Here is a 56,841-nt window from a genome sequence, read left to right on the forward strand (position 1 = left end):
AGATGATAGTCAATAAAAGTCAATCCAGGGGCTGGGGAGGTAGCTCATCTGGTAGAGTGCATGCCTACCATGCACAAGGCCCTGGTTTGTGGGAGACCAACCTTGCACGTGACTGAGTCACATTCCCTGGCTGGGTGCTGAGGCGCTCAGTCACAGAAATGTGGTAGAGCTTTCCCCACCCTTCTGGGTTCGAGGGTTGGTGTCTCGTGCATGGGTGTGTCTTGCTACAGCCCCATGGGTGAAGCTATGCTCACCTGTTCCTTTGTAATATTACCCCTTGCCCTGTTTAGGGTAGAATCTTCCATGGAAGTGCCTTGTGTGTGTCCCCTTCTCTTACTGTGCCCTTGGGTGTGGCCTACCCAGGTGTCAGTCAACCTGCTGACAGTGGACATCATGAAGATAGACTCAGCCCCCTGAAACCTCACCCCTTGCCTCATTTGAATAGCTTCTCCTCGATAAAAGGGGTCAGCGCGTGCTCTTGCTCTCTTTCTTCCTGCGGACCCTTAAGGTCAGAGGAGTCGTCACAGCCGTCACATTTGAGTCTCTTGTGTGGTTATTTTGCTCAGCCCAGTCAGCCCAGTTTTCCTGGAGTGACCCCTGAGCCTTTTAGTTGTAAGGACAGAAACCTGGCACTGGTTCAATCCTAGAAAGAAGAAAGAAAGAAAGAGAGAGAGGGAGGGAGGGAGGGAGGAAGGAAGGAAGGAAGGAAGGAAGAAAGAAAGAAAGAAAGAAAGAAAGAAAGAAAGTCAACCCATAAATTATGATACAATGTTAGGCACAATATCAACACAATAAAGAAGGGTAAGGGAATAGGTGGAAAATCCAGGTATATGTGGTGCTATTTTTAATTTTAATCCTGTGATGAGGGTAGAGGTGATATTTATGCAATGACATAACTGATGTAAGGGAGTAGCCATGCAGGTATCTTGAGGAAGAATGTCTGGGGAATGAAAAAGGAAGTGAAAAGGCCATAAGGCAGGAAGGAATTGGAGCTTTATGTTAAATCATTACAACTGGAAGAACAGAAAGGAGGTCAGAGTGGGTGGGACAGAGGGGATGAAGTCAGAAGTAGGGAGGAACAAGGTCAGGCCTCATAGGCCATGGTGTGGACTTAATATTTTGTTTTATAGGGACATAAATGTGAATTCCCCTTTCATCGACCATCATAAGGGTCATGGTCAATAGCTTATAACAAGAGTTAGATTAACAAGAGAAAAAGTTATCAGATTTATTTAATCAAAGTTTTATAAGACTCAGGAATCTTCAGAAATGACAACCCAAAGACCAGGGAAAATTGTCCATTTTTCTGCTTGGATCTGGTGAAGAATGAATAGTGTAGAAATGTAATTGGACAAAAAGAGTGACCCAATGGAAACAGAAGAGAGGCACTCAGCAAGGTCTATGTGTTCAGATTCTTCTTGGCCTGAATAGCATTTGTTCCTCCTGGATAAGGGGCAAGACCTCTTTTGGAACAAGGGTCTTATGATTTTCTATCCGACAAGGCAAGTCAGAGCATTTCTTTTCTTTTTCCTTCCTTCCTTCCTTCCTTCCTTCCTTCCTTCCTTCCTTCCTTCCTTCCTTCCTTTCAGTATGGAATGCTTCATGAATGTGTGTATCATCCTTGAGCAGGGGCTATGCTGATTTTAGTATATGTCTGCCAAAGTGAGCGCTAGAACATTTCTTCATAGGCCGCTCTTATACAAAAAAAGACAGTAGAGGATAGTATAATCTCTCTAGATTTTATAGCTGGCTTTGAGAGAGAGGGTTTCTAGTTTCTATGGTTGGCCTTGCAGGAGAAAAGGGAGGAGAAAAAAGGGTAGGCACAAAACTAAAAGGTCTTGCTTCTGAGTTTCTTTTCCTTCAGTGCAAATTATTCAGCAAGACAAGGTAGCATAATTTGAGATAGTGTGTCCTGAACCTCAATAGTTGGGTGGACAGGAGCCAGCAGAGGATTAAGCAAGTGAATGATATTTGGTAATTTTAAAAAATCACTCTGATAGCTGGGTGTGATGGCTCATGCTTGTAATCCCAGCAGCTCAGGAGGCTGAGGCAGGAGGATGGAGAGTTCAAGGTAAGACTCAGCAACTTAGTGAGGCCCTAAGCAAATCAGTGAGACCCTGTCTCTAAATAAAATACAAAAAAGGACTGGGGATGTGGCTCAGTGGTTGAGTGCCTCTGGATTCAATCCCTGTATAAAAAAATTACTCTGATTTCTGCATAAGAGATGGATTATATCAGTCAAGAATGGAAGCAGGGCTGGGGTTGTAGTTCAGTGGTAGAGCGCTTGCCTCTCATGCTTGAGGCACTGGGTTTGATCCTCAGCACCACATAAATAAATAAAATATATTGTGTCCATCTACAACTAAAAATAAATATATATTTTAAAAAAGAATGGAAGCAAAGAATCCAGTTAAGGGACAGTGGTTGCATAGGACCTTGGTTTAAAGTTAAGAAGAGGGCCATGTGTAGACTCTTGAGGCCATCTAATATTTAGGGGTCTAAAAAATGAAAAGGAGGTTTGATCAATGAAACTGAGAAGGAACAGAAAATAAGAAACTAGGGTGCTCTTCCCTCCCTCCCTTCCTTCCATTCCTCCTCCTCCTCCTCCTTCTTTTTCTTCTTTCATTGCTGGGAATCAAATCCAAGGCCTTGTGCTTGCTAAATAGATATGTTAAAGCCCCAGCCCAGGAACACTCTTTATTTGGATCCAGAAAGAGTATTTTTTTAATATACATATATTTTTAGTTGTAGATTGACACAATAACTTTATTTTATTTATTTATCTTTATGTGGTGCTAAGGGCCTCACATGAGCTAGGCAAGCACTCTACTGCAGAGCTACAACCCCAACCCAATGAAGTATTTGAGCCAGGCAGGTGGTACATGCCTGTAATCCCAGATTCTTAGGAGGCTAAAGCAAGAGGATCACTTAACAAGACCTTGTCTAAAAAGAAAAAAAAAATTAAAAAGCCTGGAGATGTAACTAAATGGTAAAACATTCTTGAGTTTAATTCTCAGAAATGGAAATATAAAATACAACAAAAAGAAAGAAAGAGTGGATTGAAGTAAGCATTTCAAGGAGTGATCAACTGTGTCAATGTTGCTAATAATCAGAGACTAAGCTTTTTCAATCTCAGCATTAATTTAAATTTTGGGACTGACAATTCTTTTTTGTGTCCTGCACATTGTAGGATGTTTAGCACCATGCCTGATCTCTGCTCACTAGCTGCTAGGGGCACTTCATCAGTTGAGATGATCCAAAGTATCTCTAGACATTGCCAAATGTCTCTGGGGAGTGGGAAGATCACTCTTGAAAACTGCTGCTCAAGATATTCCCCAGGAGATATTTGGCAAGACAAAGTACATGTCCGTCTTCCACAATAAAGAGTCATCTAGAGGCTGGGGTTGTGACTCAGTGGTAAAGCATTTGCCTAGCATGTGTGAGACACTGGGTTCAATCCTCAGCGCCACATAAAAAATTAAAAAATAAATAAAATAAAGATATTGTGTCTATCTACAACTAACAACAACAACAAAAAGTTATCTGGCCCAGCTGGGGATATAGCTTAGCAGTAGAGCACTTGCTTAGCATGAGCAAGGCCCTGGGCTTGATTCCCAGCACTGAGAAAAAGAAAAAGATATGAAGAATTATCTGGCCCAAAGTGTCAATAGTTCCCAAATTGAGAAACTCTGATTAAGACTCTATTTGAGATGAGGGGCTGAGTGAATAGCTCATTGTTGAAATATGTGCTGAACATGTTCAAGACCCTGAATTCTATCCCCAGTACTGCAAAAATAATAAAGAAGTAAATGTATAGATAGGGTGTAGCTTAGTGGTAGAACACTAGCCAAACATGCACAAGGTCCCAATTCTATCCTAAGTACCACAACAAATAAATAAATGTAAATTATCTCATACCAAGTTATAATACATGTGGATATGTGCATGTATACAACAGAGAATAATTAAATATCACGAAGCTTAAGAAGTCAAAATTTAACTGGCTCAATTACCCATACCTGTTACTCAGGAGGCTGAGGCAGGAGGATCTAAAGTTTGAGGCCAGCTTGGGCAACTTAATGAGAAAGACTCTGTCTCAAAATAAAAAAAAAATTTAAGAAATGACTGGGGATGTAGTTCAGGGATAGAGCACTTGATTAGCATGTACCAGGCCTTGGCTTCAATTCCCAGTATTGTTTTTCTTTTTAAAAAGGAGTAAAATGTTCCCAGTATTGCTAAAACCCCTTGTATGTCTCATTCTTATCAGAATTCCCTGCCTGCCAAGTGATAAGACATAAGCACTATTATGAATATTGTATTTTTATGCATAGTTAAGTAATAATTTTTTTTTTTTTTTTGGTATTGGGGATTGAACTCAGGGCAGTCGACCACTGAGCCACATCCCCAGCCCTAATTTGTGTTTTATATTTAGAGTCAGGGCTTCACTGAGTTGCCTAGAGCCTCCTCACCTTTGCTTAGGCTGGCTTTGAATTTGCTATCCTCCTGCCTTGGCCTCCGGACCCTACAGGTGTGAGTCATCATGCCCTACCCTAAAGATTATGTTTTCTTTTTAAAGAAGAAGATTTAGGGGCTGAGGCTGTAGCTCAGTGGTAAAGTGCTTGCTTCGCATGTATGAGGCACTGGGTTCAATCCTCAGCACCACATAAAAATAAATAAGGATACTGTGTGTTCATTTACAGCTATATAAATATAAAAAAAGATTTTTATTATAGCATGTTTGTACCACAATGGAAATGTTTTCACAAAATGGGGAGTACTGATTATTCAGAAAAGATAGGCGATAATTTCAGGAGTCCTGTTTCTAAACAGGTGAAAAGGAACAGAATCTTGGGGCTCAGATGAGGTGGGGACCAGGAGTAGGTCAATCTCTCTGCAGTAGAAATGCAGGCAGGCTAGTGGATTTGGGGTGAGACCATGAGGGGTTTCTTTTCTGAAAGTTTCTGTTTTTTTTCCCTGAAATAGGAAGAAAGGTTATCATTTTGTGAAATTGTGGTCTCAGACTAGGGAAGGTGAATTGACTCAAGAAATGTGAGATAGCAGGCCACACTGAAGGCCCATAGGAAGTGGAACCAGCCAGTATGACTGTGTGTTTTTCCCCAGCTAAATTCAGCTGTTGAATGCAGTGTGAAGCCCTCAGAGTGTGATTTAACCAGGGACAAATGTAAATGTAAATAAATGTTTACAAGACAGGGGCCAAGTCTACAAGATGAGGGCTGAGAGGTGACCATAATGTTGAACCTCAGAAGGAAATTGAATAATGAGGAAATTAAGAAATTGAGGAAATCAATAAAACAATAATAAAAAGTGATGGGTTTAAAAAATGATAGGTAGCTGGGTGTGGTGGTGCATACCTATAATTCTAGTGACTTGGGAGGCTGAGGCAGGAAGTTTGCAATTTTGAGGCCAGCCTTAGCAACTTAGTGAGACTGGTCTCAAAAAATTATCCCATGAAATAGAAAAGGAGATAACACTGTCACATTCATTTTATAAAGCCACTATCTCCCTAATACCAAAACCAGAAAAACACACATCAAGGAAAGAAAACTTCAGACTACTATCCCTGATGAACAGATGCAAAATTCTTAATAAAATATTGTCAAACTGCATTCAAAAACATGTTAAGAAGATAGTGCACCATGATCAAGTGGATTTCATTCCAGGGATGCAAGGTTGGTTCAACATATGCAAATCAATAAATATAATTCACCACATAAATAGAATTAAGGACAAGAATCATATGATTAGATCAATAGATGCAGAAAATGCATTTGACAAAGTACAGCATCCATTCATGTTTAAAACACTAGAGAAACTAGGAATAGAAGGAGTTTACTTCAGATAAACTCAAGGCCAACGTCATAGGGAACAGAGAAAAGCTGAAAGCATTAACTCTAAAAACAGGAACAAGACAAAGATATCCACTCTCAACATTCCTATTTGACATAATCTTTAAAGAAATTTTAAAAGCATAATCTTAAAACTCTAGCTAGGGCAATCAGGCAAGAGAAGGAAATTAAAGGGATACAAAGAGAAAAAGAAGAAGTCAAATTATCTCTGCTGAGGACATGATCCTATATTTAGAAGACCCAAAAACTCCACCAGAAGCCTTTCTAGAGTTGATAAACAAATTTAGCAAAGTGGCAGGATGCAAGACTAACATGCCTAAATCAATTGCTTTCCTATGCTCCAATAATTTTTTCTGAGAAAGAATTCAGGAAAACTACCCCATTCACAATAACCTAAAAAAATACTTAAGAATAATCTAACCAAGGAGGTGAAAGATCTCTACAATGAAAATATTAGGAAGAAATTGAACAAGACCTTAGAAGATGGAAAGACCTTCCATATTCTTGGATAGGAAGAATTAATATTGTCAAAATGGCCAAACTAGAGCTGGGGTTGTAGCTCAGTGGTAGAGTGCTTGCCAAGCATACATGAGGCACTGGCATCGATCCTCAGCACCACATAAAAATAAAATAGATTGTGTCCAACCAAAACTAAAATAAATAAATAAATATATTTTTAAAAATGGCCAAACTACCAAGAGCAGTATACAGAGTCAATGCAATCTCCATTAAAATGCCAATGCCATTCTTCACAGAACTAGGAAAAAAAAAAAAACAGTTCTAATACTCATTTGAAATAATAAGAGATCCAGTATAGCAAAAGCAAATCTGAGCAAAAGAGCAAGGCCAGAGGCATCACAATATCAGACCTCAAATTATCCTATAGAACCATAGTAACAAAAACAGCATGGTATTAGCATCAAAACAGACACAAAAACCAACGGAATAGAATAGAAGAAACAGAGATGAGCCCATAGTCATCTGATACTCAACAAAGTTTCCAAAAACAACTTTGGAGAAAAGATAGTCTTATGGTACTGGGATAACTGGATATCCATATGTAAAAGAACAAAACTTGATCCCTCTCTCTCTTACCTTGCACAAAAGTTAAATCAAGGGGCATCAAATTCATAGGAATTAGATTAGAAACTCTGCAACTGCTAGAAGAAAATGTAGGCCCAACACTCCAACATATTAGAACAGGCATCAACTTCCTTAACAAGACTCTAAAACTCGAGAAATAAAACCAAAAATCAATAAGTGGGATGGCATCAAATTAAAAAGCATTTGTTCAACAAAGGAAACATGAGCATGAAGAGAACCTACACAATGGGGGAAGATCTTTGCTACCTGCTCCTTACATAGGGGATTAATATCCATAATATATAAAGAACTCAAAAACCTTAATACCAAAGAAACAAATAACCTAATTAATAAATGGGTAAAAGAACTAAAGAGACACCTCTCAAAAAAAGAAATACAAATGGCCAAGAAATATATGAAAAAGTGTTCAACATCTCTAGCAATTGGGAAAATGCAAATAAAACTACATTGAGATTTCATCTCACTCCAGTCAGAATGGCAATTATCAAGAATACAAATAAATGTTGGCTGAGATGCAGGGAAAAAAAGGTACACTTATACATTGTTGGTGGGAATGCAAATTAGTATAACCACTCTGGAAAGAAGTGTGGAGATTCTTCAAACAATTTAGGAATGGAACCACCATATGACCAGCTACCTAGCCCCTTTGTATATATCTAAAAGATCTAAAATCAACATATATATGGTGCAGTCACATCAATGTTTATAGCAGCACAATTCATAGTAGCAAGCTAGGTGCCTGTCAACAGACAAATGGATAAAAAAAAATGCACATGTACACGAAGGAGTTTTACTGAGCCATAAAGGAGAATGAAATTATGGCATTTGCTTATAAATGGAACTGGAGAATACCATGCTAAGTGAAATAAGCCAGACTCAGAAAGTCAGGGCTTGAATGTTTTCTGTCATATGCAGAAGTTAGGCCAAAATTAAGGAAAATAGAAAAGTGGAGGAGATCCCCTGAAATTAGAAGAGGGATCAATTATAAGGAGAGTAACTAAGAACAGAGTAGGGACGAAGAGCATGAGAAGAAGATTAACATTAAACTGGGATGAGAGGTGGGAGGGAAAGGGAGAGAGAAGGGAAATTGCATGGAAATGGAAGGAGACCCTCAGGGTTATACAAAATTTCATACAAGAGGAAGTGAGGGGAAAGGGGAAAATAATACAAGGGGGAGAAATGAATGACAGTAGAGGGGGTAGAGAGAGAAGAGGGGAAGGGAGGGGAGGGGAGGGGGGATAGTAGAGGATAGGAAAGGCAGCAGAATACAACAGACACTAGTATGGCAATATGTAAATCAATGAATGTGTAACTGATGTGATTCTGCAATTTGTATACGGGGTAAAAATGGGAGTTCATAACCCACTTGAATGAAAGTGTGAAATATGCTCTGGTCTTCCCTGCAACTTTTTAGGTACACTCTACTTGAGGTGGTTGTGGTTTCGGGGATGAGTTCCCAGAAGGGCAACGTGGCTCGTTCCAGGCCTCAGAAGCATCAGAATACATTTAGCTTCAGAAATGACAAGTTCGATAAGAGTGCCCAGACCAAGAAAATTAACCAAAAACTTCACGATGGAGTATGTCAGCGCTGTAAAGAAGTTCTTGAATGGCGTGTAAAATACAACAAATACAAACCATTATCAAAACCTAAAAAATGTGTTAAATGTTTACAAAAGACAGTGAAGGATTCTTACCACATAATGTGTAGACCATGTGCCTCTGAGCTTGAAGTTTGTGCAAAATGTGGAAAGAAAGAAGACATTGTTATTCCGTTTAATAAAGATCCAGAAAAGACTGAAAATAATGAAAGTTACAAACATACAAGAAACTGCAAAAGCCATGAAGAAAGTGGTGCTGATTTAGATTTTGATATTTATTTAGATGATACAGATAATAATCAAGTGGATTAATGACTCAAGTTAAAGAATGTGAAATTTTGACCAACTTTTGCCTTTGAGGGGCTCACAAAAAATATTGTGAAATCCTAATGAGGAAATAAGAAAAACTATAGAAAATACATAAAATATATGTAAGAACAATATAAACTGTGTAAAATATTTGAATAATTATCAAACATTATAAAGCTTTCATCCAGAGTTTTTTATAACAAATTTTTTAGGTTGTATAAATTAGAATAATATCTGCCAAAATACATATTGTGGTATCCTGTTGTAGGTCATGAGAATTATTTAAAAGAATATATTACCGGGGCTGGGGATGTGGCTCAAGTGGTAGCGCACTCGCCTGGCATGCACGCGGCCCGGGTTCCATCCTCAGCACCACATACAAACAAAGATGTCGTGTCCGCCGAAAACTAAAACATAAATATTAAAAATTCTGTCTCTCTCTCTCACCTCTCTCTTAAAAAAAAAAAAAAAAATTCAAGAATGTATTACCTAAATACATAAATGTATTTGTTATCAAAATAAATGAGACTCAGAATTGGTGGTTATGTAAGAACTATCTCATGTAAAAATGATATTATTATAAATAATATTAAAAATCAGTAAACAGTCAAAAAAAAAAAAGAAAGTGTGAAATATGATATATCAAGAACTATGTAATGTTTTGAACAACCAACAATAAAAAAATTAAAAAAAAAAAAGAAGAGGGATCAATTGAGGAGAAGAAGAGGACTCAGGGTGAGGGAGGAGGGATGGGAAAGGGGAGGAAGGGTGGAATGAATCTGACCTAATTTTCCTATATACATATATGAATGTACCATGGTAGATTTTATTACACCTTTATTTAGGTCCACAATGCACTAATTTTTATATGAATGGCACAATTTTTTATTTTATTTATTTACTTTTATGTGGTGCTAAGGATGGAACTCAGGGCCTTGCATGTGTGAGGGGAGCGCTCTACTGCTGAGCCATAACCCCAGCCCACAATGCACTAATTTTTAAAACTACAAATAAATAGAATAAAGATCAATAAAGTAGAGGAAAGGAAACAGGGGGAAGGAGGAGGAGATAGAAAGGGGAAGTACTGGGAATGGAATTGGAGAAAATTATATTCTACGTTTATATAATTATATCAAAATTAACCCCAATGTTATGTATAACTGAAAAATATGGAACCGACAGCCTGAAATGACAACCCCCAAGCAGTGTGTGACCCAGGAGGAGGGAGGGAGGGAGAAGCCAAAACACTGATTCTTCCCCAATAAATTCTTTCCCAGTGACAAAACAAACCCTGGAAAGGAGATAACCATCAATCCAAAAATAGCAGTCCCTGGGAAGAAGACAAGTATTGATCCTCTCCCAAATAAATTCTCTCCCAATGGCAGTGAAACTACACATTAATCCTGTCCCTGTGACAATACAATGACTCCTGGAGGAAAAGATAAGCATTTGAACACTGTGAAAACATTGCTTAGTGGGACTGGGGCTGTGGCTCAGTTGTAGAGCCCTTGCCTAGCATATGTGAGGCACTGGATTTCTATCTACAGCACCACATAAAAATAAACAAATAAAATAAAGTGTCCATCTACAACTAAAAATATTTTTTTAAAAAACCAAAAACCCACTGCCCAGTAAAAACAGTGCCCAGCAAAAACAAGTTCCAAAAGTTAGCAACCTTTTGCCCATGTCCTGTTAAGTCACCTCCCAATGTAACCTGTATAAACCCATACTTTTCCTGGGGGCCATTTTCTAAAAAACTGAGCCCCTCCGATGCCTGACTGATAGACTCTGCTGCTGAGTAAAAGGCATAGCTGGTCCATGAAGTCTGTTCCCATCTTAATTATTTGTGCTTTCATTATGGTGCTAAAACTGTTTTGGTTATTTTTGCTTACAATAACTATAACAAACTAATTTACAAAAGGGAGACTGAGGATATAGGAATGTAGCTCAGTAGTAGAGCTCCTCTTGGTTCAATCTCTTCTCCACACAAAAGTAATGCATAAAGTGATTCAATGCATGGGAAGTCCAGATAGGGTTGAGTAGGATACTGGGGGTTGGCATGAAAAAATTGTGGATTAAATTTTTGGAAATTTGGTTGTTATTGGTGGCAACCAAGTTGAAGGTATGATACAGGGGAATGGTGGAGAGCAGGGAAAATCAGATTGTCAGAGGCAAAGAAGGTCAGGAATTGGCCAGAGAACTGAATGATCTACATGGATATTGAAGATATTAAAAATAATGAAATGAGGGCTGAGGATGTGGCTCAGTAGCCGAGGGCTCCTGAGTTCAATCCCTGGTATCCCCTGCCCTGCCTCCCACCAAAAAAAAAAAAAAAAAAAGAAGAAGAAGAAAAAGAAAGAAAAAAAAAAAAAAGAAAAGAAATGAGAGACTGAGAGACTGGGGATGTAGCTCTTTGGTAGAGTATTTGTTTGGTATGAGTGTGACCCTAGGTTCAATCCCCAGCATCACAAAAAAAAAAAAAAGTGTGAAGTTACAGGACAGTGAGCCATGAGCCAGGTGCCAATATTTTTTTCTTTTTTTTTTTTGTAGTACTAGGGATTGTGAAGCAGCAACCCCTTCCTAAGATGTTTCTTTTCTTTTTATCTCTGTTAATAACCGCAACCTCCTAGTTACTGCTTCTGTAATCATGCTTGCTCAGCAGCTGTGGCAGGAACCAGAGCTGCCTGGAAAGAGGGAAAAAGGAATCAAGGCTACTTGTGTGAGATAGTCTTGAGACCGGAAAGTGTGTACTATATAAAAGATACTGAGAGGAAAAAAAAAAAAAAGATACTGAGAACAGCCAAGCGTGGTGGCGCATGCCTATAATCCCATTGGCTTGGGAGGCTAAGGAAGGAGGATCATGAATTCCAAGCTAGCCTCAGCAATTTAATGAGGCCCTAAGCAAATTAGTGAGACCCTGTCTCTATATAAAATATTAAAAAGAGCTGGGGATGTGGTTCCGGGGTTAAGTGTCCCTGAGTTCAATCCCTGGTACTTAATACTGAGAACAAAAGCCTGTGCTAAGCCTTTGGAAAAGACTCCTCTGAGCCTGCACAGGTACAGAATAAACCTTGCTCTCTACATTTCCAAGCACTGAGTGTCTCTTTCCAGTGCCATGATTTCCTGTATTTTCCATAATAATTGAACCCAGGGCCTCATGCATTCTACACAAGCACTCTACCGTGGAATTACAACCTTAGCCCTTTTTTATTTATCTTGAGACAGAATCTCCTTAAGTTGCCCATGCTCTCCTCAAACTTGAGATCCTCCTGCCTCAGCCTTCTGAGTAGCTAATAGTTAATATTTTCCTTAAGGTTAAGGAAAATATTAAAGATCCTCCCTGTCCATGTGCCTGCTGTGACTTTGCGCATCCTTGATGGAACATCTATAGAATACTGAATTATTGGTGGGACTGGCTTACTCATGACAACTCAGAGATATTCACTTATTTCAAGGCTAAATTCCCTCCCTCAGGGATCTCTCCAGTCCTTGGGGGTTGAAGTGTCCTTGAGGAGATCACTAGCTTATGTAGGTTGTTAGAATAGAGGTTTCTTTGTTCTAGTTGTATTTAAAGAGCCCCACTGGGAATAAGACTTTGGAGTCTCAGCAGTGGAGAGGATGCTCTGCCTGAGAAGTTCTCAGTTGGGACCTTGAAAAGTTGCTCTGGGACTCCCCAACTAATTGACCTCAGGTGTTTCCCCTGATCTGGTGATGTGTTTTCTTCTCTTTCTCTCTCATCTTTGCTTTTGCTTTCATATTATTGATAAAACAAATGCTATCTAATATCAAGAGAGTGTTTTTATTGTCTATCAGATCCGACCTGCCAAATTCAGCTGCTGCATGCATGCAGAACATTACTGGATTACAGGACCCACATTCAATATGTGCCAAATTCTCAATGAGTGAATGGGAATGCTGACCCAGAATCTAGTCATGGGGGAATCAGAACACCCAAGTAGATATGAAAGGGGGTCAGACTCTCCTGGAGGATGGAATCTGTCAGTAGGGGTACAAGAGTAAAGGGCCTCATGTGCAGACAGAGTTAAAGTTAGGTGGGAGTAGAATCGAATTGGAATACCATTTTTTATTTCCTCTCCAGGGAGGAGTTTAGGTGAGGTGAAGAGATCTGGGAGAAGTCATGTTTACTCATTTCTCCTTCTGCCTAATTACTTTCAATGCAATTGCATTCTAAGATTAGTAAAACAGATTTTATCAGATGAGGAACTGAAAATCAAAGATGAACAAGATTTCGCTCCTGCCTTTGAGTAGTTCACAAGATAAGGTGTGTTATATATCAAAAAAACAGGTGGGGCTCGGGTGTGGTGATGCATGCCTGTAATTCAAGTGGCTTAGGAGGCTGAGGCAGGAAAATTGCAACTTTGAGGCTAGGCTCAACAACTTATGGAGACTCTGTTTCAAAATAAAAATTAATAATGATAAAAAATGGCTGGGATGTGGCTCAGTAGGTAAGCACCCCTGGGTTCAATCCCCAGTACCAAAACCAATCAAACAAAAAAACAATACCACCAAAAACAGGTAGAATGGGAGGGTTTCAGACCTAGATACTTTTCTCCTAAAGAAAGTTGCCTTGACTCAAGCTACGTTTTGGCCTCTCCCCTCTTCCTAAGTAGTTCCTGAGATGACTTGAAGCCCATGATGACCCTGGCTGCCCTTTGGAGTCATCTGGGGATGTCTTTAAAAGACTATTACTAACTGTCACCAGGCATGGTGGTGCACTCCTGTAATCCCAGATTGGGAGGCTCAGGGAAGAGGATCATAAGTAGGAGGCCAGCTTCAGCGTGAACAACTTGCCTAGACCCTGAGTCCCATCCCCAGAGATTCTGATTTAATTGGTTTAGTGAGCTTTGGGATTTTTAAATGCTCCCTAGATGATTCTAATGTGAATCTGGCTCTAAGAATTGCTCCAAGGAGTTCCTGGGGCTCTGTTTAGAAATCCACTTCTTTAAGACAGGAGTGGGGTGGTGCACACTTGTAATCCCAGCAGCTCCGGAGGCTGAGGCGGGAGGATTCTGAGTTCAAAGCCAGCCTCAGCAATTTAGTGAAGCCTTAAGCAATTTAGTGAGACACTGTGTCTAAATAAAATATTTAAAAGGCCTGGGGATGTGGCTCAGTGGTTAATCACCCCTGGGAAGGAGAGAGAGAGAGAGAGAGAGAGAGAGAGAGAGAGAGACCCACTGCTTTAATCCAGCCCAGAGGACTGAGACCTTTTTGCTGGTGGGGGTGGGGTGGGGTGGTAAATTGATCTGGGCCTTGAAGGCAGGAAAATCTTGACCCCAAGTAGAGAGGCAGATGTGAAGGGGGAAGAACATGATAAGCAAAAGTCTAGAGGTGGTCTGAAACTCATGGCAAGCTGCAGTTTGTTTTATAATAGAGATTGGAGGAGGAAGTCTAAGATTTGAGTACAGCTGGGTAAAGACCTGGGGGTAGGAATGATGAATAATTCATTTTGGTTGCAAATGAGGTTGAACAGAGAAAGTTCAATGATTTTAAGTATGGAAGTAATTGAAGGCTAGACTGAAAATTTCTAAATAATTGAATAAACAATCCACAATCATGCAGGACATATAATTATGACTATGATTATTATTTTGAACTGCTGGGCCTTGGGCACCCAAGGTAAGTACTCTACCACTGAATTACACCCTCTCCCTTCCCCCACTTTTTTGAGGTGAGATCTTGCTATGTTGCCCAGGCTGGTCTCAAACTCCCAGGTTCAAGACATCCTCCTGTCTCCTGAGTAGCTGAGACTACAGGCATATGCCACTGTGCTAGCTTTTCAAAAGACTGTTGAGCAATGCAGTTATATCTAATAGCAGAGTTGAGAGAGACTTGAAATAGAGAGACACGTAGGAAGTAGGAAGAGATGCTGGGGAGCTGTTGCGATGATCCTAGATGAGGTAATGTTTCTGGCAAGGACTGGGGAAAAGTGGATTCAAAACATATTGTGGCTGTAGAATTTATTCAACTTGACAACACACCAGAAGTAAGGCAGGAGAATGATGAAGGCAGCAAGTTTTCAGGTAAGGAAGGGTGATTGACAAGATGATGCTATTAAAGGAGATGGGGTTTTTGGTGGCATTTCATCAACTTGGTTTGGAACATGTTGAGTTTAGATGACCAGCAGCATGGTCCATGTGACTATGTCCCTCAGACATTGGAGGAATGTATGTTTGTACAGGACAGGTTGGAGCAGCATTTGGTTAGAGATGATGGCTAGAATTGGAATCTCTGGGGTGAGGAGCTTGGGGGAATAGCATGTGTTTAGCTTAAAGCCCTGGGTTCAATCCTCAGCACCAAAACAAACACACACCAACAATATTGATGGGATGAACTTTTAAGGGAAAGTCCCAGAGAAGAAAAAAATCCACATGGTCACTTAGGTAACGGAGGAGAAAAAGCAAGAAGAAACCTGGGCACTGTGATACATGCCTGTAATCCAGGTTACTTGGGAGGCTAAGGCAGGAGTATCATTAAATTTAAGGCCAGCTGGGTGCAATGGAGCACACCTGTAATTCCAGTGGCTCAGGAGGCTGAGGCAGGAGGATCACAAATTTGAGGCCAGCCTCAGCAATTTAGGGAGACCCTAACAAACTCAGTGAGACCAAGTCTGAAAATAAAAAATAAGAAAGGCTGAAGATGTTACTCAGCATGAAGCACCTCTGGTCCAATCAGAAGAAGAAGAAGAAGAAGAAGGAGGAGGAGGAGGAGGAGGAGGAGGAGGAGAAGCAGCAGTGGTGGCAGAAGAAGAGGAGGAAAAGAGGTATGAGAGGGTACAGAGAGGCAGATTCTGTGAAAATGCCATTGATTTTGGTCCAGGTAAACTCTGGTCTTTGGATGTCATGTGAGAGAGAAGTTTTGGTAGATCAAGGAGTGAAAGAATATTTTGAGGAGTCAAGACATAGTATGAAATAAAGATGACACAGACACATCTCTGATAGCAATACTCCTCTGTTCAAGAAAAACAGAAGATTAGAGGATGAAGAAATGGAAATTGAAAACATGGACTCCTTTTTGAGGAAGTTTGGTAAGGAAGGCGCATTAACACAGACATGATGGCCCACAGCAACTTGGAAGGCTAAGGCAGGAAGATCACAAGTTTAAGGGCAGTCTGGACAATTTAGATCCTGTCTCAAATGAGATTTTAAAATAGTTTCAGGATGTAGCTCAGAGCAGCCCTGATTCGATTCCCAGTACCAGGGGAAAAAAACAAAAACAAAACAACAACAACACAATACAAAAAAGGAAGACACATTAAACCTGAACTATCCCAAGGAGAACCCATGATACCCATGCCCCACCTCCTCCTCCTTCCATGTCTCTGATCTCAGTGCATGGCTTTCCTTACAGATAGTAAGTTCCATGAAGTCAGGGCTGCACCTGTTGTCGAGACAGGTGTCTCACCAGCATGCTGTATGGTGTCTGCATGTTTCATGGATGCAGACTTAGGGTAGGACCCGTCCTCAGATGTACAATGAAAGACACTAAACCCATTCCTTGTAGTACTCCTGTCTCCCCTGCATCCCAACACAGAGGCCTCCTGGTTAACTTCAGGAAAGCAGAAGGTAATTCTCCAGACTATTGACCTCCTCTCTGGGGCTTCCAAAGCTCTCTGCATTCTTTCTTTCCCCTGTCCCCTCAGGTGGGGCTCTAATGCAAGTTGTTTGCCACCCTCCAGCACACAGGAACAATTATGGGCAGGTAACATCTCCTCCTTGCCCCTGTTACCTACCCTATCCTCAACCAACTTCTTCACCATGGTCTGCCACCTTCCTTCCTCCTGCCTTCTTGGAGTTCTGAGGCTAGATCTCTGCGTCTCCTTGTAAAACTTTCCTCTCGGAAGCCCTAAACCCAGCCTAGTAAGGAGTGGAAACGGGGCCTTGGGGAAAGCAAGACCCATTGAGAAGAGAATGGCATCCGTTATCTTCCCTGGCGGATACCCAAGGACCAATTCTCTGTTCCACATATTTGTCTGTCTCCTCTCACTTGTCTTTGTCAGTCCGCCCCCCACCCCCGTCCCGAAGAGATGGAGAGACGTGAAGAGGGAAATCAAAAGGGCAAAATCTTCGTGGTGCCAGAGTCTTTGGAATTGCGGGTGATAAATCCAGTAAGTCTCTTTAATATCGTCTTTCAGTTCACACACACGCACACACAGATCAGAACAAGGCAAGAACCGCCAACGGGAACAGGGAGGGGGCCGGAGTCCTCCCAGGATTGGGAGGTTCTTATCCTGGGATTCCCTTCAGCCCGGCTGCCCAGGAATAAGATGAGTGGAATGGAGTATTTACAGAGAATGGGTGCTTTTCTTCTGGGTGAAGGGTCCTAAACCAGAAATCTCCCAAATCACATTCCAAAAATCACTAAAGGAGAGTTCTGGAATTTGGGGGGAAATATGAAGAGAATCAAGTGGAGGAGAACGAAACTGTACTGGCAAAAATTGGGAGAGAGCGTGGGGGCATGGCTATCCCGGGTCGCAGCCCTCTGGCCAGAAAAAGGGGAAGAGTCTGTTTGTCAGTGGGCTAGGCCTAAAGCCACAAACCCAATCACCTGACTGAATCGCCCCGTAGAGACGGAAAAGAAGGCGGAGCCTGCCGACCTGAAGGCGGGGTTTTGTCAGAGCTGGGGTGGAGCCTATAAAGGAGGTGGGACTTTGGAGACAAGATTCCAGGCTGGGGAGCACAGGGAGCACGGCTGGGGGCGCTGCACTTTGATGGGATGGGGTATTGGAGCCCGACTTGTAGCAGGGATCCCGGGAAGCAGCGTCCCTGGGGTTGTGGGTTTTGTAGGGGTTCCTGAGGAACTGGATTAGGAGCGTGCTCGCAAGGCCAGAGATTCCGTGGAGGTGGAGTTTAGGATGTTTGGAAGTCCGGCTGCCCCAGAGGCGGGTGTGCGGGACGCCTATTGGGTCCGCAGCTTGACTGCAGAACGAGTCTGGGAGGTTGAGGGGCGCAGAGTGGGGCTGGGCAGAGGGAGTTTTTAGGGATCCCAGTAGTTTTCGTGGTGCTGTGCGGCAATGATGATGACTACGGTGAGGATAGTACAGAGCACCATGGCTGCGATGCCCACCGCCAGGGAGATGAAGGAGAAGTTCCGAGCCTCGCGTGAAGCGATCTCCGCAGACACCATGTCTCCGCGGGCCAAGGCCGTGCGCACCTGCGGGGGAGGGGTGGAGGAGCGCGGTTAGAGTGTCGCTGTTCTCTAGCATGCCCCAGCCTTCCTTTAATATGGTCCCCTTAAGGCCCAACACTCCCAGAACTAAGAATAACGGCGTAAACCTAACCCCGGCTCCCCACACCTGCACTGCCTTGAAGATGGCGATAATGCCCGTAGGCCAGAAGCAGCAGATGGTGGTCAGCACTGCAATGGGCATATAGTCGTGTGGAGGGCGCCTCGGCTCCAGCAGGGCCAGCCCTGGGCCTTGGGGCGGCGGGGGGAGAGTGGAGGTCACTCCAGTTCCCCCTGGGGTCCCGCCTGCATAAGGCTGCAAAAGGAAAATTGGGGGAGGGATGTTGCTCCGAACTTGCTACAACCCACCAGCGTCCCGCCTCTGGCAAGTCGGTTTTAATAGCACAATTCTTATCCGTTGCTTCTCAAAGAAACTGGTTAACCACTGCCCTTGTAGGACACCCATAAATTTCGCCTAGGTTCCTCTCCTCCATTCATTGCATCATTTTGGATATCTCCGCTTTCTTCCACTAGCTACGGACCACAGGCACTGTCCTGGCCTCACTTGGGACCTGTTCCTTCCCTCCAGACACCTCCCTGGCCTCCCCTCCCTCATGCCCCTTGGTTTCCAGGTTTCATTTCTTTCCCTCCTTCCAGAGGGTTTCCTTCTTTCAAACTTCCTTTTGATCTCTCTGTTCCCCCTCTCAGGTCCTGACCTCTGACCCCAACGGACCCCCAGGTCCTTCACCTCCAAGCCTTTTCTTAGCCCCTTCTCTCTCTCTGGGACGTGTCTCCAGAACACAACCTGGTTTTCTGGTTCTATTTCTCTATTACCTCAGTTCCTGGTGTGCCCCCAATTTCAAGTGCTGTTCCACTGTGCCCCCCTCTTCCCAGGCCCCAGTCAGCTCCCTCACTCACCGTGCCCACCGGATAGACCGGCACGTAAGCAGTACAGGGCTGCAGCTGCAGCGGGTAGCCGGGCGCTACGTAGCCCCCCAGCGGCAAAGTGCCCACCGCCCCCGCGTGCGTGGGCACCACGAAGCCAGGAGCCTGAGCAGTCGGTGCAGGCGCCGGCGGGGGTGGGGCAGCGGCGGCGGGCGGCGGCGGGGGAAGTGGGCCCTCGAAGCGAGTCTCCTGCAGGTAAGGGTCGGGTGGCATGCGGGGCAAGGTAGCGCAGCCGGGTGGGGGAGCCCCGGCGGCCGGACCAGGCGGGGCGTGATGGGGGGGCCGGGGTAATGTGGCTGAGGACGAGGGACCGCGTTGAGCTGTGGCCGAGGAAGAGGCCAGGCCGCCTGCGCCTAAGCGCGGGAGGGTGGCGGTGCCAGACTGGTGGTAGTGGTGGTGATGGTGATGGTGCGACGAGGGGGCTGCCTGTGGGGGCGGGGCGGGAGGTTCTGCAGGGGGCTGGGGAGCATTGTATGGAGGTGGAGAAGTGTGTGGAACTGAGTCCGGGAGGCCTAGGGACAGTAAGCCAAGGAAAGGGTAAGTGGGGAGAGAAGACAGCAATAAGATCAGAAGGAGACAGTCAGAGATGGAGATAGGTAATGGGAGAGGAGGAGGGAGGTGATAAGAAGTCATCTCTCATTTGGGGGTCAGGAGAGGGGTTGTATCTAGGCCATCTGCCTCCCCCCCTTCAATCTAGTTTTGAGGTCACAACTCTCCCCTCCTCCTCTTCTTTTTAAGCAATACGCACTCAGCTTTCACCCACAGACAGACACAATCTTACTTTTAAGCTATGGCTGCCTTTGGACAGGCCTACCTGAGCTAGTCCTATGGTGCACATGTGTAAACATGCATTACTGTGTTCACATGTGCTTACTTCAGTAGTTGTATACACACATGTGGGATGACATGTTCCACTCTGCCCTGGCCTCTCTGGGAACCTCAGGGCCATTTTTTAGTGCCCATAAAGAAGAGTCTTTTGAATTTGACTCCCTTGACAACCCCAATTTGATCATGTCTCCATATTTCCCATTGGATGTATCTATGCCAGTGAGCCACTGACTGTCCATCTGTCACTTCAAGTGATGCTATCCCTGCAGTACCTGGCTGATGCTAAGCTTCTCTTTACCTCCCTTAACCTCTCAACCTGCCCTCCTACCCATGTTGTTGGCAAGGGGCAGAGGCTGAGACTGGAAGGAGAAAAGGAAGAAAAGGGTGGGAGATAGAGGAGGGGGTGGGGGTGTAGAGAGCTGGAGAGAAGGGGAATGGAACCGAAACACTCACTAGGGAGGGCTAAGGAAGGGGGTTAAGGCAAGGGAGGGGGAGGATGAGGAGAAGATGGAGGGAGGGGGTTGTTATTGTTGTTTATTTTTTACCTGACTTTTCCGATGTCATGATTGCAGTGTGGCTGGGACAGCGTCCCTGCCCTGGAGTCAGTGGCCCCTGGCTGGCGCCGGAGTCTGGGTCCGGGATGGCGCAGCCAGCGGCAGCAGCACAGAGATGGAGAGATGAAGACTGTGGCGTGGGGCGGAGGGAACTCGGAGGGGGGGGGAGCTTAAAGGGACCGAGGCAAGGGAGGGGGAAGAGCCTCAGACGTCCCCCAACTCGTCTCTGTTCTTGGACCACCTCTCTCCTCCTCTCACCCTGGCATTCAAGCCCCCAATTTAGGCTCCCTTGGAGTTGTCATGGAAACAGGAGGCAAGACCAGGCAAGGAGGGTGGGACTTAGGGAAGGAAGGAGGGAGAAAGAACTCTCTAGAGTCTCCCCCTCCAAGGCTCACTGTAGTGATTATATTGTGGGAGGAAGCCAGCAGGTGCTCATTGGATTCAGTGTGCCAAGTTCCCTTTACATCTGGTTCACCCAGGCAGGTCTTCTTAGTTTCCCTCAGCTCCCTGCAAGGTGCCAGCATCTTTTCCCAAATCCTTGGCCCTAGTTTCTCTTTAGGAGAGAGAATCTTGTGTGAGAGAGAATTGTGCAAAGCTGAGACGTGAGATGGACTGAAGAGTTCCCAGGGTACACAGTCTGAACCTGAGATCCCGGCAGTAAAGTAGGAGGCTCAGGTCTATAATTTGAGGATAGCTCATCTGGCTGGAGGAAGAGAGATGGGAGTAGGGGGGATGCATAGCTACCTTCTTCCAGGGTTAAGGAGGTGAAATGGTTTGGGAGCAGGAAGGGGTGACTTAACTGCTCATTTCTGGCAGGTCGGTTTGGAAATGTATGCTTGTTGGTGGTGTGTTTGGAGTTCTGAGGCAGGTTAGCGTTCAGCTACAACCCCACCCCCCACACACATACACACCCGCCAGGAGGAAACTCCACCTCCAGGGTCGACCTAAGGCATAGCGATTATTGCTCTTTTTATTTGCTCTTTGCATCTTGGAAGCGAGTGGGTGGGGAGGAGGGATGACGAAAGGCAGTCTATGGAGATTTACACCAGTTGGGCTTGTTGCAGAAACATGGCCAGAAAAATCATTGTGGTTCCCCCCCCCCCCCCCCGCCACTTAAGATTAATTAATTTCCCAGCCTCCGTCTGAGGCAGTCATTTTCGGGCTGTGTACCTCCCGGTCCCTGTCCAAGAGGAGATCAGTAAAGAAGGCCTCGCCCCAGTCCCATGCCCCAGATTTAGATCATAGCCTTACCTGGTCTTCTGGTTTTTCAGGTGTTTGCGGGAGCCCCTAATGCCTTACTCCCGAATACTTTTCTCCCACCTCGTCCTTCACTCTACACACTTCTGAGCGTACATTGGTTTTATTGGGAGAAACAAATTTAGACCCAGTAGAGACCTTGTGAAATAGGGAGAAGCTCAGACACGCTGACGAACCTTTTCTCAAGGGAAACGCTTTAATTAAGTAAACGCTCAAGCAAATAAGGGCCCTAACCCAGGCTTTAGGGCATCGGGTTGGGGTCACTAATAGGTTGAGAGGTGCAGGCGCCTGGAGCTCGGAAGTCTGGATTGGGTGGTAGGGTCTGGGTCGGGAACTGCCTACAGAGTTCGGAGGCCCGGATTGTGGAGTCGCTCAAGTTCAACGACCAGGCAGCCGCATCTTCCAGGCGTGAGTCAGCGCAGCCCCAGGGGCCCTCCGCCCCTTAAGGGTGGGTTGTTCCTTGGGAGGGAAGTAGATAGAGTAGGGCGGGAGAAACTGGGCCAGGCTGCACTTAGCTCGAGGGGCCTTGAGGACTCTCCGCGTCTCTGGAGACAAGGGTACTACATGCACTTCAGGATGAAGAGTTGTAAGACGCTGACCTGGGGCGGCGGGGGCGGGCGGGCGTCTAGGGGCGCGCATCGGCTGCCATCAGCCGGTCACTCCATCTGGCCACTCACCCAGCGTACCGCAAAATACTTTTTCCCAGTCCGTCCCCCACCGCCCCATGGGGACCGAGAACTTCGTGTTCAGCTGCGAAGCCAAACGCGTGGATTGGGAAGCCGAGCGAATCAAGGCAGGGGAAGTCGAACCCTTGGGTACCTGGGAGCTGCAGGGCCTGGAGTGGCCTTCTTTCGATTCCCAGGATACATTTGCTGCTGCTTCTCCCCACTGGTCTAAATGGGTTGCTCCGCCTATTTCCTCCCCACCTTCCAGAGTGCATTGGAACGTTCCATTGCCTCTCCGGTCCCCTGCCTCTGTTGCAGGGGACGCTCGCACGGTTGCCAGGGAAAGCCCGGACGTGACGGCTTTGCGCGACCCCGAGCAGCCCTCCCCCCCTCCCACCCGTCATCCCCCTGGCGCTTTCTTCTCTCACGCTTTCCCTCCCCCTTGGGTTCCAGATTAGGGAGAAGTAAACATCTGGCTGAGTGAGACCTACAGACCAGGCCAGGTGGGAGTTTGCATTCTTCAGGGGGCCTACGCTGCTGTTCAGGGTCCTGTGGAACGCCGGGTTGTGCCTGGTGGTGGGGTTGCATAAAGAAGATCCTGGGCCTAGGGACCAAGTCCCTGAGCGTGGAGTTGGGGGCGGGACTTCTGGTGAGCGTTGGTGCGTCAACGCGGTGGGGGTGTGTGTTCGTCGGGGGAGAACTGGAGTAAGTTCAAAAGTAGGCTAAAGGACCTGGTGTGGGAGCAGGAGGGGGAGGCTTGATGGCTGGGCATCTGTTCCGAAGGTAATGGGTGTTGTCATCTACCTCATGGGCCCTCATTCTACCTTCTTAGGCGGGAGCATGCTGGGGCTCTGGGGGCAAAGGTTCCCCTCGGTGTGGGTCCTGCTCCTGTTGCCGTTTCTGCAGCTGCTGCTGCCTGCAGTCCCCGCGTCCCACAGCGCTTCCTACAAGCCGGTCATCGTGGTGCACGGGCTCTTTGACAGCTCATACAGCTTCCGCCACCTGCTGGAATACATCAATGAGGTCTGTCCGGGGACACCCAGTGGAGGACATTGGCGGAGTTTGCCTTGACTGGGGAGGAAGTGGGTAGCTGAAAGCCACCCCACCCCCCACCTCCTGCCTGCCAGTTCCTGCCATCCTGGCATGGGGATAATTGGGGGACGGGAATCCCTGGTTCTAGCAAGCACAATAGTCATGTGGATGTGGCCAGGGATAGGTATGTGGGGGCTTCATAGTCCATCCCCAGTGGTTGTATTGTCCCTTCCCACAGACACATCCTGGGACTGTGGTGACAGTGCTCGATCTCTTCGATGGCAGAGAGAGTTTACGGCCTTTGTGGGAACAGGTACAAGGGTTCCGAGAAGCTGTGGTTCCCATCATGGCAAAGGCCCCTGAAGGAGTACATCTCATCTGCTACTCCCAGGGTAGGCAATTACCCATTCCCAACTCCTGATCAGTGTCTGAGGGATACTTCCTAGTGTCCTCAGCACTACATTGCTGAACCACATTGCCCTAGCCTGAGCCCTTCTTTTCTGACTTAACTCAGCACCTGGGTCTTCTCTCTCTGTATCCTGGATGGGAGGGAGGCTCCCTGCACTGCTGCCCTTACTTTGTCCATTACCCATGATTCTTGGATTTCATGATTAATAGGGGCAGTTGAAAGTATCCTGGAGTTAAGAGTCGGGAAGCCTTGATTATAATTCTGTCACTTACATGACACATGACCTTTTGGCCCAGGGTGTGTCTGTTCTCTGAGTCTCAATCTCCTTTATGTTCAGTATGGTGGTGATGGTGGGGTGTGGGGCAAAAGACAAGAGCTGTTGACCTTGTTGTCCTTCATTTCCCGCCCAATATTGGTGTTGTGCCTATAGGGGGTCTGGTGTGCCGGGCACTGCTCTCTGTCATGGATGACCACAATGTGGATTCTTTCATCTCACTCTCATCTCCACAGATGGGACAGTATGGAGGTGAGTGGGCACTGTGGGCTGCGTAGAAGGCCCCAAGTTTTGGAGGCACAGAGGTTTGTGGTCACTTGGCACTGCCATTCTTTTGCCAGACACAGACTATTTGAAGTGGCTATTTCCCACCTCCATGCGGTCTAACCTCTACCGGATCTGCTATAGCCCTTGGGGTCAGGAATTCTCCATTTGCAACTACTGGCATGGTGAGTGGGGATACCGAATAGGGATACCAGTATGGTTATTACCATAACCAATAGCAATGACAAAAATAGTGGTAACTTCTGTTCACTGAGCACTTATTATCTGAAGAGGCACTATTCAAAAATGTTTGATGTGGCTGGGTATGTGGCAGCACATACCTATAATCCCAGCAACTTGCAAGAGTGAAGTAGGAGGACTGCAAAATTTGAGGCCAACCTGGAAAACTAGCGTGACCCTGTCTCAAAATAAAAAATAAATGGGATGAGGATGTAGCTCAGTGATAGAGTGCCCTGGGGTTAAATCCCCAGAACTGGGGGGCAGGGTGGAAACCACCACCAAAATATTTCATGTGTGTCACCTTGCCTCAGAGAGTACAAGATACAAAGATCAGCCAGACTTTTCTGTGATGTACGTTGAACAGTACCTGGTTCATAGTAGTGGCTAGATATAAGTGCTTTCTATTGTGTATACAATTATTATATTGCTATCCAACTTGAATATGAATACAGTCACCTGACTGGTTTTCCAGTCTTTGGTCTTGTCTCCCTTCTTTGCTTCTCTGTCTTCCTAACTGTTGTTTACTCCCAGACCCCCACCATGATGACTTGTACCTCAATGCCAGCAGCTTCTTGGCCTTGATCAATGGAGAAAGAGACCATCCCAACGCCACTGGTAAGATCCCATGTTCCTACCTATCTCCTTAGCTTCTTTGATCCCCTATATCCCTCTATCCAACCTGGCCTGACTCAGGTTGTGGCTAACTCACTCTCTCTTCTTCCCACCCTGCAGCATGGAGGAAAAACTTTCTTCGTGTGGGTCGCCTGGTGCTCATTGGGGGTCCTGATGATGGTGTCATTACTCCCTGGCAGTCCAGGTAATAAGGAATGTGTGAGCTGAACATTGGCTAAAGACACATCCAACCTTCACCAATCTCTATCTCCTACCTAGAACTGGCTTTTCTTCTCACTGTTCAGTTAGTGCCACCCCCTATACCAATCACTCTGTTACCCAAATGTAAAAACCTGGGAGTCCTATTCTAACCCCTATGTCTAGTCGTCACTAAGTCTTGCTGAATTTATTTCCTCTACCACTCACCTCCCTTTGTAGATTTTTTTCCCCCAGTGGTGAGGATTGAACCTGGACCTTTTCCCTTGCTAAGCAAGTGCTCTACCACTGAGCTATATCCCCAGTTTTTTTTTTATTTTTAATTTTTTAGTTGTAGTTGGACACAATTGGACACAGTACCTTTATTTATTTATTTATTTATTTTTATGTGGTGCTGAAGATCGAACCCAGCATCTCATACATGATAGGCAAGCACTCTACCGCTAAGCCACAACCCCAGCCACCCCCAGTTCTTGTAAAAAAAACTTTTAATTTTGAAATCATTATGGATTCACAGCAAGTCCCAAAGATGGTATAGAGAGGTCCTATGTACACTTGACCTAGTTTCCCAATGGTTATATCTTAGGTAAACTAAAGCACAATATCAAAACCAGGAAATAAGCTGGGCATGGTGGTACGCGCCTGTAGTTCCAGCACTCGGGAAGCTGAGGCAGGAGGATCAGCTGAGCCCAGGAGTATGAGACCAGTCTGGGCAACACAGCGAGACCCCATCTCAAACCAACCAACCAACCAACCAGGAAGTTAACATTGGTACAATGTATGTTTGTGGTTCTGTGCCATTTTATTATTTTCTACCAGCACTTTATTTACCAAGACTATTGTAACACCTCCAGCCTCGTCTCTCTATGGCACTATGTGATTGTCTCTGTTGTAGGTCATCATGAGTGATCTGAAATGTCACCTGAGTTACCTTACTTAACAAATATTTATTGAATTCTATGTGCCCAGCTGCTATTCTGGGTTCTGGAAATGCAGCAGTAAATAAAAAAGAAATCACTGCTATTATGTAGCTTACATTCTAGTGGGTAGAGAAAGTAAATTAGACTAGACTTATTTAGATAATAAATGTAAATATATATGTCAGGTGGCAATAAAGGAAGGCAGGGGAGGCATCAGAGGATGCTTAGGGCCTGTTTTAATGCTCAAAGAAGGCATAATGGAAGAGCTGCAACTTGAGCAGAGGCAGAAGGAAGTGAGAGAGGGAGTTGTATAACAGAGGAGGAAGAAGACCCAAGCAGCACCTGCAGAGGGCCTGGGGCAGGTGTGAGTAATGAGGCTGATATAGGAAGAGCAGGAAGAGTTCATGAGAGGAAGAAAAAGAGGTAGTGAGGACCAGTTGTGTTGAGTTTTTGCAGGTTAAAGTAAGGCCTTACTTTATTCTCTTTTTCTTTTTTTGTATGTGATAAAATATAGATAACAATAGGTTGGGGATACAGTTCAGGGATACAGCACTTGTCTACCATGTGTCAGGACCTGGGTTTGATCACAAGCACCAGAAAAAAAAAATAGGTAGTAAAAATTACCATTTTAGTCCAGGCAGTACATACCTGTAATCCCAGTGACTCAGGAGGCTAAGGTAGGAGAATCACAAGTTTGAAGCCAACCTTGACAATTTAGTCTCAAAATAAAAAGGGCTGAGGGGCTGGGGATGTGGCTCAAGTGGTAGCGCACTCGCCTGGCATGCATGCAGCCAGGGTTCGATCCTCAGCACCACATAGAAACAAAGATGTTGTGTCCGCCGAAAACTAAAAAATGTTAAAATTCTCTCTCAAATAAATAAAAAGGGCTGAGGGTATGCCTCAGTGATAGAAGGCCTCTGGGTTCAATCTCCAGTACCACACACACAAATAAACAAACAGGTGTGGTGGTGCATACCTGTAATCTGAGCTACTTGAGAGACTGAGACAGAAGGAGTGCTAGTTTGAGACCAGCTTCAGTAACTTAGCAAGACCCTGTCTCAAAATAAAAAATAAAAATGGGCTGAGAATGAAGCTCAGTGGTGAAGTGCCCCTGGGTTCAATTCTCAGTACTTTGAAAAAAAAATCCTATTATTATTATTATCTTCTTTTGACATTTAAGGAAACACAGGGCAAAGAGATTAAATAACTTGCCTACATTTATAGTGTTCCTAAGTGGTGAGGTCAGGCTATCTGACTTTTTTTTTAATTTTTTTTTGTTTAGTTGTTGATAGTCCTTTATATTTTTCGTGGTGCTGAGAATCGAACCCAGTGCCTCACACATGCCAGGCAAGTGCGCTACCACTGAGCCCCAGCCCCAGCCCAGGCTATCTGACTTTTAATCACAATGTTTTACTTCCTCTTGATAAAGGAGGTATTCTTTATAGGACAATGAGGACAAGTAACATACTGAGACATACACATGGGGAGAGTGTGGCAGAACTGGGGTTCAAATTCAGGCCTGTGTGTGTGTCCCTACCACTTTCTTACACCTTCTACAATATAACCCCCAGACCCCCAGACCTCCAGCCCAGCTTTCCCATGTGCCCAGCTGTGTCTCTGTGGCTTTGCTCTTGCTGTTTCCTTTATCTGGATACCCGTCCAGGAGCACCACAGGGAAATTTTGTTGATGCTGTAAAAACTAAAGTAATGGTCCCTTCTCTGATCCCACAGTCCACTGAACTTTTTCAGCATTTGTGAAGTTATTCACAGTGAGGTTCCACTCAGTGCCCATGACAGTTAAATACTCTTTAATTTAAAAATGTGTAATTAATCCTGAGAATCACACAAAAAAACTGTTTTAAAAGAAATTTTATTTTGAAGTAATTTTACACCTAAGAAAAACAAAGCCAGGCATGGTAATGGCATGGTATCCCACATACCAAGGACATTAAGTCAGGAGGATTGCAAGTTTGAGGCCAATCTGGGCAACTTATTGAGACCTATCTCAAAATTTAAAAAAAGAAGAAAAGGAAAAGGGTGGGCAGGATGTAGCTCAGTGGTAGAGTGGTTGCTTAGCATGTGGAAGGCCCCAAGTTTAATTCCCAGCATGGAAGGAAGGAAGCCAAGTTAGTACAAAGCATTTCTTTCTTTTTTTTTTTTTAAATTCTTTTGAGACAGGGTCTTTCTAAATTGCTGAGGCTAGCCTCAGACTTGTGATCCTCCTACCTTAATCTCTTGAGTCACTGGAATTACAGGCCTGTGCCATTGCACCTGGCTTGTATACTCTTCACCTAAATTTCCCAAATGTTAACATTTTACCATGTTTACATTAACATATTTTCTCTGTCCCCTTAAATATATGTATATTTATGCATACATGTTAATATTTAAATATATTCAACATTTACAAAAAAACATTTTTTTTGTGTGAACCCTTTGAGAGTATTCTGTAGACATGATATCTCTTTACATCTGTATATTTTAGTGTGTCAGGCTGTATTTCCTATAAGCAGGATGTTCTTTTATGTAACCACAGTAGTTTTCAAGTGGAAAATTAATAGAGACAGTAATGTAATTTTTTGGGGGGAGGGGGGTGGTTATTGGGGATTGAACTCAGAGGTGCTTAACCACTGAACCATATTCCCAGCCCTTTTATATTTTATTTAGAGACAAGGTCTTGCTGAGTTGCTTAGGGCATACTAAGGTTGACCTCAGACTTACAATCCTCCTTCCTCAGCTTCCTGAGTGGCTAAGATTACAGGCATTCACCACCATGCCTGGCTGTCCTCAGACCTTTAAAAAAAATTAAAAATTTTTATTTTTACATATATAGATGGACACATATCTTTATTTTATTATTTAGTCTTATGTAGTGGTGAGGATTGAATCTAGTGCCTCACATGTGCTAGGTAAGCACTCTACCACTGAGCCACAACCCCAGCCTCATCCTCAAACCTTTTTAAATTTCACTTTTGTTTTACTTTTTGTGGTGCTGTGGATTGACTCCAGGGCTTTGCACATGCTGAACAAGCACTATACCACTGAATTATACCCCTGGCCCTCAAATTTTGAGACAGGATCTTGATAAGTTGCTCAAGCTTAACTCAAATTTGCAGTCCTCCTGTCTCAGCCTCCCACGTAGCTGAGATTGCAGGTATGCGCCACCACACCTGGTTCTAATTGTCCTTATAGGGAAAAAAAAATCAATACAAGTTCAAACTCAGGCCTGGGGGTTACATTTAGTTGTCATGTCTCTTTAGTCTCTTTTAATCTGGAATTGTTCCTCAGTCTTTGTCCATGACATTGACAGTTTTGAAGTGTATTGACCAGTTGTTTTGTGGAATGTCCTTCAGTTTGGGTTTGTTGGATATTTCCTCATGATGAGATTTAGGTTATACATTTCTAGTGATAATTCTACAGAAATGATGCAGTACCCTCAGGGCATTACTGCATGAGGTATGTGATATCTAATTAAGTTTTTTGAGTGTCCTTCCTGCTGATTGTCTCCCCAGCAGGCTGTAGGTTCCTAAAGGACCCTAGACCACCTTGATTATTTCCAGTTTTTGATATCCACCCTCAATCTCTTTGTAGCTTCTTTGGTTTCTATGATGCCAATGAGACAGTCTTGGAGATGGAGGAACAACTGGTGAGCCCCTTGGGATTACTCCCCCTCTCTTCGTCCACTGTCCCACTCATTCTGGAGTCCTTCCTGCCACTGACTCCTGAGCTAAAGGGTTCACCCTATGGGGAGGGGGCCTAGGACACCAACAGTAACTCAATTTTGTCTCTTTTTGTGTCTTTATTCCATGTTTCCACGCCCTTTGGCCTACCTGGAAGGTATATCTGCGGGATTCTTTTGGGTTGAAGACTCTCTTGGCTCGGGGGGCCATAGTGAGGTGTCCAATGGCTGGGATCGTCCACACGGCCTGGCATTCCAACCGCACTCTTTATGAGACTTGCATTGAACCTTGGCTCTCCTGAGGACGTCCTCAGATGTCGCCAGAACTCCCCAGCCCAGAGACCAAGTGGTGGCCTTGGAAAGCAGGTGTCAGGCTCTGGCATTGGCAATGACCACCTCATTGCTCTCACACTGCCCCCACATCAACCAGGGCTCCCAGAACACCCATCCTTTGCTCCTCCATGAATGACAAGTCCTGGTCCCCCTACCTCATGTTTTCTAGTTTGGGGGTGGCTCCATGCTCTCCCTTTCTCCCAAGACCGAGGTTGGGAAATGAGAACCAGGTTTTTAACTTGTGGCTGCTCCTGCTGCTGCTGTTGCTCCTCTGTATCTGGCTGTACAGGAGGAGAACCCAGCCCCTGCCCACCACAGGGGTCTCCTTCCAGGCCACTCAGGACATTTTTAGCTTATGTTCTCCCCATGTTCCCTTTTCCTCTGAACTTCCCTGTTGTCAGCCCTCCCCACCCACAAGAGGGACACCCATGAGTGGGGTTCTGAGGCTCCCCTATGGGGACAGTTCCGTTCTTGAAATGTCAGTGTTGGGGACTATCTGTGGCCTGCGAGGCCCATCTCAGGTTTTGGGATCCCCCAGTCCCTAGGATCAGTGTTGGGGTATCCCTGGGAGCCTAATTTCTTTGAGGCCCCAGCCCCTCTTTTAACTACCCTTGTATGGGTATGTCCCCTGTATTTATGGAAATAAAGTTCCATTTCCTCAGAGTGGCTTGGCTTATTTCCAGGTGAAGGGGACCTAGGCTCCTCAAGGAGGGTGGGAATGGAAAGCCTGGGGCCTGGGTGCCCGGATGCTTGGGCTGGGGTGGGGACCCCCTTGGTGTTTCCGTCTTCTCAATGCCCATTCTGTGTGGGTTCCTGATTCTCTGCGGGTTCTTTCCTGCTGAAGACAATTCTCTTCCTGTCCCAGCCTAGGATTAGGGGGCTGAACCCTAGGCTCCAGTGGTTTGGGCCTCAGTTTTAGGGGTGGAATGTGCCTGCCACCCCCAGGCTAGACGAGGAGGCTGAGGGTCAGGGTGGGCATTTGTTGTACCCCTTTTTGACCTTTGTAGGCCAGAGCTGGGTGAGGGGCTATACAATGAGCCTCCTTTTCCTTGAAAGAAGGAATTTTGGCTGACACAATAGGGCCCTGTCTGCTCTGGCATGGAGGGTGGTGGCTGACTCAACTCTGTGCCCCCCAAGCCCTAACAAATGTCATCAAGAGATGGGGGCACTTTTCCCCTTAGTTCCTTGGGCTGCCCCCCTGCCCTTTTGACAACTTACTTTTCTTTCTTTTCTCAGCTGATCTTGCCTCTTCTCTCGTGACTTGATCTGCTGTTTCTTGCCAGCCTGCCTTTCTCCCTACCCCCAATTCTCCAGCAGTCTGTCTTGGGTTGAAGCAGGGCTAGGGAAAGGTCATAGGGTATTGGTGGTGTTAGAGCTAGGAGTCTCTGTTAATTTAGGAATCCAGAATTTGGGGCCCTCATAGGGTTAGGAAAATTCTTCTAGGGAGCCCTATGCTAGAGTGGGGGTGAGAGTTATAGGACTTGACCCCACTGAGCTGATCAGGCTAGAACTAAGGAGGAGGCTTGTGGGAGGGGGTAGGAATGGGAGGCCTCTGTCTGGCCTAGCCCCTCCTCTCCTTCCCTGCCCAGAGGGCCCACCCACCAGTTTGAGCTGCTGCTGCTGAGGCTGGTCTGCCTGAAGTCTCCCTGGAGAGAGGAAGCCAGGTTGGAATGGAGGGAGGGGGAGGCAGATGGGGAGGGAATGTCAATGAGTAAGGAGGGGGCGTTACTCAGAGCCTTAAGAGTGGATATGAATTGGGGGGCATTGTCTGAGTGAAAGGTGTGTGTCCAGGATGTATTTGATGGTGTGGCTGCGTAAGGGTAGAAATATGTTTACGGTATGGTGGTTCCAGGAGCTTGGATTTGTATGTAAGGTGTGAGGGTGTATAATTGGGGTTTTGAAAATATGAAGATTAAGTTATAAGAGAGCATGTTAAGGAGGACCATGAGGGGAGGGTTAACCATGTGTTTGTCCCTCCAGGTTGAGCAGAGTATCAGGAGAGGATGTGTCAGAGGGGTAGTGGAGGGAGTGTGCTGGGGGGAGCCTGTATGATGCTGAATGGATCCGGATATGCTAAAGATGGTATCAGTTATATGTACACACAATTGTATACAGTCCTGATGACTAGTGTGTAAAAGTGAATGTCTTAAATCCCTTAGAAGGCATCCACAGATTGTTCTTGGAAGGGCTAGGGCTGGAGAAGTTAATAGGAGAGAGGAAGGTCATCCATTAACCTCTTCTTGTCTGTAGCCCACAGAGTCTGGACTCAAAGAGAATCATGGGGTCCAAGGCTGAGCTGTGCACACTCTTTGGTGGACTTTCATTCCTCCTGCTATTGATATCAGGCGAGGGAGCCAAGGGTGTATCCCTCAAAGAGAGGTGACAACAGAAGGGGTGGGGCCTGGGTAAAGTCTGCATGTGAGCCTTCTGCTGGGAGTGGGGTTTCCTAGAAGGCAAAACAAAGTTGAAAATTCAGAAAGGGGGTTAGAGGCTGTCACCTTAGGGGTGCAGGATCTCAGTGGCTCCTTGAGGGAGATGGTTCTCCTGGCGGCCTAGGATGAACCTGACCGGCTCAATGTCTCCCACCTCCTCCTTTGGCACGGATGCAGTCAGGGGGTCTGCTCCCAGCAGACGCTGGTGGTCCCACTACGCTACAATGAGTCCTACAGTCAACCGGTATACATGCCCTACTTGACCCTGTGCGCTGGAAGGCGCATCTGCAGCACTTACAGGTGAGGGATGGGGAGCTTGGACTCTGGGATCTCTCAGTGACCCCAAAGAATCTACCAGATCCATATCTGAGGTTTGAGTCTGGTGCTGTGTTTCAGGACCACGTACCGCGTGGCGTGGCGGGAGGTGAGACGGGAAGTGCAGCAGACCCATGCCATCTGCTGCCAGGGCTGGAAGAAGAGACACCCAGGAGCGCTCACCTGTGAAGGTGAGGTCTTGTCTTCCAGGCCTTGCAGGAGGTCTGCCGACGGGAGGCAGAATATTGGGGAGCTGAGCTATAGGTTTGGACCTGAAGCCCCCCCCTCCCCGCAGCCATTTGCGCCAAGCCTTGCTTGAACGGAGGCGTCTGTGTTGGGCCGGACAAGTGCGAGTGCGCCCCCGGCTGGGGAGGGAAGCACTGTCACGTGGGTGAGTCAGCTGGCCCTCCCCGCAGCGAGTGGGAGGGGCACTGGTGGCCTTCCCACCCACTCAGACGCCCGGCCCTGCCCCCACCTCAGCACTCTCTTCTTTCCTATAACTAGACGTGGATGAGTGTAGGACCAGTGTCACTCTCTGTTCGCACCGTTGTTTCAATACCGCCGGCAGCTTCACTTGCGGTTGCCCGCAGGGCCTGGTGCTGGGCCCCGATGGGCGTGCCTGCGCAGAGGGGTCCCCAGAGCCCCCAACCAGTGCCAGCATTCTGAGCGTGGCGGGTAAGTATGGGCCAAGTGCAGGAGAGCGCCAGGCAGCTGCTGGGGCCAAGGTAGCAGTCAAGTTCTCGCTTTGTCCTAGTTCGGGAAGCGGAACAGGACGAGCGCGCCCTAAGGCGGGAGATTCGTGAACTGCGAGGGCGCCTGGAGGGGTTGGAGCAGGTGAGTGAAGGCGTGTAGCGCCAAGCCCTCGGGGCAGGAGTGACCAGTCGCCTACATCCTCAGGTATTTCTTCCTTTGCAGTGGGCCGCGCAGGCTGGAGCTTGGGTACGGGCAGTGCTGCCCATGCCACCCGAAGAGCTACAGCCAGAACAAGTGGCTGAGCTATGGGGCCGGGGTGACAGGATCGAATCTCTCAGCGACCAAGTGCTGCTGCTGGAGGAGAGGCTGGGCACCTGTGAGTCTTCTTGCCCCTCCCCACGCAGACCCCTATCCCAACTGCCGGAACTCCTCCAGAGACCTTCCGGGTTCCGAATTCCCTCATTCCAGAAACCTCTCCTCAAAGTTCACTCTTTACTACCTTCTAGGATATCTCAATTTTTCTCCTAATCTGGGACCCTGCCTCAGTCTGGGTGAGAGAAGCAGTGTAGACCCCTCAGACTGGGGCAGTTCCCAGAGACTTCAGCCATGGTGTCACACTATCCCCTTGTCATTAACCAGGCTCCTGTGAGGACAACAGCCTGGGCCCAGGACTGAATCGATAAGGAACTTCTAGAGCACCCAATCCCCTAATTTATAGAAACTGGACCCCACTAATCCTCTGGGATTGGCCAACTGGGAGCTGCAAATAAGACTGCCACAGAGGAGCTATGAGCCTGGAAACTTTGAAGAACTGAAGAATGGGCAAAGGCAGGCTGTGTTAGCCTGCCCATTCCTTCTGGCTGGGGGCAGGTTGTCTGGACAAATCCTTAACAAACATGGCAAGAAAGCACCCAGATCTCTCTCTCTCTCTTTATTTTCAGTTGCTTGCTGTTATCCAGATAATAAAAACCAACCATGAAAAACTGGGTGCCACCCTCTCCTTTTGCCCCCAGCCCACCTCCTGAGCTGAGGAAACAGGACAGGAATAGGAGGCAGGGAGTGGCCGATGCCACCAGGAGGAAATGAAAACTGGCTCAGAGAGGGGGAAGCCTCAAAAGAAAGAAATAAATTAAACAACCTCCTCTCCCCTCTGGCCAGGGTTCAGTTCCTTTCCCCAACTCCCCAGGGTTCAGTGAGTGCAGTATCTGATATCTGCCTCTTTCCCCTGTGTCTGGTTGGGATGGTACAGGGGACAATAGGGGACTGGGTTGGGTCAGGACTACTGAAGGACTGTACCATGGGGACAGGGGGAAGCAGAAATGTGAGACCAAACTGGCATCCAGGAGTGTGTGCTCAACCCTGGGCATCTTGGCAAGGGAGGGATGAGACCTCTGAGTTAGAAGAGTCCAGCCCCTACAGATAGGGGCTCCACGGGGAGGGAGGATGAAGGTGCTGAGGAAGATTCCCAGGATGAGCCTGGGAGGAGTGTTCCAGGTATCAGCTTCCAGCCAGAGTGAGGAGTTGTCCCCACAAATGGATCAGTCCACTGAACCCATGAACTTAGGCATGGGGGATGAATTGTTCCACAGACAGGATGAGTCCACTGGCCAATGTGGGATGGAGAGGGAGAGAAGACAGCAAAGGAAGAGTCCACTAGGGATGGGATGGGATGGAATATTCCCCACCCTTGTGTACAATGAGCCACTCAAGTTGAAGGGGAGGCAACTATCCCACAGACAAGATGGCAGGAGGTGAGGATCAGAATGAAGACTGCACCTAGGCAGGAGAGTCCCTGGATGGGGCCAGGAAGGGATAGGGAGTGACAATTGTACGTACTTTCACATCAGAATTTGAAGATTCTGAAGAGGAGAATGAATGGGGAGAAAGGAAATGAGGAAGAGTGCCCCTGCTTTAGGGCCAATGGGTTGGTAGGTGTGGGGCGGAAGATGGGGACAGATGGGAGAGAAGCTCACAGCCGGGCTTCGCCCACTCCCCCAGGCTTCTTCAGATAGTCACCACCACCCCGGCCATCAGTGGAGATTTCCCGGAAAATGGTGAGCATGGAGTGCCGGACTCTGTCAGCCAGAGCAGGGACATCATCTGGTGTCAGCCCTTCTGTGGGCACTGGTGGCAGCACCCGTACCTGACATCGCCCTGGTGAGATGAGGAGCACCATTATGGCTTGTTCTCCCAGGATTTTGCCCACAGGTAGTGCCCAGCTTCTGAGCAATGCTGCTACTCCCTTCCTCAATCTTGTGGGTTTCTTCCCCTAACCCTGGGCAACCGCCTCCTGATTGCCAACTGCCACCTGTTTTTTGAGGCCCTCCTGTACAAAGCCTTCCCTGAACCTCAGTCCAGATATCTCCTATCACCCGGGTTTAGCCTTCACCGTGGAGGTTTATTGACTGCAGTTTTGCATATATAGACTATCTTTCCTGACAGATCAAAACAGCCTCTCTTAGAGACCAAGTACTGCCCACCCAACAGAGTATGGTGGGTGCTTAATAGATACTTTTGCCTGATGTGGGATCATACATGGGATATTCATGTGGGTATGTCTCATGGCTCTGTCACTGAATGATTCCCTGCTCACAGGGACATACCCTAGCCTCTCCAATGGCTGTTCTGGCCACACACTACCCCAGACCTGCTCAGAGCCCTCACCCGAGGTGAAGCGGCGCTCCTTCTTGCAGTAGAAGTCTTGATAGGAGGACATGACTATGGGGACAATGGGAACCTGGAAAAGAGATAAAGTGGATCAGTCCATGGCTCCCTGAGACCAACCATTGCCCAGAGAGGAAGGAAGGATGGGGGCTGGGGACTGAGCAGTGGAAGGCGAAGTAGTAGTCACCTGGGCCTGTACTGCAAGATGGAAGGCGCCACGTTTGAAGGGCAGCATGGAGCCATTGTGATTTCTTGTTCCCTCAGGAAAAACCCAGACTCTTACCTGGTAGAGGAAGAGGATCAAGGAAGATATGCACATATGGAGGCATCAGAGTGGGTGCAATGCTATAATGAGGCCTGCCTGCCCTGTCTATCCATTAATTTATAACTGTTCCATTCCCTAGTTCCCCAAGCCCCCATTTCCCCAAAATGACTCACGTCCTGGGTAAGCAGGGTCTGGGCGACCTCAGACATGACACTGATAGCATCCCCTGTGCGCTTCCGGTCAATGAAGATGACTCCTGCCAGCCAGCAGGCCAGCCCAGCAGAGCCAGCCCATAGTAGTTCACGCTTGGCAATGGGAACACAGCGGCCTGGCAGTACCTCCATCATTCCTTAAGCAGGCAAGGGGATGGGGTAAGGATCAGGGTAGAGGCAGAGTGCCACAGCAGGCATCCCACTCCACCCAGGTCATCACCCACACTAGCAGGGACTGGAGATAAAGGGAGGAGACTACATTTTACCCATGTAAAAGCAAGGGTGACTAAAGGCATATGTACCCTGCTAATGAGGGCAGACGTATTCTGGAGAAAGAAAACCTGAGGAGGGAGCAAGGGAGCAACATCCTAGAAGAGAGGAGTTGAGGACCTTTAAAGGAGCAGGTTTGTGGCAAAGTGCCAGGAGGGAGGGCATGTGCCTAAGAACGGGGTCTCACCAAGCAGGTCGAGGGAGCTCTGGTGGTTGGAGACTACAACGTAGGGCTGTGAGGGAGGGAAGTGATGGGCCCCTCGCACCTCCACTCGGATCCCATACAGGTATTTGACGTGGAGCAGCATTAGACGCAAGATCCTGTGGGGTCACGGCAAAGGGGCCCAATGGGATTCACTGATGTCCACCTGCCTGTCTCAGTTCTCCCCACCCTACTGTCTTTCTGGCCATTTTTGCAATTTTCTCCCCCTTCTGTGTCCCTGGGCTTATTCAGTCTATTCTACACATACCATGCTGCTCCCTGAATCTACTATTCACTTCTCACCCTTGGGTTCCCTCATCACCCATCCATCACCCCTTGCCCCTCACTTCATGTTCTCAACGTTGCGTCCTCGCACGGCACACACAGGGATGGCAAGCACAGCCAGGAAGAGGATCCAACCGTTGTAGAAGGCCATCTTAAAGAAATACTTGGCACTGGGGCTGCAGAACCACAGGGTGGGCAGCAGGAAGAGTAGCAGCAAGAGCAGCAGCAGCAGCACCGTCCATGCCCCGGGCCACAGCTCCATTCTGGCCACCTGCAGAGAATGGGGCAAAGGACAGTGGCCTGGTTTCTGGAGGGGAGGAGAGTGGAATGAGTAAGGTACAGAAGGAAAGGTTAGGAGGTATTATCGGGATAAGGACCAGAGATACAGAATGAGGCCTGAGCTCCTATCAAAACCTTCCCAGGAAGCCTCTCTAGGACGGCGAGCTCAAGATAGTTGTCCCCACCACCTCCAACAGGGCTCTAGATACACTGAGACATGGATATCCACAACTCACAGATAAATGAGAACAAAACAACAAATCTAGTGTGGTGGTGCATGCCTGTAATCCCAGTGACTCAGGAAGCTGAGGCAGGAGGATCTCAAGTTCAAGGCCAGCCTCAGCAACTTTGTGAGACCCTTAGTAACTTAGCGAGACCCAGTCTCAAAATAAAAAATAAAATAAATGGGGATGTGGCTCAGTTGTAAAGCACCCCCGGATTCAACCCTCAGCAAATAAATAAACAAACAAACAAATAAATAAATAAACAGAATCAACAAAAACAATGATAGCTAACACTTGTACTGAAAAGATAACAGTCTACACCTGCTTAGCCACCAGCCACATGTGGATACTGAGCACCTGAAATGTGGCTAGTACAAATTCAGATATTCTAGAAATGTAAAGTATACATCAGATTTTAAAAACTTTGGGTGAAAAACGAAAGTGTAAAATACTGTCTGATAATCTTCTAATTTCTTTTGGATATATTGGGCTAATGACGTACCCCATTACAATTAATTTCACTTTGTGTATGGTACTGGGGATGAAACCCAGGATGCACTGCCACTGAGTTACATCTCCAGCCCTTTATTTTTTGAGACAGGGTCTCACTAAGTTGCTGAGGCTGGCCTCAAACTTGTGATTCTCCTACTTCAGCCTCCCTAGTGGCTGGGATTAAGGCATGCACCACCATGCCTGGCTCACTGTTACCTTTAATGAGGCTATAAGAAAATTAAAAATTACATGTGGCTCACATTATATTTCTATTGAACTGTGCTGGTCTATACGTTATATTAAACATTTACATACTATATACACTATAAAGTACTATTATTATTTACATTTTATAGAAAATAAACCCAGAGATTAAAGATCCTACCTGAGGTCATATAGCTCCTAAACAACATTAGGTCATATAGCTCCTAAACAAAATTAGGCAGCCTGTGTCGTAAGCACTTTGTTATGCTGTCATCTGTATCTGTGTGGTGTATGTGTATACACCACACACCCAGTACACAGCAGATACAGTGACTGTGAACAAACATCCAAAAACACTAAGTGATGAGAGATGGAAATGAACACACACATAATCATACAGAGAGACACATTTGCATACATGCACAAATTTACCACCATACCCAGTGACAGGTAAAGGAATATAAATACATAACTAAAAAAATCTCTCTCCCCCCAGGGAGCCTCCTCTATTTTCAATAAATCCAACATACCAATCTTGTTTCCACAGATAGGTAAACAAATTTCACCACCCTTTCCCCTTCTTTCTAGCCATATGCAGGCAATATGGCTGGCCTCATCAAGTAAATCATGGAAGGTAGAGAATAAAAGGTCCAGATATCATACCACCTGCTCTGGACAGGACAGGACTCTAGTGGAAGAGGTATAGACATGCAGAGATTCTTCCTACTTCCTCCACTTTGTTTCACTGCTAAAGGGAGAGTCACAATTGACAAAAGGGTGTTCAAGCAAATTATCTGTTATTCCCATCTAGGCCAAAGGCACTCCCTTTCTGGAACAGGAAGGGCTATACTCAAAGGTCAGAGGCAATGGAGGAAACAGGGGATCTTGCCAGCTAGGAAGGATTTCTCAGCTGCTCCATCCCACTGCCTCTTCAAGTTCAGACCTGCATGGTTTCTCCCCTGGCCTATATGCTGTAGACTCCTAACCCTTCCCCTCCAATCATCTTCCACGTGACAACCAGAAATGTTTCTGTACTGGATATTTCTGTCTTGCCCATAGGCCCTTCTTCACAAGTTGACTTCTGCTTATATTTTCCACCACATCCTCAAAAGCAGCTTTGTTTTTGCTCCAAACTGATTTATTTCAGTTTCTCAGATGCACCATGATCCTTCATGCTTCTGTGCCTTGAACATGCAGTTCCCTTTGGCTGGAATGCCCTTTCTGACTCTTCTCCAGCCTCACACAGTTCAGTTCCACCTTCTGGATGACTTCCCCTCAAGGCCTGTGTTTTCATTAGGTATTTTCTTATCAGTGGTTCTCAAAGTATAGAATGCAAATTCTCAGAACTCAACCCAGAAATACCAGATATATTGAATCAGAAATTCTGGGCACTGGGACAAGCAATCTGTATTTTAACAAGCTCTCCAGGTGAGTCTGATATGCACTTGGGTTCTCAAACCACTGACACTGCACCACACTAAGTTTAACAGCTCACTGGCATCCACCTCTTCCCCAAGGTTGTAAAAAACTTGAAGACGGGGATTCTGTCCTATCCCCAATGCCAGGACAGTAGGAGGTAGAGTAGGCATTCAATATTAACATTTGCTCAACAGATTATAAGGCTGTATACACACCCACACAGCTATAATTAATGTTGAGAGATGGTTTTGTTTTTGTTTTGCAGTACTGGGGGTTGAACCCAGGGTCTCACATATGCTAGGCAAGCACTCTGCCACTAAGCTAAACAACCAGTTCCAAGATGGTGGCCCAGATCACAAATCAGATAGCTACCTTTTTAAGAAATATTAACTATAAAAAGTCACCAGTAAAATATGGAACATGTCAAGCTTCACAGTAACTTATTCTGAAAATAAACGATACATGGTCACAGTGAAGGCAGAGTAAATACCATGACAATATCGTCTCATACATAAGAGAGAATGGGATCAATGTGCCACTGGGGAAGGACGCTGGTATCACCAAATATGTGCCAACAGTATGAAGAGTGGGGCATAGATAATGTCCTTAAATAAATATGGATGGGGTTTCACAGCAGGGCTAAACCCTGACACACATTAAGCCCACAAACTATACACAGCCAATGGAGAAATAATGTGTGAAGACACAGGCCAAGGAGGTCAGCAAGATAAGGCATGGTCCTTTGCGGATCTGGACTGTTTATAATACATGATATTAAGTAACACTCTGGTCAGAAATGTCCAAGGATTTATTAACACAATGGAGTGCCAAATGGGTTAATGAGCATATAGCTCACAAAACATATTGACAATAAGTTTATTAAATAAATGGTAGGTGTAACCAGAAGCACACACACTATGGATGTATCACATCCGTGCATCATTTGAAGGGGGATGCACATTTGGTAAGAATCATAACAGGGGTAACAGGCTGATCCCATCACAGTATAAGAGTGTGTGTTATTCCATGGATCCCACAAAGGAAAACTCCTGCATATGTTGTGACCATGGACATTTGAGACCAAACAAAATAAGGTATATAAGCTTTACATGCTAAACATGCAAAAGCATAAAACTTGTAAGTAACATGAAATCGCCTATTAATAGGTGCAACATAAAAAACAATGCAGGACTTGAACATGTCAAAATTGGATGTGGCACAAGGACACAAGATATGAGAATGGGCAATTCTGATGGAAAAAAAAAAACATTATTTCTCTATAATGTATGGATAACAGGGACAACCTAGCTGCACACAAGCTATCAAACACATTAAAGACACACAGCCAATATAGAAAACATGTCCCGCCCCCCCGCAAGGAATTTACAGTGTCAGTGTGGAAGGCCACTGAGAAATAAGGTTCTGTGCCTAGAGGGAGAGGTGCCTGAGGACATTCCTAGGAATCAAATTTTGCTGGCCTTCTCTCCTCTCCCCCCACCCCGCAAGAGTCATGTGGGGCCAAAGGGCAGGAAAAGGAATTGGGGAATGTGTAGGGAATTCCCTCTCCAGGATTCCCTGTCCACACCCCCAGTTCCAAATTCAGTTTCCATCTCTCTTCCCACCCATGTCTTTTTCATTCTTCCTCTCAGGCCCCCTCTCCTTTCCCCAGCAACCCTCTTCCCTGTCGGCCTTCCCAGCCCCATCCCCTCATCTCCGTCCCTTTCAGCACCCTCCTCCCTCTTCCTCCCATCCCTTTCCCGCCCACACCTCAGTGGGGTGGGGGGCCTGGGGGGCCGGCCCCCTCCCCAGCCAGGCTGCGGCAGCGGTGGTGGCGGCTGGCCGTGTCTCTGCCTCTGTCGGGGTGTCGGTGCCAAAGGGGCGACAGGATATGGGGGTATCCTAGCCCCGGCCGATGGAGGGGAGGTGGGAGTGGGAGGTTGGGCCCATAGCTGTAGGAATGGTGGGGGGTTGTCCCCCCAGCACCCTCCCTCCCTCCCTTTCTGCTGTCTCTGAGGGCTGGGGCTGCTGCTGCCGCTATCCCCCCCCACCCCTCCCCAACGCCTGCTGGTTTCCGGGGCTGGCCAGGAAGTGGGGGGCGGTGATGGGCGGCCTGTCTTACCAATCTCCTCTTAGAGACCCGGCATCTCCTCTCCACCTCTACCACAGTTCTCTGGCTAACTCCGCCTCGGGAGAGCCCAGCAGGGCTCTGCTCGTCTCCAGCTGTATCTTTTTTCCTCCACCCCTTTTCAGCACTCAAGGGCCAAGAGCCCTTGTTGTATTCCTCCATCGGCACATTCCTTTCCCTCATTCCTCATAAGCTCAACCTCTTACTGCCAGTTTTCTTTTTCTTTTTTTTTGTGGTACTGGGGATTGAACCCAGGACCTCTTACTTGCCAGACAAGCACTGGGTTACATCCCTAATATTTAAAAAGTGTGTGTGTGTGTGTATTTTTAAAAAATATGCTTTAATATATATATTTTAATTTTTAAAATTCTGTGACATGGTCTCTCGCTAGGTTGCTCAGGCTGGCCTCCAACTTGCGATCCTCCAGAGTGGCTGGGGTAACAGGTGTGTGCCACTTTTACTTGCTCTGATTTTTTTTTCTCCTTAACTCCTTTATCTGTGCTTCGTCCCCGTCCCCTCAGCTCTTCTCAAAGATCGCTTCTCCTGTCCCCCATTCAATCCCAAACATTTATCATATCAAGCACCTAATATATTCCAAGCAATAAGTTCACCTCTTTTCTTCTTCTCTTCAGGACTCCATGTCTCCCCACCTCGCCCTCCAGCTCTCTGGTCTGGTCTTTTTGCCCTTTGTCCCTCCCTCCCCCCAACCCCATCTCTCAGCAATCAGACTCCCTCCTCCACTCTCACCCTATCTAGCCTTCTCCCGGTCCATCACTTCCATGCACATTTACCTCAGCACATCTTTCCAAGTTCCTATCAGTCTCTTTACTCAATAAGCTGAGACAATTCCCTCCCCTAACAAAGAATCTGGATGCATTTTTTTCTTCCAATGGAATTTGGGTATTAAGATACTGCTTCCTGGCGGGGTGGGAGGGAGAGTAAGGAAGAATGGTGATTTTTCTGGGTAAGTATTCCTCTTTAAATTTTGTATCTAGCTCACAGTCCCTGCACCTCTCTTCCTCATACTCCCATTATCAGGATCATCCATCCCATCACTCCTCCCTCCTGGGTCTCCATCTCTCCATTTCAATATCTTATTTCCTAAACTTCTTCAAGTCTCCTAAATCCTCACCTCCCTAGTTCTTCCAGCTTCTCATCTTTTCTTATTGAATCACATGGAACCTTTTTTCAGGGTGTTGCTTAACTGCCCTCAGCCTCTGTCTGCCTCCCGCCCCCAGGAACACTTATACCCTGCATGCGTTTACATGCCCTGGTGAAGAGGTTGTATAGAACACTGATAAGAGAACTGTTACCTAGTTCTGCTCCTTGGGCCACACAGTGAGGGCCACTGTAGGAAAGGCCCAAGCTCCCAGGGGTCCAGCCCAGGAAGAAGACCCCAGTTCTGCTGGGCAAACTACAAGAAGGAAGGGGCGGGCCTAACCCCATTCTGCCGCGAGTCACCTAAAATGGGGAGGGCCTTGCCCTTTCTGCACCCACTCATAAAGGGGTGGAACCAGACCTTTTCTGTTAAGGTTTAGGACAGAGCTGTGGTCTACTGTTGGGCTCCGAGTCACATGAACAAGGGGGTGGGCCTTTAACTCTATTCTGTTCTGTAGATCACCTAAAGAGGGGCGGGCTGAATCGTCCAGCTGAAGGAGTTAGGTTAACACCAGCGCCGAAGGTCGAAGTTCGCACCATCCAAACGTCGGGCTAATCCCAATTCTGTTCCCTTCTTCACGAAGAGGGAGGGGTGGACCCAAGTTCTGCCCTCTACGTTACCCAAAGAGGCCGGAGCCATTTTGAACCCCGCGACCCTAGTATTTTTGCCCTCTTTTCCAAGATCTGCGCCGGCTTTACCGGCTTCGGCCAATCACAGGCAAAGAAAACAGCCCAATCAGCCCAAAAAGGCCACAGCCGAAGGACCCGGATGAGGCCGAGCCAAAGCCTTTGAACTGCAAGACCCACCAATTGTAGAGCAGTCACCATGGCGACAAGATAGAGATGAAGGGGTGGGACCAGAGAAGGCTCAACCCTCATAGAGTCGGTCCATCCCATCCCGCCGCGTGCTGCGCAGGCGCATTTTCCTTAACCACCATTTTCCGTGGAGTTCCAGCCAATCGCTTATACGCTCCAAAGTCCAATAGGAATCCGGACATTCTTTGAAAGAGGAAATGAAGGAAAGAAAGGGGTTTAATATAGTGGGTGAGTTCAAGTAGTCCCGAACCAATTGCTTCTGGCCTTTAGTTATGAGTGGCATCTGCTCAGACAAATAAAACCCTCCTTGGCCGGGTGACAGGACCGAGTTTAGCGACTTGTTACCAATCCCTTGGTGTTGCATACTGACAGTGACTATATCAACCAATAATCATTGTTGAAGGGCAGGGCCGCCTAAACCTTTTGCCGCCCCCACTCTTTGGGCCAATCCTTTCTCTTGAATCTTATGTGATTGGCAAGCATTCAGACCAATAGCGATTAGAAAACCTTGAAGCCTGCCCAATGATTGTGGGCAGGAGGCGGCTTCTTGTTTTTTGGGGCGTGTGTGTTTAGGGGGACTGAGGGGTACGCGGGGGCGAAACAGAACCGGCCATGGCAGCAGCAGAAGAGGAGGACGGGGGCCCCGAAGGGCCAAACCGCGAGCGGGGCGGGGCGGGCGCGACCTTCGAATGTAATATATGTTTGGAGACCGCTCGGGAAGCTGTGGTCAGTGTGTGTGGCCACCTGTACTGGTGAGAGTCTGGGATCGGGGCTGAAGGTGGTGGGGCTTACCTCTATACTGGAGAGCCCGGGAGCGGGGAACCCTACAATCACATTGATAATCGGAGGGTCCATTTCTGTGGGTGAGGCCTGAGGAGGGGAACATACGTCTTTTCTGCTATGTGTGGGAGGAGGGATCATCTGTAGATGAGATCTGTGGAAAGGACAGTCTCAGGAACTAGGATAGGAGCTGGTGCGTATGTGGTGTGTTATAAGGAGGAGGTTGGACCGGAATGGGGACAACTACACATCTGTGCAGGTGGGACCTGAGGGCACCTTATCCCAAGGAAGTTAAGAATTTTTTAACTAAATTGGCCCAATTCTTATATTGTGTGCATGTATGAATGTGTAACTGCAGATCCCATCATTATGTACAACTATAATGCACCAATAAAAAAGGTAGAAGAAAAAAATAGTTTTTTTTTTTTTTTTAACTGAACAAGTAGAAACGGATGAGACTCAAAGGTTAGGACAGGCATGCATCAGTTGAATAGAGGAGACCCAAGGAATATGGGCTCACATTCAGATGAGATCTGGAAGTGGGTAGTAGACAAACCTGGAGACATGGACTGTGGAGGGGCAGGATTGAGAAAACGTTGTGGAAAAAGGAACTTGAATAAGCTTAAAAGTGAGAGTAATGGCGGGGAATGTGCTAGCAAAGGGGGTTTGGTCTGGAGGAATGGGGGCTAAAAGGGGTTGGGTCTGGAAAGGGGTGGGTTGAAGAGAATTGAAAATTAAGTTGAAAGAAAAGAGAGGGGGGGTTGGAGGAGAGGAGAAGGTTGAGTGTATTGTGGATGGATAGAGATTTAGGTGTTAGATCAGTGAAGCAGGAAGGCCAGGTTGGCTAGTGTGGTAGATGTTGCAGAAAATATGAAAAGAAATAGCAGGTAATATCTGGGAAGATGGGAGAGATGGGATTCTGTTAAGTCTGGGGTCTGTGTCTCTTTTTTGTAGCTAGTTTGACCATTTTTTTTCTCCCCCTCCCCCCCATCCAGTTGGCCCTGTCTTCATCAGGTGCGTACTCAGGATATGGAAAGGAAATGGGGAGGTCTGAGGAGCTGGAAGACCCTTCTATGTAGTTGAAATCACTGCATTTGTTTCTCTCCAGTGGCTGGAGACACGGCCAGAGCGGCAAGAGTGCCCAGTGTGTAAAGCTGGTATCAGCAGAGAGAAGGTTGTCCCACTTTACGGGCGAGGGAGCCAGAAGCCCCAGGATCCCAGGTGAGAGACTAGAGGTAGTGTTGAGGCAAGGATGAAGGCTTCTGTCCCAGGAAGAGGGTGTCAAAGAAGAGAGGAAAAGATCCCTCTTGATAGTCTTCTCTTCTCACCCTCAGATTGAAAACTCCACCCCGCCCCCAGGGCCAGCGACCAGCTCCAGAGAGCAGAGGGGTGAGTCTTCTTGTCCAGTTGTGTCCCTTCCTTGCCAAAGATATGCCTTGTTCCCCTGACTTTGTCTCTTCCCTAGGGATTCCAGCCATTTGGTGATACCGGGGGTTTTCACTTCTCATTTGGTGTTGGTGCTTTTCCCTTTGGCTTTTTCACCACTGTCTTCAATGCTCATGAGCCTTTCCGCAGGGGTGCAGGTAAGAGTCTTCCCTTAGCTCTTCTCAGGGAATCCCCTCAACCACCCCCCACCCCCACCAGGTTCCCTCGTGGCCTAGGAGTATGTGCTTCTGCAGCTTTCCTTTCTCCCACAGGTGTGGATCTGGGACAGGGTCACCCGGCCTCCAGCTGGCAGGATTCCCTCTTCCTGTTTCTCGCCATTTTCTTCTTTTTCTGGCTGCTCAGTATTTGAGCTATGTCTTCTTCCTGCCCACCTCCAGCCAGAGGAGAATCAGTATTGGGGGTCCCTGCTGACCCTTCCTTACTTCTGGAACCCCATTCCCTGACCCCTCAATTTCTGTTGGCTGAGGCCACTCTCCAGGAGGGCATGGGAAGGAGCAGCAACAACTGTGCATAGGATGAGAGACCCGCCTCTGAACTCTCTCACTCCCTTGCTGGGTAGTAACTCCCAGCCCTGTGGAAGGAGGGCAGACTGAAAAGAGTGCCCTTTTTCCTCTCACCTAATGTTTTGCTTCCCCTGATTTCTTGATTTGATGTTGAAAGGTGGGCAAGGCTCCCTCTGACTTTCCTCCATTCCTCTTGTTGATTTAATTTAATTTTTCTCTCCCCAGTGCCTAATATGAGTTTTGACTTTAAACAACCACCCCGCCCCCACTACCTCCTTTATTACAAGTTCAATAAAAAAGGTAAAATATATTGATGGGAACTCTTCCCAAGTTCTTCCTTCTCTTCTTCCTTCCAGGAGAGAAGCCTCTTCACCCTAACTTAAATAGATGTTTGGTATAGTGAGAGCAATGTGGAAGCCTCCTTCAGGGCTCTCAAGGTGCAGGGGATAAGTCCCTCCCCCAACCCCTTCACACTCTCTCTTTCTCTGTCACACACACACACACACACACACACATACACATAAACAGAAGACACAACAGTATGGGCAAGATGTATCAGGTGTTTATTCAGCATGGTTTGTGGAGGGCTCTGGTTGTGGAAGAAAGTGTGTTGAGGTGGGGTAGAGATTGTACGGGGTTTAGGGCCAGCACAGTTCAAGGGAAAAAAGCAAGGGAACTGAAGGACAGGATCTGACTGGGGTCCCCTTAAGACCCTCCTGTTCCACTTTCGGCTGCCTCCGGCTCCTCTGACTGATTTAACTCTGCACGTTCTTCCTCTTCCTCCTGGTTTTCTGGGGCCTTCCTAAGGAGGATTGGGGAGAATTCCACATATGGCTCCTAGCTCTCCATTGTTCCATCCCCCACACCCCTCACTGGCTGCCTAGAAGCCCTAAATCTGAGGCATCTGGCTTTCTTCACTCACCTCTCCTCTCCTTGGCATCGCCTCCTTCTCCGCATGATGATCCCAATGAGGAGGGCAGTTATCCCTAGGCCTCCCAGGATCCCCAGAGCTAGGGCTAGAATTCCCAGCCCTGATCCTCCCACAGATCCTGTAAGGAGATAGAGAAAATTGAGGGCACAGCCTTCACTTTTTACCATTCCTTCCTTTCTTTCTTTCTTATTTTTTAGTTGTAGATGAGACACAATACCTTTATTTTATTTATTTATTTATCTTTATGCGGTGCTGAGGACCTAACCCAGGGCCTCACACATGCCAGGCGAGCATTCTACCACTGAGCTACAACCCCAGCCCCACTATTCCTTTTTTTTTTTTTTTTTAACCACGATTTATTTATTTATTTTTTTAGTCATACATGACAGCAGAATGTATTTCGACATATAATACATACATGGAATGTACATACATCAATCATATTGTCTATTCTATTCTGCTGTCCTCCCACTATTCCTTTCTTGTTGACCATCTCCCCAGTCCATGTGGAAGGGACTGTCTGCTTTTCTCTGACTCTGTTCCAATTAATCCCTCACCTGTGGTTGGCCCCTCCTCGCCAGTTTCTGGAAGAAAAAGTTGGGGCAAGTCAGAAGGAAAGACTTCAGTTTGGGAAAGGACTGTTTGCTGGGAGCGACAGTGGAGTCTTTCCCTCTGGTTCAGAGGAGAGAGGCTGGGCTGTTCTCTTGGCAGGATTTGGGTGGGGCAGAGACCTGGGTGTGGGTGCATTGAGGGTGGGGTAGGATGGCTCTTGGGGATAATGCCAGAAGGGATAGAGAGTTGGAGCCTACTATGTCCCTCATCCCAGGCCCAGGGTCTCAGGAATTTGGGAAATGGTCTTACCTGTAATGCTGATGCTGATAGCAGGGCTTTCCTGGGACCCATGGCTGGGATGTGTAGCAACGCAACTGTAAGTCCCCTGGTCCTGAGGCCCTACCTCAGGGAGGAGCAGGATGGGGCTAGGGGGAAGGGGCAGGGGCATGCCCTGGTGGAGGAAGGGGGACACTAGGCTATTACAAAATCCCCATCCACATGTCTCCATTGCCTAAGATACCCTGTCTTCTTTCGCAGCTCCTTGCCCACCTTTCCTCCATTAGCCCTCTGCTCTTCTTCCAATTGCCAGTTACTTCTTCCAGTTGCCACTCTACCTCCCAGCTCCCCCTGGTCACTCACATCCTTCACCCAGTGAATTTGAGGAGGGGGCTGAGCAGGGGCTTCACAGGTCAGGGTCACGGTCCCACCACGAACTACTGCTCCCCCTTCTGGTTCCACCACCAATCGAACTTCCTCCAGAGGCACAGGCTCTGAGGGCAGGAAGGGGCACGAGGTTGAGTGTTAACACCTGGGAGTGGTCATGGTGAGTGTGGGCTTGACCCCTGCCTCCGGGAGGACCATACTTCCAGAACATGTTCACTGGAACTTGGGGCTCTCCCCATCTGCTCACCCCAGACACTGGGCTGGATGGGGGCTGTGTTCAAGGCCCGGCGCCTGGGAATGCCTGGGCTGAAGCTACAGGAGAAGGTGGGGTGGGCATTTCCACCCCGGGCTGGGGTCACCATCAGTTCTGACTGGAGTGTGAAGAGCCCTGTCTCAGGGTTTCTCCTGATCTGTTCCTTCACAGACACTCCTATGGGAGGGAGGACAAGAGAAGACATCCAGGTGGGAGATATTGATCCAAGAAGAAGGAAGCTGTGGGGCAGGGGGGTGTGCACCTGGGGACTCACCTTTTCCATCAGGTATCAGGGGTTTCCCATCTAAGTGCCAGCTAAGAGTTCCCTCAGGGTAACTTCCCTCGGACACACATGTCCCCACCTGAAGAAAGAGTGGTAACATCATTGAAAATGTGAGATATATTCATACAGTACATAACCACATTCACAGGACCACTTTCTGCTTCTCCCGCTTCTTTCCACTACCTTATTTGGGACACCGGCCATGAGTTCAGAAGCAGGATCTATAATTTCTGGCTTCCCAGGAATTTCTGCAGGAGGGAAAAGTCCAGTCAGAGGCTGCAGCTTTGAAGGTTCCCATTCTCCAGGTGTGATAATGTAGGTAGTGAAGTCAGAGGTCCTCACACACCAGGGCCAAGAAGTCAAGGGCTGGGAGTGAAAGCTTTTTCTTAGATGAGAAGTGGGCCTTGGGCAAGGCCCTGGAACCCTTACGGTAGACTCGGACCCGGTAGTTGGACTTGGTCTCCTTTCCATGCCTGTTGGTTGCCCGGCACCGGAAAGTCCCCTCATCCTGGATCCCAATTGCTGGAAGGAGGAGGGAGCCATTGGGGAGGACACGAGCCACACTATCCCAGGGGCTTCCCTGGGGAGACAGGATCTTCCAAGCCTCTGTCCGGCCTGTATTCTGGAGACAGAGAAGGGCCTGAGCAATGCCAGTTCTCTGGGAAAGTCTGATCGAACAGTGATGGGGATGCAAGCTATCACAGGTCTCTATGAAAATTGGGACAGGGCCCTGCTTACCAGTTTCCATTCCAGCTGCTGGGGTGGTTTCTTGGGGGCGCCCTTACAGTTCAGCACCAATGGCTCTCCAATCCGGGCTGTGATATTTTGACTGCCTACTACTGCCCCTGGGAAACAGCACTGAGGTAGAAGGGGCAGGAAGGGAGATAGGCTAATGAAATTAGGGGAGCGTGGGTTAAGAACTTGAAAGCAAGTGTCCAAGATCTAGAAAAATTCCAGGGAAATTATGGGCAAAGTGTTTTCTCCAGGGAGAATCATTGGGGGCAGGGAATGGCTCACCCCATAGACTGAGGACCAGCAACCAGGTTCCAGCCGTTGCCCCTGCTGCCATCCTGCTTCTTTCCTAGGCTCCTGTCTGTCCCTTTCCCTTTAGTGGTCACCGCCCTGGGTGGGGCTTGCACCCTCTCCCCTGCCCCCATCTCCCAGTCTTGTCCCTTTGCAGGGAATGCTAGGAATTCATGCTTCTTGAACAAGAGTCCTTCAGGTGCTAGAAGCAGTAGTTCTTACCTCACCCTTGGGCACTGCCAACTCTGGACACAACCACTTCCCTGGGGGTGAGGAGTGTACCTCTTAAGGTCTCATTCTCTTAGAGCCCCCCACTGCATTCATATTCCATCATTCCTTTGCTGAGGGCTGCCTGGAGCCCCATTTTGACTAGGCATGGTTGCTAAGCAACAGGGTTCAGCTGTTGTCTCCAGGGATGGACTTGGGGCCTGAATGAGGAGGAACAGGGTAGGGGACTGGGAAGAAATCTATTGGGGCTTTGAGAGAAAAATTTTTTCTTCTAGGGTCTTTCATTTTTTGAAAAAAAATTCTCAACTAAACCCAGGGAAAAAAGAAATTTCTTTATTTAAAACTGAATTGTTTTTCTTTTCTGTGAAACTACAAGTTTACAAGTGAGGAGAGAACTGCCCCTGGCCCCGTGCCTCCCACCCCCCACCCATCACACTCCCAACCTGTTCCCCAATCCTGCTAGGATCTTTAATGGGAGGGGTTCCCCACTCTTGACAGTCTTGTAAAATCCTGAGGATGTTTGAGGGGATTAGATAGTAGGATTCAGGGCCAAGGATGGGACAGTGTTTTTTCTTCCCCCATACCTGGATTTTTGCAACCTCCCACCTCTCCCCACCCCCTTAATTTTGGTGAGAAAAAGATACCTCATTTTGGGGGAAACTGAGGGAAATACATATATAAGCACCCAACCCATATTTAACATATTTGGCAAGAATCCCCTCTCTGTTCTTTATCCTCCAATCTGCAAATGACAATTAAAGAAAAAAAAAAAGATTTAATTAAAAGATGTGTCACATGGGGAAGGTGGCAACTTCAATTTCTTCAATTGTTGAGTTTAGCCCGCCCAAGGGTTGTGGGAAGGGGGTTGGATATAGGGGGCCAGCAAGGCAAACCCCTTACTGCCTCTGCTCCAAATACAACAGAAACTGCCTGCATAAGCAAAGAACACCTAAGTGATTTTAGAGGGAAGGGCTTGGTGTTCTGTAAAATTCACTTTCTGATGAACAGGCATAGAGCCAGGTGGGCTTCTTCACTAGTATTGTTGGTTCCCCTCTTATGGAGACCCCTTTGGCTATCACCTCTAATATGGGAAAGCAAGAAATTATATTAAAAAAGTATGTTTATTTTAAAAAAGAAAACAAAACTACTTCCCCATACTAAAAAATTAAGAGCCACCACCACCACCACCACCACCAAAAAATAAAAATAAAAATAAAAGACGATACAGATGGATCCCAGGGTTTCGTTTCTTTAAAAACAAAAACAAAAAACAACAACAACAAAAATCCCAAAGCCCAGTCAACAATTCCCTAAAGTAGCAGAAACTCCCTCCGAGGTAGATATCTGAGTCAGACACTCTCGTCCACCGAGCGATTCTATTGGTTTAAGATGAGCTGCATATGAGGTAATAAAGCCGTCTGGAGGGGAAGGGGGTGGGGATGCACAGGGGGCGTGGCCCATGTCATTTGTCCAGAAGTCGAGTCCCCATTTTTGGCATCTCTGGGTCGGGCAGGGCTGACATCTCCAGATTCCAGAGCATATTAGCAGGGTGGGGAGGGTAAGTGGGGGAGTACACAGAAACAGAATAGTTGTATGTGAATGTGTATGGCGGGGGTGAGAAAAAGGGGTCTGAGAAATAGGTGTCTGATTTGCTGTGTAAGAGAAAAGGGGGAAAAGACAAAAAAGGAAAAAAGGAGGAGATAGACCCCACTCCCCTAAAGGGCCCCATTCTCCCTGCCATGTAGTCAGCACCCCCAGCACTGAGAGTCTAATTGGGGAGGGTTGACCCCATTCGCCCTTCTCTTTCTTGTGCTTCTCCTGTTAGGGGTTTGTCCTCTGGATGCCTGCGTCCTCTTCAAGAGTCGCCTTATGAGAGCCCCCACCCCCCGTGATCCTGAGGGGCAAGATCAGTTGGAGGTGTCAGAGTGAACACTCCCTGGTCCCTCTGTGGGGGATGTCACTGAAGATGGGGTCACAGCTTCCTGCCAGCCGCCATTTGCCTGGAAAAAGGGAGAAAGACAGTAGTAATAGGGTCCTGGAAAATTCTGTGGAGGTGGGGTGGACAACACTGCTTGGGGAAAGGCCCTCCCAACATGGTAAGAGCGAGTGAGAGTGAGTTGAGTATCCACTCACCCTCATTTCCCGAGGGCTGTACATCTGGCCTCCTCCAAGGTTATCCCCATAGCCTCCTGGCCCCATGGAGTGTCGGAGTGATTCCACCTGCAGGCAGCAGAGGAAGGTAAAACAGTGAAAAGAAGCCTCAGAGGATGTCTTGTACCCTAAAGAGGAGAAACAAGAGTTTGGGAAAGTCCCACTCAAGGAGATAGGGCACCTGACCTGGGAAGCAGAATAGGAATCTCCGTTGAGCCCAGGCATCCCCAGAAACATGTCTCCGGATCCTGAGAGATTGAAAGAACCGCCAGAGCCTTGGAGGAGTAAAGAGGGAATTAGAGAAGAGTATAATGGAGTCTGTGGTGGCAGACAGGAGATGAACACAACTCTCAGGTTCCAGAAAGCCCTCTAAATTAGCTCTGTAGGGACATATGTATAGCTGTATACAAATTATCCACAAAACAACATTCCAGCACTCAGAATAGATTCCAAAGCCTTCCCTGGCCACCCACTGGAAGAAAGGCTGAAGCAACTTCATTGGAATGGCCTATGTCCACTGACATTACCACCCCATTTCAGCTTGGTCCCTCTCAACCCCCAAAATTCTCTGATAGGATCATGCCTAGATAGGAAGTGGGAACAAAAGCAGGAAGTATGTAAAACAGCCAGGGTGGCAGTGAGCTCCACCTGCAGAGGAAGGGGGTGTTGGGGAGCTTGTGCGGCTGTGGCCCCCTTGGGTGACTGATACGGCAGTCTTGACAGCGTAGATGTTTGCCTCTTCTTGGAATTTTCCAATATTTTTCTTATACCGAATTCGCTTATTACCAAACCAATTGGAGACCTGTGGGATGGTGGGCAAAGAGAGTCAGGTGGAAACCCCTCATTGAGTAGGATCTGAGAGCTTTCTGCCCAAAGACTCCTTCCCAAACTCCCACATTACCTGAGAGACAGTGATGCCACACTTCTTGGCAAGCTCCTCCTTAGCCTCTTCACTAGGATATGGGTTACTCAGGTGGGAGTAGAAATACTCATTTAGGACTTCAGTGGCCTGTTTGCTGAAGTTACGGCGTTTCCGTCTACAAAGGATGGAGAAGAGTAGCGAGGATGTTAGCATCCTGGCAGCCATACTGTGGGACTCTAGGGGGCATCATTGTGTGGAGTACCATGTTATGCAACATGGTGGCTCAGGGTCTTGGAGAGAAATGGGAAAGAGCCTGGTACTGGGGGCTGGTCTTAGTCCTTGGTCCCCACCTGGCATCCAAGAAACGGGAACGAAGGATCATGACGGCCTCACAGGTACTCTGCTTGAGCTGCATCTGGATGGCGCTGAACTTTCGATGAATGATGCTCACCATGCGCTCCATTTCCTTGGGTGCTACGGGCCGCGTGCGGCTCTGCTCCCTCAGCAGGTTCATGACATGGGTTGTAAACTCGTTACATGCCTGTAGTGGGGAACAGGTGGGCTGGTGAGAAGCCCTTTGGCTTTAGTATTCCCTCCAAAGAGCTGCCTCCTCCACCCACCCTAGCTTCCTCTCCTCACCTGCTCATACTTCTCCAGCTCTGAGTGGTAGATGTGGCGGATCTGGGCAAGCTTGCTTCGATAGTCCGAGTGTTCGATGGAATTGTCAGGGGACACACCACCCCCAGAGGCTGCTGCGGCTGCAGCGGCTGCAGCTGAGCCTCCCCCCTTCTCAGGCCCAGCCACACCCTCTGCCAGAAGCATGTTGTCCAAGCGCATCAGCTGTGGGTCCACTGGCTCCTCCTCTTGGGAGCTTCGAATGCTGAGGCCTAGCATGCAGGTAAGTAGACTTAGGGACACGACACCCCTTACCCAAAGTTCAGTCTTCCTGTTGCCTCCTGTAAACCCAAGTCTACAGGCTTTGGTTCCTTCCCCAGTCTCTCTTAGCAATACCTTTCCTCAGGGTCCCAAGTTGTCAAACTCAGCCCCATAGTAAACATGGCTGTCCCCAGAGTTGAGGATTCAAGAGGGAGACCCCCACATACCAGTTTTTTCCTTGATTTCACACAGGACACTAAAGAGAGCAGGCTTCATTCTGTGGCAGTTTAGGGCGTGTTTCCTTAGGAAGAATGGGAGTAGAGAAAGAAAAGTTGAGGAGCTAAACAGCAAGGGAACCATAGCAGTGTGAGAGGGCAAGGAGAGAGAAGAGGAAATCTGCAGAGGAAGAAAGCAGAGTTGGGGGATGGTTCCTGGGTAGCAATCAGCTTCTGAACATGGGAAAGCTATTCAGCTTATTAGCAGATATTGGCAGAAGGCAAAAGGCACCATGGTGGGCTGGGGACTTTGGGAGTTGGTCACGAAAAGCTGTGAAGAAGGGATTTGGGGGAAACTGGAAAAATGAGAGTGACTAGGTAGATTTCAGAAAAAGGGATGGATGCTAAAGGGGAGAAGGATCAGAATTTTGAGGTGGCAGAGAGGGGTTGGGGGTGCCCAGGTAAGGGAGGAGTTCGGTATAAGGTATCTAGAAAGGTCCTGGGGCTAAGGGAGGGAGAAGGGTAGGTGAGGACCCTTGGAGGCTGGGGCCATGGGTTGGAGAGGACTGTCAGGACCTTTGGGAAGGGGTGTTGAGGTCCCAGATCTGGAGAGAATGGGGCAGGCTGGGTGGAGAGTTAGGGGAGGAAACAGCATGGTCTAAGAACAGTTTGTGAGTCTGGGAGCCAGAAGGGGGCTCCGGAGATGACAAGGGATGAGTGTGGGGGGTCAGCAAAAGGTTAGGAGGGGGAGACCACCTGGGCTTCCCTCTGGAGGTTTCAGGGCCTGGGGGTGAAAGGAGGTTTTGAAAGAGATCACTTCGCTCAGGGATCCCAGGCTACGGGAGAGAAGAGAGCTGTAGGATCCTGAGAGGGCCCTGGAGTTGGGGGGGGGCTCCCAGAAGACTCAGCTTGTGAATGGGGTCCTGTGGGTCTGTGTGGGGTCCCGGGGTGGGGGCACTCACTTGGCCTGGGCCTCGTCCAGGCTCTGGTCGGTGATGGTCATTATCTGCTGCAGAATGTCCCCGATGTCTTGCTTCCCTCGGCCTCCCGGGACCCCCCCGCTACCCCCACCGGGGTCTCCGCCACCGGGAGGCTCGCCAGGGCCCCCAGGTTCCCCACCCACCAATCCCAGGCCCCCCCGGCCTCCGCCTGGAGGGGGCGGCCCCAGTAGCCGCTCGTCCATAGCTGGGGGGGGCCCTGAGGCCCCCTCCCTGCTCCGCCCCTCCCCCCGCCTGGTTACTTCCCCCCCAAACTCGCTGGGGCCGCTGCTCCCTCCGCCCCAACCCCCGCCCGTCTCCCCCTCTCCTCGCTCCCCCGGGGGTTCACCCCGGCACTGAAGGGAGACCTGGGGTACCGGCTGGGCCCCCCACAGGAGACCCCGGCCCCCGGCGGCGGAGAAAATGGAGCCGGAGAGAGAGAGGAGGCCCAGGCGGGGGTGTGTGTGAGAGAGAGGGAGGAGGGAGGAGGGAGAAGGGGGGAGCGAGGGAGGGAGGCTGGGGGAGGGGAACCCGGGAGGAAGAGGAGGGGAGAAGAGAGGAGGAACAGGGAGGAGCCGGGGGCGGAGAGAGACACACTGAAACAGAGGAACTGAGACCGAGTGGAGGAGGGGAGAGGGAAGATGGGACGAGGGGAGGAGACTGGCACTTCGGGGCACTAAGGGAAGGCCCGGGGGCTGGACTTCCGTGGCCGGGGAGGGGGGCGTGCTGGGGGCTGGGGTGTCCACCTCCTGGG

At 47.6% G+C, this 56,841-nt stretch overlaps 8 protein-coding genes and 1 long non-coding RNA gene across 19 annotated transcripts; 4 read left to right on the top strand and 5 right to left on the bottom strand.

The window, feature by feature from the left end:
* The first annotated feature begins 8,365 nt into the window (after nt 1-8,365).
* On the top strand, nt 8,366-9,429 carry LOC124109364 (uncharacterized protein C9orf85 homolog). Its single transcript, XM_046467945.2, has one exon. The coding sequence runs from the start codon at nt 8,420-8,422 to the stop codon at nt 8,879-8,881; it is 462 nt and encodes a 153-aa protein (XP_046323901.1). The 5' UTR covers nt 8,366-8,419; the 3' UTR covers nt 8,882-9,429.
* A 7,556-nt stretch (nt 9,430-16,985) lies between these two features.
* Prrt1 (proline rich transmembrane protein 1) lies at nt 16,986-21,486 on the bottom strand. Of its 3 annotated transcripts, XM_046467846.2 has the most exons (4): nt 20,380-21,486; nt 18,980-19,518; nt 18,192-18,377; nt 17,366-18,049 (listed from the first exon to the last, which is right to left on the bottom strand). In XM_046467846.2, exons 1-4 carry the CDS (start codon nt 20,396-20,398, stop codon nt 17,873-17,875), a joined length of 921 nt encoding a protein of 306 aa, XP_046323802.1. In that variant the 5' UTR covers nt 20,399-21,486; the 3' UTR covers nt 17,366-17,872. The 3 variants fall into 3 exon arrangements, with proteins under 3 accessions (XP_046323803.1, XP_046323802.1, XP_046323801.1); XM_046467847.2 differs by lacking the exon at nt 18,980-19,518 and having other exon boundaries at nt 16,986-18,049; nt 20,380-21,474; XM_046467845.2 differs by lacking the exon at nt 20,380-21,486 and having other exon boundaries at nt 18,980-20,373.
* Nucleotides 21,487-21,818: 332 nt separating this feature from the next.
* LOC131425071 (uncharacterized) lies at nt 21,819-22,601 on the bottom strand. Its single transcript, XR_009228928.1, has 2 exons — nt 22,465-22,601; nt 21,819-22,104 (listed from the first exon to the last, which is right to left on the bottom strand). It is a non-coding gene; the product is annotated as an uncharacterized LOC131425071 (long non-coding RNA).
* Ppt2 (palmitoyl-protein thioesterase 2) lies at nt 22,108-30,950 on the top strand. Of its 6 annotated transcripts, none has more exons than XM_046467852.2 (10): nt 22,108-22,231; nt 22,764-22,813; nt 23,143-23,333; nt 23,581-23,734; nt 24,182-24,277; nt 24,367-24,474; nt 25,061-25,144; nt 25,262-25,346; nt 29,869-29,923; nt 30,115-30,950. In XM_046467852.2, the coding sequence occupies exons 3-10, from the start codon at nt 23,151-23,153 to the stop codon at nt 30,256-30,258; spliced, it is 909 nt and encodes a 302-aa protein (XP_046323808.1). In that variant the 5' UTR covers nt 22,108-22,231; nt 22,764-22,813; nt 23,143-23,150; the 3' UTR covers nt 30,259-30,950. The 6 variants fall into 6 exon arrangements, with proteins under 6 accessions (XP_046323808.1, XP_046323809.1, XP_058442586.1 ...); XM_046467853.2 differs by having other exon boundaries at nt 22,122-22,202; XM_058586603.1 differs by lacking the exon at nt 22,764-22,813 and having other exon boundaries at nt 22,207-22,231.
* On the top strand, nt 29,906-34,639 carry Egfl8 (EGF like domain multiple 8). Its single transcript, XM_046467854.2, has 10 exons — nt 29,906-29,923; nt 31,879-31,953; nt 32,540-32,668; nt 32,899-33,021; nt 33,118-33,227; nt 33,332-33,427; nt 33,541-33,711; nt 33,791-33,870; nt 33,952-34,105; nt 34,369-34,639. Exons 3-10 carry the CDS (start codon nt 32,568-32,570, stop codon nt 34,410-34,412), a joined length of 879 nt encoding a protein of 292 aa, XP_046323810.1. The 5' UTR covers nt 29,906-29,923; nt 31,879-31,953; nt 32,540-32,567; the 3' UTR covers nt 34,413-34,639.
* Nucleotides 34,640-34,645: 6 nt separating this feature from the next.
* On the bottom strand, nt 34,646-43,000 carry Agpat1 (1-acylglycerol-3-phosphate O-acyltransferase 1). Of its 3 annotated transcripts, none has more exons than XM_058586602.1 (7): nt 42,982-43,000; nt 37,690-37,934; nt 37,328-37,461; nt 36,832-37,007; nt 36,581-36,676; nt 36,394-36,466; nt 34,646-35,883 (listed from the first exon to the last, which is right to left on the bottom strand). In XM_058586602.1, exons 2-7 carry the CDS (start codon nt 37,887-37,889, stop codon nt 35,699-35,701), a joined length of 864 nt encoding a protein of 287 aa, XP_058442585.1. In that variant the 5' UTR covers nt 37,890-37,934; nt 42,982-43,000; the 3' UTR covers nt 34,646-35,698. The 3 variants fall into 3 exon arrangements, with proteins under 3 accessions (XP_058442585.1, XP_046323811.1, XP_046323812.1); XM_046467855.1 differs by lacking the exon at nt 42,982-43,000 and adding an exon at nt 42,013-42,269; XM_046467856.2 differs by lacking the exon at nt 42,982-43,000 and adding an exon at nt 42,013-42,268 and having other exon boundaries at nt 37,690-37,898.
* A 1,934-nt stretch (nt 43,001-44,934) lies between these two features.
* Nucleotides 44,935-47,383, top strand: Rnf5 (ring finger protein 5). Of its 2 annotated transcripts, XM_046467858.2 has the most exons (6): nt 44,935-45,096; nt 46,120-46,138; nt 46,233-46,345; nt 46,459-46,513; nt 46,590-46,707; nt 46,822-47,383. In XM_046467858.2, exons 1-6 carry the CDS (start codon nt 44,957-44,959, stop codon nt 46,917-46,919), a joined length of 543 nt encoding a protein of 180 aa, XP_046323814.1. In that variant the 5' UTR covers nt 44,935-44,956; the 3' UTR covers nt 46,920-47,383. The 2 variants fall into 2 exon arrangements, with proteins under 2 accessions (XP_046323814.1, XP_058442588.1); XM_058586605.1 differs by lacking the exon at nt 46,120-46,138 and having other exon boundaries at nt 44,981-45,096.
* A 230-nt stretch (nt 47,384-47,613) lies between these two features.
* On the bottom strand, nt 47,614-50,914 carry Ager (advanced glycosylation end-product specific receptor). The gene is made up of 11 exons (XM_046467841.2): nt 50,773-50,914; nt 50,494-50,600; nt 50,185-50,377; nt 49,939-50,003; nt 49,747-49,834; nt 49,467-49,649; nt 49,196-49,326; nt 48,866-49,007; nt 48,562-48,588; nt 47,996-48,122; nt 47,614-47,875 (listed from the first exon to the last, which is right to left on the bottom strand). Exons 1-11 carry the CDS (start codon nt 50,822-50,824, stop codon nt 47,779-47,781), a joined length of 1,212 nt encoding a protein of 403 aa, XP_046323797.1. The 5' UTR covers nt 50,825-50,914; the 3' UTR covers nt 47,614-47,778.
* Nucleotides 50,915-52,108: 1,194 nt separating this feature from the next.
* Pbx2 (PBX homeobox 2) lies at nt 52,109-56,308 on the bottom strand. The gene is made up of 9 exons (XM_046467840.2): nt 56,073-56,308; nt 55,123-55,196; nt 54,659-54,906; nt 54,370-54,560; nt 54,059-54,194; nt 53,806-53,959; nt 53,344-53,432; nt 53,140-53,226; nt 52,109-53,006 (listed from the first exon to the last, which is right to left on the bottom strand). Exons 1-9 carry the CDS (start codon nt 56,291-56,293, stop codon nt 52,914-52,916), a joined length of 1,293 nt encoding a protein of 430 aa, XP_046323796.1. The 5' UTR covers nt 56,294-56,308; the 3' UTR covers nt 52,109-52,913.
* Between the last annotated feature and the right edge of the window lie 533 nt (nt 56,309-56,841).

Source organism: Marmota monax, unplaced genomic scaffold (assembly GCF_021218885.2).
Source record: "Marmota monax isolate L192 unplaced genomic scaffold, Marmota_monax_Labrador192_F-V1.1 WCK01_AAM20220418_F8-fsc00404, whole genome shotgun sequence".
Classification (NCBI taxonomy): domain Eukaryota; kingdom Metazoa; phylum Chordata; class Mammalia; order Rodentia; family Sciuridae; genus Marmota; species Marmota monax.

Coding starts and splice junctions, on each gene's coding strand:
- Egfl8 (XM_046467854.2), top strand. CDS start 32,568: ATGGGGTCCAAGGCTGAGCTGTGCACACTCTTTGGTGGACTTTCATTC. Junction 33,228..33,331: donor AGGAGCGCTCACCTGTGAAG/GTGAGGTCTTGT, acceptor CCCTCCCCGCAG/CCATTTGCGCCAAGCCTTGC. Junction 34,106..34,368: donor GGAGGAGAGGCTGGGCACCT/GTGAGTCTTCTT, acceptor GTCATTAACCAG/GCTCCTGTGAGGACAACAGC.
- Prrt1 (XM_046467845.2), bottom strand. CDS start 19,639: ATGACTTCTTATCACCTCCCTCCTCCTCTCCCATTACCTATCTCCATC. Junction 18,378..18,979: donor CGGTCTATCCGGTGGGCACG/GTGAGTGAGGGA, acceptor TTCCTTTTGCAG/CCTTATGCAGGCGGGACCCC. Junction 18,050..18,191: donor CCATCTTCAAGGCAGTGCAG/GTGTGGGGAGCC, acceptor CCTCCCCCGCAG/GTGCGCACGGCCTTGGCCCG.
- LOC124109364 (XM_046467945.2), top strand. CDS start 8,420: ATGAGTTCCCAGAAGGGCAACGTGGCTCGTTCCAGGCCTCAGAAGCAT.
- Agpat1 (XM_058586602.1), bottom strand. CDS start 37,889: ATGGAGCTGTGGCCCGGGGCATGGACGGTGCTGCTGCTGCTGCTCTTG. Junction 37,008..37,327: donor GAGCTCCCTCGACCTGCTTG/GTGAGACCCCGT, acceptor TGCCTGCTTAAG/GAATGATGGAGGTACTGCCA. Junction 35,884..36,393: donor GGAGCGCCGCTTCACCTCGG/GTGAGGGCTCTG, acceptor TCATCTCACCAG/GGCGATGTCAGGTACGGGTG.
- Rnf5 (XM_046467858.2), top strand. CDS start 44,957: ATGGCAGCAGCAGAAGAGGAGGACGGGGGCCCCGAAGGGCCAAACCGC. Junction 46,514..46,589: donor CAGCTCCAGAGAGCAGAGGG/GTGAGTCTTCTT, acceptor TCTCTTCCCTAG/GGATTCCAGCCATTTGGTGA. Junction 46,708..46,821: donor GCCTTTCCGCAGGGGTGCAG/GTAAGAGTCTTC, acceptor TTTCTCCCACAG/GTGTGGATCTGGGACAGGGT.
- Pbx2 (XM_046467840.2), bottom strand. CDS start 56,293: ATGGACGAGCGGCTACTGGGGCCGCCCCCTCCAGGCGGAGGCCGGGGG. Junction 53,960..54,058: donor GTGGCATCACTGTCTCTCAG/GTAATGTGGGAG, acceptor ACCATCCCACAG/GTCTCCAATTGGTTTGGTAA. Junction 53,007..53,139: donor ACAGCCCTCGGGAAATGAGG/GTGAGTGGATAC, acceptor CCCTTTTTCCAG/GCAAATGGCGGCTGGCAGGA.
- Ager (XM_046467841.2), bottom strand. CDS start 50,824: ATGGCAGCAGGGGCAACGGCTGGAACCTGGTTGCTGGTCCTCAGTCTA. Junction 50,004..50,184: donor CTACCGGGTCCGAGTCTACC/GTAAGGGTTCCA, acceptor TCCCTCCTGCAG/AAATTCCTGGGAAGCCAGAA. Junction 49,650..49,746: donor CCTGATACCTGATGGAAAAG/GTGAGTCCCCAG, acceptor TCCCTCCCATAG/GAGTGTCTGTGAAGGAACAG.
- Ppt2 (XM_046467848.2), top strand. CDS start 23,097: ATGGGTGTTGTCATCTACCTCATGGGCCCTCATTCTACCTTCTTAGGC. Junction 24,475..25,060: donor CATTTGCAACTACTGGCATG/GTGAGTGGGGAT, acceptor GTTTACTCCCAG/ACCCCCACCATGATGACTTG. Junction 25,145..25,261: donor AGACCATCCCAACGCCACTG/GTAAGATCCCAT, acceptor CCCACCCTGCAG/CATGGAGGAAAAACTTTCTT.